The 69,403-nt window shown below is 44.2% G+C and overlaps 4 protein-coding genes across 5 annotated transcripts; 1 reads left to right on the top strand and 3 right to left on the bottom strand.

Annotated features, from left to right (window-relative positions):
- Window positions 1–3,939: 3,939 nt before the first annotated feature.
- LOC119287288 (ribosome-binding factor PSRP1, chloroplastic-like) lies at window positions 3,940–5,665 on the bottom strand. Its single transcript, XM_037566806.1, has 4 exons — window positions 5,279–5,665; window positions 4,767–5,186; window positions 4,405–4,513; window positions 3,940–4,243 (listed from the first exon to the last, which is right to left on the bottom strand). Exons 1-4 carry the CDS (start codon window positions 5,522–5,524, stop codon window positions 4,119–4,121), a joined length of 900 nt encoding a protein of 299 aa, XP_037422703.1. The 5' UTR covers window positions 5,525–5,665; the 3' UTR covers window positions 3,940–4,118.
- Window positions 5,666–27,891: 22,226 nt separating this feature from the next.
- Window positions 27,892–29,861, bottom strand: LOC119283792. The gene is made up of 4 exons (XM_037563196.1): window positions 29,003–29,861; window positions 28,717–28,928; window positions 27,952–28,625; window positions 27,892–27,904 (listed from the first exon to the last, which is right to left on the bottom strand). The coding sequence occupies exons 1-4, from the start codon at window positions 29,859–29,861 to the stop codon at window positions 27,892–27,894; spliced, it is 1,758 nt and encodes a 585-aa protein (XP_037419093.1).
- A 3,731-nt stretch (window positions 29,862–33,592) lies between these two features.
- Window positions 33,593–35,488, top strand: LOC119287287 (protein SRG1-like). The gene is made up of 4 exons (XM_037566805.1): window positions 33,593–33,917; window positions 34,175–34,440; window positions 34,641–34,968; window positions 35,112–35,488. The coding sequence occupies exons 1-4, from the start codon at window positions 33,705–33,707 to the stop codon at window positions 35,307–35,309; spliced, it is 1,005 nt and encodes a 334-aa protein (XP_037422702.1). The 5' UTR covers window positions 33,593–33,704; the 3' UTR covers window positions 35,310–35,488.
- A 1,349-nt stretch (window positions 35,489–36,837) lies between these two features.
- Window positions 36,838–43,888, bottom strand: LOC119287286 (sucrose nonfermenting 4-like protein). Of its 2 annotated transcripts, XM_037566804.1 has the most exons (14): window positions 43,354–43,888; window positions 42,542–42,629; window positions 42,036–42,215; window positions 41,501–41,635; window positions 41,364–41,423; window positions 40,516–40,605; window positions 39,842–39,973; window positions 39,180–39,324; window positions 38,914–39,087; window positions 38,634–38,697; window positions 38,396–38,465; window positions 37,628–37,745; window positions 37,447–37,536; window positions 36,838–37,413 (listed from the first exon to the last, which is right to left on the bottom strand). In XM_037566804.1, coding segments are annotated over exons 1-14 (1,494 nt in total). In that variant the 5' UTR covers window positions 43,500–43,888; the 3' UTR covers window positions 36,838–37,411. The 2 variants fall into 2 exon arrangements, with proteins under 2 accessions (XP_037422701.1, XP_037422700.1); XM_037566803.1 differs by having other exon boundaries at window positions 36,838–37,536; window positions 43,354–43,887.
- Between the last annotated feature and the right edge of the window lie 25,515 nt (window positions 43,889–69,403).

Genomic DNA, 69,403 nt, shown 5'->3' with positions numbered 1-69,403 from the left:
GTTGGTTATGGCAGATTGCACTGCATAAGAATGAGCTAAATAATTTAATTATCATTCTCATACAAGACTCAGTGCTAGCTAAATCATAATTAACTTACAGTAGCGTTGTGGCATGGATGAAGGCGAAGAGAGTACATAAATGGGAGATTATGTAGATTTTGTTGTCTGCTTCCAATATTATGTATACGTTTTCTTTTCCTTCATCTAATTTATGAATATATACTATGTACAAGCAAGGAGATGAACAGAGAAATCAGTTAGTGTACAACATCACATCACACTTTTTCAGTGAATTAACTTTAGGTTCCACAACTGTTTTCGCTTGAATATTTGTTGAATTTCCTTTTTACTTTTCAGTAAATGAGTACTATCCTGCAAATTGTATGTATGAAGAAGTATTTACAAAGTTCTGCTCTGCGTAGAATTGAAAATATCAGGGCATTGTTATCGTTTATCCTGTTATCGGTGTACGGTTTGGCCGATCCCAGTGAGACATGGCTCGAGCGTATGTTGTCGATGCGACAATGAGAAGATCCTCTCTTTGAGCCCTCTCCCTCTCGTTTTGCCTCTCATGCTTCCTGTTTCTCTATTCTCAAGGGAGGTTCACTGGTTCTTTTGCAGGTTTGTGTTACTATTTGTCTTGTTTAAATGGCCAAAGGTTCATGGGAATTTCTATGGAATGTCACTCAAGGAGGGTCAGACATAGTTCAAAGTTGAGTGATATCCTCATGGCCAACAAGGATTGATCCTGATTCAAGATGGAAAGTTTTGCTTTCGTGCGAGTGTCATATACATGTATTGTTTCTTGGGCATTGAAAGTTAAGGAAAACACTTGTTTGATTGGTTGAGCGCAGCTTCCCATTTGTTACTTCAGTTAGAAAATTTCAGTTTGGGTCTGCACCATAATTCCTAACAATTCAATGAAGGTCCGGTTTTGTTTTATCCTTTTTTATTGCTTCATATTCAATGAGTTCCAAGATATATTAGATAACTATTAATAGTTGTAGATGTTGCAGGTTGCAGATACTAAATTTAGGATTCATTTAGTATCCAATGCTTTCATTTTCACACCGGTACTGAATGATCCAATACTAAATTTAGGGGTCATTTTCCAGCTACACCATGTATTTGATTTTTCACTTCGTGACAATAAGTGTCAATTATACTAGCATGTCCTGAACTCTTTTGCTTGGTCATGAGGAGAGCAGTGGGTGAAAATGTTGGTTTAGAAATTCAGAACATCAAAGAAGTGGTCGGGGGTCTGGTCATGGTAAGCAAACACTTTACAGTGTGAGTCCGGCTTATCATTTGGACTTGATTTAATGATATGAACAATGATGCGTACGCATTTCCAGAATATAGTTTCTTCAATGCAGCGTGTGTGTCTTTTACTCTAGCTTTTGTATGCTAATACTTCCACAAAAATGTATGGCATCTTTGCATTGTACATTATAATGTCTGATTATTTGTTAGTCAGGTTGAGATCATAAATGCATCATTAGTCCATCGATCCAGTGTGATTGCTTAGATCCAGCAGGGCATACCTTGCTGCTAGCTTTATACTATCTAGAGCATATTTCTTTTTCTCTTTGTTTAATTAAATAGCATAATACTATTGTTATCAAGAAATATGAACAGGCGACATTATAGATCTATGTCTTCATGTTCCCACCTGATGTTCTTCCATTTACAGCAATCTACTTGTTGGGTGATAATCTTGACAATCATAAAACCTTTCAGGTCTGCCTATCTGTTGATGGTGATTCTAGCAAAGGTAATGATGCAGCAAAAATGATGGGAGCGACTCTTCTCGAGATATCTTGCAAGTTTGTGCCCGCTTTCCAGAATCTGAGAAACTAAAACTCATGAGTATTTTGTTGTGTTTATTATCACAGCGGACACCACAATTCTAAAGCTGTTACGACTCGGGAGATGAGTGCCTGATGGTACTGTTGCTGCATGTCGGCCAGCCCTATCAGTATCGATCTGCCGTTTTGGGCTACAGCTAAGCTTTGCTACTGCTCTAAATTGCAGTCTTTTGACCAACCGTGTTACCAATGATCAATAAATTTTCCCTTCCAGCATTGCCTTAATTGTCTCTACTCTGGCACTGCAAGGTTTGGTTGTCAATTTTGTGGTAGTCATTTTGCAACAGTGAGTAGTGGTTTCTTTTCAGAAAAGAGTAGTGTGTTGTTTGTGTGGGTGCACATTATTTAGAATCTTATTGTCGTTGCTTTCAAAATAAGTATCATGGTGCCTGCCCACATATTCAGCTCATAATTTGTCGTTGCTTTCCACTTTGTTTATACAGATGTTTCTTCGTGCAATGAATTAGAATTAATCATGAAATAATTTTCTTAAGATTTCGTGAAGCTGCTCATTGGCTCTTGCCTGCTCATTGTTTAATCTGGTCCGTGCTTAATGCTTTGTTTAGCATGTTGCTTAGCTGTGTTAAGTGCTTGGTCTTTGTTTAGCTTTGTGTTGTCATTAGTGCATGGTACTCATTGTTTATTGTGATCAGTGCTTAATACCTTGTTTACTGAACTTTGTTTGCTCCTACTTAATTAAAAAGCTGATGCCAGTGTTCATTGTTTACTGAACTTTGCAAGTGGTGATTGTTTATTTGTTAAAAATGGATGTGTCATGTGCTTGGTGTGCATAACCCTTCACAAACCTCTTTAATAAACATGTTAGGTTGTCGGCAGTAGCGACATCAAAGGATGGAGGGTGCGCCTGCTATAACTCCGGCGGGACGCTAGAGCTCGTGGCGACGTTTACAGCGGTGTGCCTGGGTGCCATGCAGGATGGATCTGACTCTGTGGCCGAGATGACGAGGACCAACTGAGGGGGGCTCGACAAGGCGGCGCTGCCAGCCATGCCGGTGTTCAGATTCAAGACGGGGCCGCGATGGGTTGTTAGTTGGTACTCCCTCCGTTTCAAAATAGATTGTACTAGCTTTATAATAAAGTTAGTACAATGTTGAGTCATCTATTTTAGAACGGAGGGAGTAGCTGCTGCATACGTGTTGCTTCATTGTTTTTCCTTACTAGAAGCGTGGGTGCCTACCGCTGCTTGATGGTTAGCCATCGAGTTCATAATTTTCTGTGTTAGCTTGCTTCAGTTGGAACCGATATTGTTTTGACATGATTAGTATATCGTAATACTACTTGCCTTTTGCATATGCACCCGTTAATGTCTATAATGTGATTCTCTTCTAGATAAATTTGCATTTCTGCTGCTTTGATCTGTTGAAAATGTCACTTAAAGCACATTACTTACTTAGTAAAAAGAAAGACCTTGGAAGCGGCGCGCCCCAACTACTAGTTTCCTTCATTTTCTGGGTTTGTACTTTGTACCTGCAGGAAGAGTGAGGCATGAACACGCCGCAACTTTCCCCGACATCGGCCACATCGCCGTCCAATCCATCAAGGAAGGTATGCACGCTTCTCCTCCTGCCTTGCTTTGTACACTAGTGTATTTCAGAAAACCCCAATCATGGTTCATACTATTGTGCACACATCTACTATATGCATGATGTCATGGCTAATTCTTGCTGGTGGCTGGTGCTGGCTTGCGCAGGTCGAGAGCAGAGGCCTGTGGTTCCATCTCGCCGACTCCATGGCCGTCCACGGGATCAACCAAGCATGGCACCTTCAAGCAGATGCAGCTCTGCTTCCAGATTCTGAGTAGGCAGGCTAACGGGTTGCAGCAGTATGCAGTGTGTGTGTGTGTGTGTGTAATATTGGGATACATGTGTTGTTCAGAGTCTGGTCTTTCTTTCAGTGAAGTTTAATAAACAGATTCTCAGCTCAAACATGTTTTACTAGCACTAGAGTAGCAGCTTCTTTCTTATGCAGATCAGAGCTTCACAAGGGCAGGTTTTCGATTTTTAGGCGATTACTGATTACTTAATCACTTCTGAAAAAACTTACCAACTGGTGTGTGTGTGTGGGATCATCATGAGTTAACACAGCTCAGAAAGCGTCTGTTAATTTGCACAAGGGAGAAGGGAGGGACTGTCTGGTCTGATCTGATGAAACACCACACCCACCACCATCATCAGGGAAAAAACAGACCGACTAATGCAGCTACAGCTAGTGAGTGACTTGGTGCCATGGTCAGCCGGCGACGGGGTGCTCCTTCTCCTTGGCATTGACGGTGGCCTTGTCGACGTGGCCGTCCTGCTTGGGGATGATGAGCCCAAACCCTCCCTCATTCCTCTTGTACAGGATGTTCACCTCCCCTGCATTTCGTCCCACAGTTCAGGTCAGTTAGCTTCTCTTTAGACTAGTTCAGGGTAAGTTCAGTTAACTTTAGTTCAGATAAGTTAAGTTGAGTTGTGCAAAACAACAGTTTCCATGGAGCAAATGCAAGGGCAAGCGCAATGGTGCAGCAAGGACGTGCCTGTCTGCTCGTTCCTGAAGGCGTAGAAGTCATGGTCGACGTTCTCGAGCTGCTCCAGCGCCTCGTCCACCGTCAGCGGCGCCATCTCGAACACCTTGGTGCGCACAACCTGCAAACCAACAACATAGTTGATGAGCTCACACATCAGAGCCTGGCACCAATTGATCAATCAATCTTGAATCCTGACACAGCAGCATAGTATATGAATTCTCTTCTTCATAAAGACTAATTGTAAATTCCTGAACTACTAGATCAGATGGTGAATGAATAAAAGGTGCAAAATTATCAGTCAAAACAGTTGTAAACAAGTGGCATTTTCCTGAACGCAAGCAAAATAGATGGATTGGTCTGTCGGTGGTCACCTTGGTGAGCACGCTCTCCTCGTCCTCGGCGCCGATGACCTCGACCAGCTCGTCGTCCTCCTCCTCCTCCTCTGCCTCCGATTCATCTTCGACATCGGACAGCCCGGAGGACTGCCACTCCTTGGTGCCCTTGAGGTGGCGCACGTCCGTCTCCTTCTCCTTGATCTTGCGCAGCTTGCGCTTGACGACGGCGGCGGCGGCGTCGATGGAGGCGTAGGATGACTCCTCCTCCTCCTCGGCGCGCACGACGCCGTGGCGCCTGGTGAAGAGCGTGACCTCGCAGCGGGAGAGCTTGGGGCCCTTGCTGAGGTCGCCGCCGCGGGCGGAGAGGCGCACGTCCACCTCCCGCACCAGGTGCGCGTGGTTGTGCACCGCGCGCCCCACCTTGTCCTCGATGTGCTCCTTGAGCTTCTCCGTCAGCTGCGAGCGAGCCCAAGAAGCGGGATTCAGGTGGGGAATCCATGGCGCGTTATTTGCGCGGATTGCGGGACTGGGGGGAAGAAAGATGTTACCTTGACGTTGCGGCCCTGCATGATGAGGCGCGCCGAGGAGAGCGGCCCGTCCCAGGCCGCGCGCACGGAGATGGAGACGGAGGAGGGGCGGTCGGTGGCGGCGGCCAGGGTGAGGGCGCGGCCGAGGAAGCCGGAGCGGAGGGCGCGGGGGCTGGGAGTGACGTGGTGGCGGGTGCGGGGGGCGAGGACAGAGGAGGAGGTGGAGGGCCACGCCGTGGCCGTGGCCGCCGTCGCCGCCATGCTCATCTACTGGACGGACAGAGAGAAAGACACAAACTTTGGCAGCAGCAGCTCCAGCGGAGAAGAGTGGCAAAGAGAAGATGGATTGGACTGGATTGGATTCTCTGAATCTTGTTTGTAGAGAAGAGAAGAGCAATGTATGCAGGGAGGGGAGGGGAGGAGCAGTGATGTGGATTGGTCCTATCCTATCCACTCGAGATTGATTTTCCTTTCTTTCACCGCCGGGAAATGCCAAACCACGGCGTCGGCGTCGGCGTCGGCGTCGGCCGTGGGGACAGTAGGCCGCACACACCGCCGCGTCGGCCCGGGGTCTGCACCTGCCTGCCTGCCTGCCATGTTCCAACGTTTCTTTCTGACAGCAACCAGCCGCTGCATCCAAATCCAAATCCAAATCCAATCCAACTGATACCATCGTACGTCTAGTCTCGTCTATCCAAAGAAAACGAGTGTTTGACAAAAAACTACCAGAATTGAGGCTTCCGTCCCACAGAACTACCATTTTTTAAAAAGTGGTCGATAACTACCAAAAAATTGGAAGCGCGTGACTAAAAACTACCAAGTTGACGAATTGACCGTTTTAGAGCGTTTAAACCCGTTTCTGACAGCAGTGGCTCACATGTCAGGTGGACGCCAGCGGTAACGGCTAACGGCGCTCCCTCGTAGCCGTTAGACCCGGCCGTCGCGGTCGCACCTGGTCGGACCGGGCCGCATCGGACCAGGTATAAGCTGGCCGACCGGGCTTGTCCCCACCTGCTCCCTCACTCTCCCCCGAGCTCACTCCCCACTTTGCTCTGCTCTGCTTCTTCTCGCTCTCCGGCGACGCCACGACCGACCATGCTGTCCTGGCCCAATAGTAACGAGACCTCGGACGACGATGACGAGTTCATGAGCGAGTTCAGCAGCATGCAGATGGAGTATTTCGTAAGTCAGCTAACTGTATCCTCTCCTCTCCTTCTTGTGTTCTAGGGTTAGGGTTAGGGTTTGAAGATAATCGAGATTTCTTCCATTTAAGTTCATATATGTGAGTTGTAGTTGATACATATATGTTTTTGCTGCTGCAGCAAACTCCTGACACTGTGATAGACCCAAGCTTCTGTGGGCTTGTGACTGAATCTGACAGAAGGTGCATCCTGCACAGGCAGAGGGCATGCAAGTTTGTGGCATTTGAAGGCACTGACACTGGCAGGAGATTCATCGGATGTGCTACTGAGGTAATGGACCAACTTGGTGTGGATTTGATTAGCTTGTTTTTCTGCTATGTAGTGGAAACAGAGTAGCGTTTAGTTGTTGTTTTTCTGAATTTTCCTTAAGTGTGAAAACTTATGTATATCTGAATATTGTACTTGTAGCAGGGAGCACTGGAAACATATTGATGTGTTGTATTTTGAATATAGAGCTAGCTAGTGTACCTATGTATAGCACATGTGTTTATGATTTGTTATTCTGAATTTGCTTGTTATCTGTGGTGTTCACTACAAATATAATTTGATTTTCAGGATGGTGTGAACTGTGGTGTTCAGGAGTGGGTAGATGCCCCCTGGCCTGTAATTCTGCAAAGGTGCTTAACCAAGCTCTAGGATATGTATCATGAGCAGAACCTTGGTAGAGCCCAGGATAATGAGGCTCATGGGACAGAGGTTGCAAAATTGCATAAGGAGCTTGATTCTCTGGCCAATCAGTATAGCCAGCTGGTGGATGATGTGTCCAAGTTGTTTGATTATCAGGATGGAATCAAATCTCATGACATGGATTGCACAAGCCAGGCAATCAATGAACTGAAGGAGAAGAAGAAGCAACTTGAGGAGCAGGCAAAGATTGAGCTTCAAATGGAGAAGCTTAAGCTCAAAAAAGAACAAAGGTGCATCCTTCAGAGTCAAGCTGATATAATCCAAAACACTAGGAAGGCCATGAAGGAGATAGAGGTGGACAGAGACCACCTTAAAGAAGAGAAGAAGAAGCTGGAGAATGTCATTGCTGAGCTCCTGAAGGTTGGTCATGGGTGCAAGGAAAAGCTGGACAAGATCAAGGAAGTTGTGATGGAGGAGTGAAGTGGCAGCTCTGGATGGTAAGTATATATGAGGCCTATATATATAACTGGCCTTGCTATGTTATCTGATGCAAATATGCATCTTAGCTAGCTATAATACTATATATGAACTGTCCTGGTTTCAGATCATTTTGGGGATTTGTTTTTTGGTGCCCATGGCACTGCATGTGATCTGTAATGCTTTAAGATATTAACTGTCTATGAACTCCAAGTTGTAATGCCAAGTATGGATAGTAAGTTAGCTTATGAACTATAGTCCATGATGATGTTAAATTTCTATATTTGTTTTCATAATCTGTTGCATCCAGTACTGACCTATATATAGCACATAGATAGCACATAGAATTATCTGATCTTGGATACACCAGAGATAGCACATATTCTCTGTAACATAGATAACACATAGTCTCTCTAACATAGATAGCACATACATGCAAATCAAGTTTCAGATAAACATAACTGACGATACTGAACTTGTGAACACTGACGAAACTGAATTAGCTAACACTAATTTTAGAGCAGGTTTCAGAGATAGGTTCACTTAGCCAACTTGAATAACATTGGATCTACTGCTCATCTTTAGGATTTGCTAAGCGCGCAGAGCGACGCATGATTTGCTTGATCTGCCTTGGATATGTCTGCTTCTGCACTTCCTCCTCTTCATCGTCTTCGTCGATGACGATGCTGGAGGGGGATGACGGCGAGCCTGCTCTGTAGGTGGCGCAACTATCTGCAAGTCGTCGCCGTCCTCTTCCTGCACTGCTACATTAGTTGCAGCTTGTGTCGGAGCAACATAGCGGTGGGCTTCCCATAGCGGTGGCCATCATCGGAGGACTCTGCCTCTCTCATTGCCCATAGTAGAGTGTCGATGGGAAGGATACCCTTACCTTTAGTTCCATAGCTCTACTGCATGCACTTCTTCTCTTGAGGCGTCGCCTTCTTCTGGACTAGGTCAGCAGCATCTACTAGTCCATCCGCGCTGTTGTATCTCGTAGCTATCTTCATGTAGTCTAGGAATAGATCTTGGTCACCCCGCGCCGAACCAAATAGCATGGCAACCCAGCCCTTGCCAGTGGGGAATGGGTTGAGCCATGGGTCTGGTGTGGAGGAGGAACCAGCCATGGGTGAAGAGAGGATGTGGTTGTGAGAGAAGTGGCGAGTGAGGTGAAGTTGTGGAGATCCAGTGAGGCTGATGTTAAGTAGTTGAAGAAAGAGGAGATGTAGTAAAGAGAGGTGGAGTGATGCAGTAAAGAAGTTGAATTCAGTGAGACTTGGTGGTAGTTGTGCTGTAGTTATTGCGTGGTGAAACTTGTGCTGTTTAAAGTTGACAGAAACTTGTGCAGATTTAGAGGCAGTGCACAATAATTCAGATTCAGAGGTAGTTCAGAGCAGGTTTCATTCACATAGATCAACCATGCTAACTTAAAACATAGTACTTCGCATCATCACATACAATTGATCTAAGTTGCTAAACTTAAAACAGGTAGATCATACACGCACAAACAATTACAGAGCACAAATTAAGAAAATTCAGTTAACTTCGCATACATTCAGAGAAATTGATAAGAATTCATACAAGCTGACATTTATTCAAGAGAGAAATCCATAGCAAGCATTAGTGAGAATAGATTCACCACGCCGAATCAAGAATTCTACTCCACCTCGCCCTGGTGACTTGATATCGATGGAAGTTTGCCCTCTCTCTAGCCCACCAAATGATCAGCTCATCAGTGATGTTGGTTCTAGCTGGGAACACCTCGTTGAACTGCCTCACGTCGTTGGAGTTGCGTTCTGCCATGATTCTAGCAGCCAGCCGTCGCCGTCGCTCATGTCGATGGGCCCTCCTTTCTTCTCTTGCAACCCTTCTTGCTGCCCTACCCAACTCCTCCTGGTCATCAACAACCTCTCCATGGCTGGGATCCATCTCTTTGGCTGGCGTCTGGGTTGTAGTGGTGCTGGCGGCTAGGTTTTGGGTAGGGGGGGAGAGGGTTCGCCTTCTTATAGACAACACAGAAAGCTTCGGGAGTTTGATCCAATAATAAAGCCCAATCAAAGGCCCATTTTCACAGGCTCAGACAAATTCAGAAATAGCCGAACATGTTTCAGAGCACAGAACAGGTTCAGACAAATTCAGAAATAGCCAAACATGTTTCAGAGCACAGAACAGGTTCAGACAAATTCAGAAATAGCCAAACATGTTTCAGAGCACAAAACAGGTTCAAACAAATTCAGAAATAGCCAAACATGTTTCAGAGCACAGAACAGGTTCAGACAAATTCAGAAAGTGCCAAATAGGGTTCAGACCACATAATAGGTTCAAACAAATAAAGAAAGTACCAAACAGGTTTCAGACCACAGAATAGGTTCAGACAACTTGACCACAGAACAGGTTTCATCTCAGCTTACCTGTCACTTAAGTAGTTACCACTGCAATAGAAATAACCTTTTAATTTGGAGCTTGTCATTCTCTTCCTCTTGGTCCCAACTTGATTATCTGAAGTGCTTGCAGCTCTTGGAGTAATGAATCCATGAGTCCTCCCTCTACCTGTAGGCCTACCTCTTTTAGCTCTTGGTGCAGGGCCTGGTGCAGATGCAGAAGGGCATGGGCCAGATGCAGATGGAGTTGCAGCAGGTACTGCTGTGGTTCTTGCAGCTGCAATAGGAACTGTTCTAGATGAACCAGCTATGTCTTCATAAACTGCCATGTTTTCCTGCTTGTAACACATAACATTTCTTTTAAAAATTATTTTTGGATGAAAAAGTTGTTGGGTTTCGTAGTAATTTCAAAAAAATTCCTACGCACACGCAAGATCATGGTGATGCATAGCAACGAGAGGGGGAGAGTGTGATCTACGTACCCTTGTAGATCGACAACGGAAGCGTTAACTTGGTTGATGTAGTCATACGTCTCCACGGCCCGACCAATCAAGCACCGAAACTACGGCACCTCCGAGTTCTAGCACACGTTCAGCTCGATGACGATCCCTGAACTCTGATCCAGCAAAGTGTTGGGGAAGAGTTCCGTCAGCATGACAGCGTGGTGACGATCTTGATGTACTACCGTCGCAGGGCTTCGCCTAAGCACCACTACAATATTATCGAGGACTATGGTGGAAGGGGGCACCGCACACGGCTAAGAATATGATCACGTGGATCAACTTGTGTCTAGGGGTGCTCCCTGCCCCAATATATAAAGGAGCAAGGGGAGGAGGCCGGCCGGCCCTATAGGCGCGCCAAGGAGGAGTCCTCCTCCTAGTAGGAGTAGGACTCCTACTCCTACTAGGAGGGGGAAGGAAGTGGGGAGGGAGAGGGAAAGGGGGCGCCGCCCCCCCTCTACTAGTCCAATTCGGACCAGGGGGAGGAGGCGCGCGGCCCACCTTTGGCTGCCCCTCTCTCTCTCCACTAAAGCCCATATGGCCCATTACTTCTCCCGGGGGGGGTCTGGTAACCCTCCGGCTCTCCGGTTTTCTCCGAAATCACCCGGAACACTTCCGGTGTCTGAATATAGCCGTCCAATATATCAATCTTTATGTCTCGACCATTTCAAGACTCCTCGTCATGTCCGTGATCACATCCGGGACTCCGAACTAACTTCGGTACATCAAAACTCATAAACTCATAATATAACTGTCATCGAAACCTTAAGCGTGCGGACCCTACGGGTTCGAGAACAATGTAGACATGACCGAGACATGTCTCCGGTCAATAACCAATAGCGGAACCTGGATGCTCATATTGGCTCCTACATATTCTACGAAGATCTTTATCGGTCAGACCGCATAACAACATACGTTCTCCCTTTGTCATCGGTATGTTACTTGCCCGAGATTCGACCATCGGTATCTCAATACCTAGTTCAATCTCGTTACCGGCAAGTCTCTTTACTCGTTCCGTAATACATCATCTCGCAACTAACTCATTAGTTGCAATGCTTGCAAGGCTTATGTGATGTGCATTACCGAGAGGGACCAGAGATACCTCTCCGACAATCGGATTGACAAATCCTAATCTCGAAATACGCCAACCCAACATGTACCTTTGGAGACACCTGTAGAGCACCTTTATAATCACCCATTTATGTTGTGACATTTGGTAGCACACAAAGTGTTCCTCCGGCAAACGGGAGTTGCATAATCTCATAGTCATAGGAACATGTATAAGTCATGAAGAAAGCAATAGCAACATACTAAATGATCGGGTGCTAAGCTAATGGAATGGGTCATGTCAATCACATCATTCTCCTAATGATGTGATCCCGTTAATCAAATAACAACTCTTTTGTTTATGGTTAGGAAACATAACTTGTTGGAAATATGCCCTAGAGGCAATAATAAAAGCCTTATTATTATATTTCCTTGTTCATGATAATTGTCTTTATTCATGCTATAATTGTATTATCCGGAAATCGTAATACATGTGTGAATAATAGACACCAACATGTCCCTAGTAAGCCTCTAGTTGACTAGCTCGTTGATCAACAGATAGTCATGGTTTCCTGACTATGGACATTGGATGTCATTGATAACGAGATCACATCATTAGGAGAATGATGTGATGGACAAGACCCAATCCTAAACATAGCATAAGATCGTGTAGTTCGTTTGCTAGAGTTTTTCCAATGTCAAGTATCCTTTCCTTAGACCATGAGATCGTGTAACTCTCGGATACCGTAGGAGTGCTTTGGGTGTACCAAACATCACAACATAACTGGGTGACTATAAAGGTAGACTACGGGTATCTCCGAAAGTGTCTGTTGGGTTGACACGGATCAAGACTGGGATTTGTCACTCCGTATGACGGAGAGGTATCACTGGGCCCACTCGGTAATGCATCATCATAATGAGCTCAAAGTGACCAAGTGTCTGGTCACGGGATCATGCATTACGGTACGAGTAAAGTGACTTGCCGGTAACGAGATTGAACGAGGTATTGGGATACCGACGATCGCATCTCGGGCAAGTAACATATCGATTGACAAAGGGAATTGCATACGGGGTTGCTTGAATCCTCGACATCGTGGTTCATCCGATGAGATCATCGTGGAGCATGTGGGAGCCAACATGGGTATCCAGATCCCGCTGTTGGTTATTGACCGGAGAGTCGTCTCGGTCATGTCTGCATGTCTCCCGAACCCATAGGGTCTACACACTTAAGGTTCGGTGACGCTAGGGTTGTAGGGATATGTATATGCAGTAGCCCAAATGTTGTTCGGAGTCCCAGATGAGATCCTGGATGTCACGAGGAGTTCCAGAATGGTCCGGAGGTAAAGATTTATATATGGGAAGTCCTGTTTCGGCCATTGGGACAAGTTTCGGGGTCATCGGTATTGTACCGGGACCACCGGAAGGGTCCCGGGGGTCCACCGGGTGGGGCCACCCATCCCGGGGGGCACATGGGCTGTAGGGGGTGCGCCTTGGCCTACATGGGCCAAGGGCACCAGCCCCAAGAGGCCCATGCGCCTAGGGTTTCAAGGGGGAAGAGTCCTAGGAGGGGAAGGCACCTCCTAGGTGCCTTGGGGGGGAGGGAAACCTCCCTTGGCCGCCGCCCCACCCTAGGAGATTGGATCTCCTAGGGCCGGCGCCCCCCCCCCCCTTGGCCCTCCTATATATAGTGGGGGAAGGAGGGCTTTTCTCCCACGCCTTTGGTTGCCTCCTTCTCCCTCTCCAACACCTCCTCTTCCTCCATAGCGCTTGGCGAAGCCCTGACGGAGTACTGCAGATCCATCACCACCACACCGTCGTGCTGTTGCCGGAGCCATCTTCCTCAACCTCTCCTTCCCTCTTGCTGGATCAAGAAGAAGGAGACGTTACGCCAACTGTACGTGTGTTGAACGCGGAGGTGCCGTCCATTCGGTGCTAGGATCTTCGGTGATTCGAATCACGTCGAGTACGACTTCCTCATCCCCGTTCTTTGAACGCTTCCGCTCGCGATCTACAAGGTACGTAGATGCATCTAATCACTCGTTGCTAGATGAACTCCTAGATGGATCTTGGTGAAATCGTAGGAAAAATTTTATTTTCTGCTACGTTCCCCAACAGTGGTATCAGAGCTAGGTCTATGCGTAATTCTTCTTGCGCGAGTAGAACACAATTTGTTGTGGGCGTAGATGTTGTCAACTTTCTTGCCGCTACTAGTCTTATCTTGCTTCAACGGTATTGTGGGATGAAGCGGCCCAGACCAACCTTACACGTATGCTTACGTGAGACCGGTTCCACCGAGTAACATGCACTAGTTGCATAAGGTGGCTGGCGGTTGTCTGTCTCTCCTACTTTAGTTGGAGCGGATTCGATGAAAAGGGTCCTTATGAAGGGTAAATAGAAGTTGACAAATCACGTTGTGGCTTTCACGTAGGTAAGAAAACGTTCTTGCTAGAACCCTACTTCAGCCACGTAAAACTTGCAACAACAATTAGAGGATGTCTAACTTGTTTTTGCAGCAAGTGCTTTGTGATATGATATGGCCAAAGTTGTGATGAATGATGAATGATCTATATGTGATGTCTGAGATGTTCATGCTATTGTAATAGGATTCATGACTTGCATGTCGATGAGTATGACAACCGGCAGGAGCCATAGGAGTTGTCTTTATTTTTTTGTATGACCTGCGTGTCATTGAGAAACGCCATGTAAATTACTTTACTTTATTGCTAAACGCGTTAGCCATAGTAGTAGAAGTAATAGTTGGCGAGCAACTTCATGGAGACACAATGATGGAGATCATGGTGTCATGCCGGTGACAAGATGATCATGGAGCCCCAAGATGGAGATCAAAGGAGCTATGTGATATTGGCCATATCATGTCACTATTATTATTTGATTGCATGTGATGTTTATCATGTTTTTATCTTGTTTACTTAGAACAACGGTAGTAAATAAGATGATCCCTCATAATAATTTCAAGAAAGTGTTCCCCCTAACTGTGCACCGTTGCCACAGTTCGTTGTTTCAATGCACCACGTGATGATCGGGTGTTTGATTCTAAACGTTCACATACAACGGGTGTAAGACAGATTTACACATGCAAACACTTAGGTTGACTTGACGAGCCTAGCATGTGTATAGACATGGCCTCGGAACACAGAAGACCGAAAGGTCGAGCATGAGTCGTATAGAAGATACGATCAACATGAAGATGTTCACCGACGTTGACTAGTCCGTCTCACGTGATGATCGGACACGGCCTAGTTGACTCGGATCATGTTATACTTAGATGACTAAAAGAGGGATGTCTATCTAAGTGGGAGTTCATTGAATAATTTTGATTAGATGAACTTAATTATCTTGAACTTAGTCTAAAATCTTTACAATATGTCTTGTAGATCAAATGGCCAACATAGTCCTCAACTTCAACGCGTTCCTAGAGAAAACCAAGCTGAAAGACGATGGCAGCAACTATATGGACTGGGTCCGAAACTTGAGGATCATCCTCATAGCTGCCAAGAAAGATTATGTCCTACAAGCACCGCTAGGTGATCCACCCGTCCCACAGAACCAAGACGTTATGAACGCTTGGCAGACACGTGCTGATGACTACTCCCTCGTTCAGTGCGGCATGCTTTACAGCCTAGAGCCGGGGCTCCAAAAGCGTTTTGAGAGACATGGAGCATATGAGATGTTCGAAGAGCTGAAAATGGTTTTCCAAGCTCATGCCCGGGTCGAGAGGTATGAAGTCTCTGACAAATTCTTTAGCTGTAAGATGGAGGAAAATAGTTCTGTCAGTGAGCACATACTCACTATGTCTGGGTTACATAACCGCTTGACTCAGCTGGGAGTTAATCTCCCGGATGATGCGGTCATTGACAGAATCCTCCAGTCGCTTCCACCAAGCTACAAGAGCTTTGTGATGAACTTCAATATGCAGGGGATGGAAAAGACCATTCCTGAGGTATTTGCAATGCTGAAATCAGCAGAGGTAGAAGTCAAGAAGGAACATCAAGTGTTGATGGTCAATAAAACCACTAAGTTCAAAAAGGGCAAGGGTAAAAAGAACTTCAAGAAGGACAGCAAGGGAGTTGCTGCGCCCGGCAAGCAAGCTGCTGGGAAGAAGCCAAAGAATGGACCCAAGCCCGAGACTGAGTGCTTTTATTGCAAGGGAAGTGGTCACTGGAAGCGGAACTGCCCCAAATACTTAGCGGACAAGAAGGCCGGCAAAACAAAAGGTATATATGATATACATGTAATTGATGTGTACCTTACTAGTACCCATAGTAGCTCCTGGGTATTTGATACCGGTGCAGTTGCTCACATTTGCAACTCAAAGCAGGGGCTGCGGAATAAGCGGAGACTGGCAAAGGACGAGGTGATGATGCGCGTCGGGAATGGTTCCAAGGTCAATGTGATCGCCGTCAGCACGCTACCTCTATATTTACCTTCGGGATTAGTTTTAAACCTTAATAATTGTTATTTAGTGCCAGCTTTGAGCATGAACATTGTATCGGGATCTCGTTTAATTCGAGATGGCTACTCATTTAAATCCGAGAATAATGGTTGTTCTATTTATATGAGAGATATGTTTTATGGTCATGCTCCTATGGTGAATGGTTTATTCTTAATGAATCTCGAGCGTAATGCTACACATATTCATAGTGTGAGTACCAAAAGATGTAAGGTTGATAATGATAGTCCCACATACTTGTGGCACTGCCGCCTTGGTCACATAGGTGTCAAACGCATGAAGAAGCTCCATGCAGATGGACTTTTAGAGTCTCTTGATTACGAATCATTTGACACGTGCGAGCCATGCCTCATGGGTAAGATGACCAAGACTCCGTTCTCAGGAACAATGGATCAAGCAACCAACTTATTGGAAATCATACATACTGATGTGTGCGGTCCAATGAGTGTTGAGACTCGTGGTGGCTATCGTTATGTTCTCACCCTCACTGATGATTTGAGTAGATATGGGTATGTCTACTTAATGAAACACAAGTCTGAAACCTTTCAAAGGTTCAAGGAATTTCAGAGTGAGGTTGAGAATCAACGTGATAGGAAAATCAAGTTTCTACGATCAGATCGTGGAGGAGAATACTTGAGTCACGAATTTGGCACACACTTAAGAAAATGTGGAATAGTTTCACAACTCACGCCGCCTGGAACACCTCAGCGTAATGGTGTGTCCGAACGTCATAATCGCACTCTATTAGATATGGTACGATCTATGATGTCTCTTACCGATTTACCGCTATCTTTTTGGGGCTATGCTTTAGAGACTGCCGCATTCACTTTAAATAGGGCTCCGTCGAAATCCGTTGAGACGGCACCGTTTGAATTATGGTTTGGGAAGAAACCTAAGCTGTCGTTTCTGAAAGTTTGGGGATGCGATGCTTATGTCAAGAAACTTCAACCTGAAAAGCTCGAACCCAAGTCGGAAAAATGTGTCTTCATAGGATACCCTAAAGAAACTGTTGGGTATACCTTCTACCTCAGATCCGAAGGCAAGATCTTTGTTGCCAAGAATGGATTCTTTCTAGAGAAAGAGTTTCTCTCGAAAGAAGTAAGTGGGAGGAAAGTAGAACTTGATGAAGTATTACCTCTTGAACCGGAAAATGGCGCAACTCAAGAAAATGTTCCTGAGGTGCCTGCACCAACTAGAGAGGAAGTCATTGATGATGATCAAGATACTTCTGATCAAGCACCTACTGAAATTCGAAGGTCCACAAGGACACGTTCCGCACCAGAGTGGTACGGCAACCCTGTCTTGGAAATCATGTTGTTAGACAACGGTGAACCTTCGAACTATGAAGAAGCGATGGCGGGCCCGGATTCCGACAAATGGCTAGAAGCCATGAAATCCGAGATAGGATCCATGTATGAAAACGAAGTATGGACTTTGACTGACTTTCCCGTTGAACGGCGAGCCATAGAAAATAAATGGATCTTTAAGAAGAAGACAGACGCGGATGGTAATGTGACCATCTATAAAGCTAGGCTTGTCGCTAAGGATTATCGACAAGTTCAAGGGGTTGACTACGATGAGACTTTCTCACCGGTAGCGAAGCTGAAGTCCGTCCGAATCATGTTAGCTATTGCCGCATTTTATGATTATGAAATATGGCAGATGGACGTCAAAACGGCATTCCTTAATGGTTTCCTTAAGGAAGAATTGTATATGATACAGCCGGAAGGTTTTGTCGATCCTAAGAATGCTGACAAGGTGTGCAAGCTCCAACGCTCGATTTATGGGCTGGTGCAAGCATCTCGGAGTTGGAACATTCGCTTTGATGAGATGATCAAAGCGTTTGGGTTTATGCAGACTTATGGAGAAGCCTGCGTTTACAAGAAAATGAGTGGGAGCTCTGTAGCATTTCTCATACTATATGCAGATGACATACTTTTGATGGGAAATGATATAGAACTCTTGGACAGCATCACGGCCTACTTGAATAAGAGTTTTTCAATGAAGGACCTTGGTGAAGCTGCTTATATATTAGGCATCAAGATCTATAGAGATAGATCAAGACGCCTCATAGGTCTTTCACAAAGCACATACCTTGATAAGATATTGAAGAAGTTCAATATGGATCAATCTAAGAAGGGGTTCTTGCCTGTGTTACAAGGTATGAAATTGAGCTCAGCTCAGTGTCCGACCACGGCAGAAGATATAGAAGAGATGAGTGTCATCCCCTATGCCTCAGCCATAGGTTCTATTATGTATGCCATGCTGTGTACCAGACCTGATGTAAACCTTGCCGTAAGTTTGGTAGGAAGGTACCAAAGTAATCCCGGCAAGGAACACTGGACAGCGGTCAAGAATATCCTGAAGTACCTGAAAAGGACTAAGGAAATGTTTCTCGTTTATGGAGGTGACGAAGAGCTCGTCGTAAAGGGTTACGTTGACGCTAGCTTCGACACAGATCTGGATGACTCTAAGTCACAGACCGAATACGTGTATATTTTGAATGGTGGGGCAGTAAGCTGGTGCAGTTGTAAGCAGAGCGTCGTGGCAGGATCTACATGTGAAGCGGAGTACATGGCAGCCTGGGAGGCAGCACATGAAGCAATATGGGTGAAGGAGTTCATCACCGACCTAGGAGTCATGCCCAATGCGTCGGGGCCAATCAAACTCTTTTGTGACAACACTGGAGCTATTGCACTTGCCAAGGAGCCCAGGTTTCACAAGAAGACAAGGCACATCAAGCGTCGCTTCAACTCCATCCGTGAAAATGTTCAAGGTGGAGACATAGAGATTTGTAAAGTACATATGGACCTGAATGTAGCAGATCCGTTGACTAAACCTCTCCCTAGGGCAAAACATGATCAACACCAGAATTCCATGGGTGTTCGATTCATCACAATGTAACTAGATTATTGACTCTAGTGCAAGTGGGAGACTGTTGGAAATATGCCCTAGAGGCAATAATAAAAGCATTATTATTATATTTCCTTGTTCATGATAATTGTCTTTATTCATGCTATAATTGTATTATCCGGAAATCGTAATACATGTGTGAATAATAGACACCAACATGTCCCTAGTAAGCCTCTAGTTGACTAGCTCGTTGATCAATAGATAGTCATGGTTTCCTGACTATGGACATTGGATGTCATTGATAACGATATCACATCATTAGGAGAATGATGTGATGGACAAGACCCAATCCTAAACATAGCATAAGATCGTGTAGTTCGTTTGCTAGAGTTTTTCCAATGTCAAGTATCCTTTCCTTAGACCATGAGATCGTGTAACTCCCGGATACCGTAGGAGTGCTTTGGGTGTACCAAACGTCACAACGTAACTGGGTGACTATAAAGGTAGACTACGGGTATCTCCGAAAGTGTCTGTTGGGTTGACACGGATCAAGACTGGGATTTGTCACTCCGTATGACGGAGAGGTATCACTGGGCCCACTCGGTAATGCATCATCATAATGAGCTCAAAGTGACCAAGTGTCTGGTCATGGGATCATGCATTATGGTACGAGTAAAGTGACTTGCCGGTAATGAGATTGAACGAGGTATTGGGATACCGACGATCGAATCTCGGGCAAGTAACATATCGATTGACAAAGGGAATTGCATACGGGGTTGCTTGAATCCTCGACATCGTCGTTCATCCGATGAGATCATCGTGGAGCATGTGGGAGCCAACATGGGTATCCAGATCCCGTTGTTGGTTATTGACCGGAGAGTCCTCTCGGTCATGTCTGCATGTCTCCCGAACCCGTGGGGTCTACACACTTAAGGTTCGGTGACGCTAGGGTTGTAGGGATATGTATATGCAGTAGCCCGAATGTTGTTCGGAGTCCCGTATGAGATCCCGGACGTCACGAGGAGTTCCAGAATGGTCCGGAGGTAAAGATTTATATATGGGAAGTCCTGTTTCTGCCATCGGGACAAGTTTCGGGGTCATCGGTATTGTACCGGGACCACCGGAAGGGTCCCGAGGGTCCATCGGGTGGGGCCACCCATCCCGGGGGGGCACATGGGCTGTAGGGGGTGCGCCTTGGCCTACATGGGCCAAGGGCACCAGCCCCAAGAGGCCCATGCGCCTAGGGTTTCAAGGGGGAAGAGTCCTAGGAGGGGAAGGCACCTCCTAGGTGCCTTGGGGGGAGGGAAACCTCCCTTGGCCCCCGCCCCACCCTAGGAGATTGGATCTCCTAGGTCCGGCGCCCCCCCCCCTTGGCCCTCCTATATATAGTGGGGGAAGGAGGGCTTTTCTCCCACGCCTTTGGTTGCCTCCTTCTCCCTCTCCAACACCTCCTCTTCCTCCATAGCGCTTGGCGAAGCCCTGACGGAGTACTGCAGCTCCATCACCACCACACCATCGTGCTGTTGCCGGAGCCATCTTCCTCAACCTCTCCTTCCCTCTTGCTGGATCAAGAAGAAGGAGACGTTACGCCAACCGTACGTGTGTTGAACGCGGAGGTGTCGTCTGTTCGGTGCTAGGATCTTCGGTGATTCGAATCACGTCGAGTACGACTTCCTCATCCCCGTTCTTTGAACGCTTCCGCTCACGATCTACAAGGTACATAGATGCATCTAATCACTCGTTGCTAGATGAACTCCTAGATGGATCTTGGTGAAACCGTAGGAAAAATTTTATTTTCTGCTACGTTCCCCAACATAACCATCTTCGATTAACGAGCTAGTCAAGTAGAGGCATACTAGTGACACTCTGTTTGTCTATGTATTCACACATGTATTATGTTTCCGGTTAATACAATTCTAGCATGAATAATAAACATTTATCATGAAATAAGGAAATAAATAATAACTTTATTATTACCTCTAGGGCATATTTCCTTCAGTCTCCCACTTGCACTAGAGTCAATAATCTAGTTCACATCGCCATGTGATCTAACATCAATAGTTCACATCTTTATGTGGTTAACACCCATAGTTCACATCGATATGTGACTAGCACCCAAAGGGTTTACTAGAGTCAGTAATCTAGTTCACATTGCTATGTGATTAACACCCAAAGAGTACTAAGGTGTGATCATGTTTTGCCTGTGAGAGAAGTTTAGTCAACGGGTCTGCCATATTCAGATCCGTAAGTATTTTGCAATTTTCTATGTCTACAATACTCTGCACGGAGCTACTTTAGCTAATTGCTCCCACTTTCATTATGTATCCAGATGAAGACTAAGAGTCATCCGGATCAGCGCCAAAACTTGTATCGACGTAACCCTTTTACGACGAACCTTTTGTCACCTCCATAATCGAGAAACATATCCTTATTCCACTAAGGATAATTTTGACCGCTGTCCAGTGATCTACTCCTAGATCACTATTGTACTCCCTTGCCAAAATTAGTGTAGGGTATACAATAGGTCTGGTACACAGCATGGCATACTTTATAGAACCTATGGCCAAGGCATAGGGAATGACTTTCATTCTCATTCTATTTTCTGCCGTGGTCAGGCTTTGAGTCTTACTCAACTTCACACCTTGTAACACAGGCAAGAATTCTTTCTTTGACTGTTCCATTTTGAACTACTTCAAAATCTTGTCAAGGTATGTACTCATTGAAAAAACTTATCAAGCGTCTTGATCTATCTCTATAGATCTTGATGCTCAATATGTAAGCAGCTTCACCGAGGTTTTCTTTGAAAAAAAATCCTTTCAAACACTCCTTTATGCTTTGTAGAATAATTCTACATTATTTCCGATCAACAATATGTCATACACATATACTTATCAGAAATGTTGTAGTGCTCCCACTCACTTTCTTGTAATTACAGGCTTCACCACAAGTCTGTATAAAACTATATGCTTTGATCAACTTATCAAAGCGTATATTCCAACTCCGAGATGCTTGCACCAGTCCATAGATGGATCGCTGGAGCTTGCATATTTTGTTAGCACCTTTAGGATTGACAAAACCTTCTGGTTGTATCATATACAACTCTTCTTTAAATTCATTAAGGAATGTAGTTTTGTTTATCCATTTGCCAGATTTCATAAAATTGCGGCAATTGCTAACATGATTTGGACAGACTTAAGCATCGCTACGAGTGAGAAAAATTTCATCATAGTCAACACCTTGAACTTTGTCAAAAACATTTTTCGATAAGTCTAGCTTTGTAGATAGTAACACTACTATCAGCATCCGTCTTCCTCTTGAAGATCCATTTTTTCTATGGCTTGCTGATCATCGGGCAAATCCATCAAAGTCCATACTTTGTTCTCATACATGGATCATATCTCAGATTTCATGGCCTCAAACCATTTCGTGGAATCTGGGCTCATCATTGCTTCCTCATAGTTCGCAAGTTCGTCATGGTCTAGTAACATGACTTCCAGAACAGGATTACCGTACCACTCTGGTGCGGATCTCACTCTGGTTAACCTACGAGATTCGGTAGTAACTTGATCTGAAGTTATATGATCATTATCATTAGCTTCCTCACTAATTGGTGTAGTAGTCACAGGAACAGATTTCTGTGATGAAGTACTTTCCAATAAGGGAGAAGGTACAATTACCTTATCAAGTTCTACTTTCCTCCCACTCACTTCTTTCGAGAGAAACTCCTTCTCTAGAAAGGTTCCATTCTCAGCAACGAACATCTTGCCTTCGATCTGTGATAGAAGGTGTACCCAACATTTTTCTTTTGGGTATCCTATGAAGACGCACTTCTCCGATTTGGGTTTGAGCTTATCAGGTTGAAACTTTTCCACATAAGCATTGCAACCTCAAACTTTAAGAAACGACAGCTTAGGTTTCTTGTCAAACCATAGTTCATACGGTGTCGTCTCAACGGATTTAGATGGTGCCCTATTTAACGTGAATGCAGCTGTCTCTAATGCATAATCCCAAAACAATAGTGGTAGATTGGTAAGAGACATCATAGTTCGCACCATATCTAATAAAGTACGGTTATGATGTTCGGACACACCATTATGCTGTGGTGTTCCAGGTGGCGTGAGTAGTGAAACTATTTCACATTGGTTTTAACTAAAGGCCAAACTCGTAACTCAAATATTTTACTTCTGCGATCATATCGTAGAAACTTTTTATTTTTGTTACGATGATTCTCCACTTCACTCTGAAATTCTTTGAACTTTTCAAATGTTTCAGACTTGTGTTTCATCAAGTAGATATACCCATATCTGCTCAAATCATCTGTGAAGGTCAAAAAATAACGATACCCGCCGCGAGCCTCAACACTCATTGGATCACATACATCAGTATGTATTATTTCCAATAAGTCAGTTGCTCACTCCATTGTTCCGAAGAACGGAGTCTTAGTCATCTTGCCCATGAGGCATGTTTTGCAAGCATCAACTGATTCATAATCAAGTGATTCCAAAATCCCATCAGCATGGAGTTTCTTCATGCGCTTTACACCAATATGACCTAAACGGCAGTGCCACAAATAAGTTGCACTATCATTATTAATTTTGCATCTTTTGGTTTCAATATTATGATTATGTGTATCACTATGATCGAGATCCAATGAACTATTTTCATTGGGTGTGTAACCATATAAGGTTTTATTCTTGTAAACAGAACAATAATTTATTCTTTTACTTAAATGAATAACTGTATTAAAATAAACATGATCAAATCATATTCATGCTCAACGCAAACACCAAATAACACTTATTTAGGTTCAACACTAATCCCGAAATTATAGGGAGTGTGCGATGATGATCATATCAATCTTGGAACCACTTCCAACACACATCGTCACTTCACCCTTAACTAGTCTCTGTTTATTCTGCAACTCCCATTTCGAGTTACTAATCTTAGCAACTGAACTAGTATCAAATACTGAGGGGTTGCTATAAACACTAGTAAAGTACACATCACTAACATGTATATCAAATATACTTATGTTCACTTTGCCATCCTTCTTATCTGCCAATCACTTGGGGTAGTTCCGCTTCCAGTGACCAGTCCCTTTGCAGTAGAAACACTTAGTCTCAGGCTTAGGACCAGACTTGGGCTTCTTCACTTGAGCAGCAACTTGCTTGCTGTTCTTCTTGAAGTTCCCCTTCTTCCCTCTGCCCTTTTCTTGAAACTAGTGGTCTTGTCTACCATCAACACTTGATGTTTTTCTTGATTTCTACCTTTGTCAATTTCCGCATTATGAAGAGCTTGGGAATCGTTTCCGTTATCCCTTGCATATCATAGTTCATCACGAAGTTCTACTAACTTGGTGATGGTGACTAGAGAATTCTGTCAATCACTATCTTATCTGGAAGATTAACTCCCACTTGATTCAAGCGATTGAAGTACTCAGACAATTTGAGCACATGCTCACTAGTTGAGCGATTCTCCTCCATCTTTTAGCTATAGAACTTGTTGGAGACTTCATATCTCTCAACTCGGGTATTTGCTTGAAATATTAACTTCAACTCCTGGAACATCTCATATGGTCCATGACGTTCAAAACGTCTTTGAAGTCCCGATTCTAAGCGGTTAAGCATGGTGCACTTAAACTATCAAGTAGTCATCATATTGAGCTAGCCAAACGTTCATAACGTCTGTATCTGCTCCTGCAATAGGTCTGTCACCTAGCGGTGCATCAAGGACATAATTCTTCTGTGCAGCAATGAGGATAAACCTCAGATCATGGATCCAATCCGCATCATTGCTACTAACATCTTTCAACACAATTTTCTCTAGGAACATATCAAAATAAACACAGGGAAGCAACAACGCGAGCTATTGATCTACAACATAATTTGCAAAATACTACCAGGACTAAGTTCATGATAAATTTAAGTTCAATTTATCATATTACTTAAGAAGTCCCACTTAGATAGACATCCCTCTAATCCTCTAAGTGATTACGTGATCCAAATCAACTAAACCATGTCCGATCATCACGTGAGATGGAGTAGTTTCATTGGTGAACATCGCTATGTTGATCATATCTACTATATGATTCACGCTTGACCTTTCGGTCTCCGTGTTCCGAGGCCATATCTGTATATGCTTGGCTCGTCAAGTATAACCTGAGTATTCCGCGTGTGCAACTGTTTTGCACCCGTTGTATTTGAACGTAGAGCCTATCACACCCGATCATCACGTGGTGTCTCAGCACGAAGAACTTTCACAATGGTGCATACTCAGGGAGAACACTTCTTGATAATTAGTGAGAGATCATCTTATAATGCTACCGTCAATCAAAGCAAGATAAGATGCATAAAAGATAAACATCACATGCAATCAATATAAGTGATATGATATGGCCATCATCATCTTGTGCTTGTGATCTCCATCTTCGAAGCACCGTCGTGATCACCATCGTCACCGGCGCGACACCTTGATCTCCATCGTAGCATCGTTGTCGTCTCGCCAATCTTATGCTTCCACGACTATCGCTACCGCTTAGTGATAAAGTAAAGCATTACAGCGCGATTGGATTGCATACAATAAAGCGACAACCATATGGCTCCTGCCAGTTGCCGATAACTTGGTTACAAAACATGATCATCTCATACAATAAAATTTAGCATCATGTCTTGACCATATCACATCACAACATGCCCTGCAAAAACAAGTTAGACGTCCTCTACTTTGTTGTTGCAAGTTTTACGTGGCTGCTACGGGCTTAAGCAAGAACCAATCTTACCTACGCATCAAAACCACAACGATAGTTTGTCAAGTTGGTGTTGTTTTAACCTTCGCAAGGACCGGGCGTAGCCACACTCGGTTCAACTAAAGTTGGAGAAACTGTCACCCGCTAGCCACCTTTGTGCAAAGAACGTCAGGAGAACCGGTCTCGCGTAAGCATACGCGTAATGTCGGTCCGGGCCGCTTCGTCCAACAATACCGCCGAACCAAAGTATGACATGCTGGTAAGCAGTATGACTTATATGCCCACAACTCACTTGTGTTCTACTCGTGCAAATAACATCAACACATAAAACCTAGGCTCAGATGCCACTGTTGGGTTTCGTAGTAATTTCAAAAAAATTCCTACTCACACGCAAGATCATGGTGATGCATAGCAACGAGAGGGGGAGAGTGTGATCTACGTACCCTTGTAGATCGACAACGGAAGCGTTAACTTGGTTGATGTAGTCGTACGTCTCCACGGCCCAACCAATCAAGCACCGAAACTACGGCACCTCTGAGTTCTAGCACACGTTCAGCTCGATGACGATCCCCGAACTCCGATCCAGCAAAGTGTCGGGGAAGAGTTCCGTCAGCACGACGGCGTGGTGACGATCTTGATGTACTACCGTCGCAGGGCTTCGCCTAAGCACCGCTACAATATTATCGAGGACTATGGTGGAAGGGGGCACCGCACACGGCTAAGAATATGATCATGTGGATCAACTTGTGTCTAGGGGTGCTCCCTGCCCCCGTATATAAAGGAGCAAGGGGAGGAGGCCGGCCGGCCCTATAGGCGCGCCAAGGAGGAGTCCTCCTCCTAGTAGGAGTAGGACTCCTACTAGGAGGGGGAAGGAAGTGGGGAGAGAGAGGGAAAGGGGGGCGCCGCCCCCCCCCCCCCCTCTCCTAGTCCAATTCGGACCAGGGGGGAGGAGGCGCACGGCCCACCTTTGGCTGCCCCTCTCTCTCTCCACTAAAGCCCATATGGCCCATTACTTCTCCCGGGGGGTTCCGGTAACCCTCCGGCTCTCCGGTTTTCTCCGAAATCACCCGGAACACTTCCGGTGTCCGAATATAGCCGTCCAATATATCAATCTTTATGTCTCGACCATTTCGAGACTCCTCGTCATGTCCGTGATCACATCCGGGACTCCGAACTAACTTCGGTACATCAAAACTCATAAACTCATAATATAACTATCATCAAAACCTTAAGCGTGCGGACCCTACGGGTTCGAGAACAATGTAGACATGACCGAGACATGTCTCCGGTCAATAACCAATAGCGGAACCTGGATGCTCATATTGGCTCCTATATATTCTATGAAGATCTTTATCGGTCAGACCGCATAACAACATACGTTGTTCCCTTTGTCATCGGTATGTTACTTGCCCGAGATTCGATCGTCGGTATCTCAATACCTAGTTCAATCTCGTTACCGGCAAGTCTCTTTACTCGTTCCGTAATACATCATCTCGCAACTAACTCATTAGTTGCAATGCTTGCAAGGCTTATGTGATGTGCATTACCGAGAGGGCCTAGAGATACCTCTCCGACAATCGGAGTGACAAATCCTAATCTCGAAATACGCCAACCCAACATGTACCTTTGGAGACACCTGTAGAGCGCCTTTATAATCACCCATTTACGTTGTGACGTTTGGTAGCACACAAAGTGTTCCTCCAGCAAACGGGAGTTGCATAATCTCATAGTCATAGGAACATGTATAAGTCATGAAGAAAGCAATAGCAACATACTAAACGATCGGGTGCTAAGCTAATGGAATGGGTCATGTCAATCACATCATTCTCCTAATGATGTGATCCCGTTAATCAAATAACAACTCTTTTGTTTATGTTAGGAAACATAACCATCTTCGATTAACGAGCTAGTCAAGTAGAGGCATAGTAGTGACACTCTGTTTGTCTATGTATTCACACATGTATTATGTTCCCGGTTAATACAATTCTAGCATGAATAATAAACATTTATCATGAAATAAGGAAATAAATAATAACTTTATTATTGCCTCTAGGGCATATTTCCTTCAAAAGTATGTCTAGAGGAACTGAAATATTTATAAGAGGTTCAGAAAAATTACCTGATGTCCTGTCTTCCTCATCTGAAGCCTAGGCCTTAGAGTCTTGTTGCAATTTGTATACCTATGTCCCTCCAAACCACAATTTCCATAGGTGATAGTACCCATCCTACTAGTGTCTCTAGGAGCTGGAACCTCAAACTCACCCTTCCTCCTTGCTGTCTGCTTTTTCTGCCTTTTCTTTGAACACAGGAGGCTGGATATCTGGAGTGTTTGTATCAGGCCAGCAATCTGGACCAGGAATAGGGAAAATTATTGCTTTATATGCCTCCAGGTACATTGGCTTCTTGAAGAATTCATTAACATAGTCTTCAGGATGGAGCTTTTGCTTTGTCAATGCAGATATGGCATGACTGCAAGGACAACCTGTCATGTCCCATCTCTTGCAGTCACATGTACATGTTTCCATGTCCACACAATATTGGTTTTCTTTGCTTGTTACTTGCCAAATTGTCTCACCAGCTCTGTCAGCCTGGCAGTGCTTGGCATACTTTTTGTTCTCTTCTAAAATCTCTGAGTAATTTGGTGTGATTGTCCACCTACATGTCTGCAACTTCTCCCTAGTCTGCTGCCTCTTTATCATCTGCTTGGTTCTAATCCCTTCAAACATTGTCCTTATTGGTTTGGCTCTAACATCAAGTATCATCTTGTTGAAGACTTCACTAAGGTTGTTCATAACTAGATCTGTTTTGCAAGTATGATCCATAGCATACCTAGCCCAAGCAGAGACCTCTATATTTTTAAGCCATTTCCAAGCATCCTCAGACTGTGCTTTTAGAGCTGCCATCCCTAATTCATGCCCATGCCTAGTGTAAGAGTAGCTAGCCTGGTCAACACACTGCTTTAGTTCTTTGCTTCTATACCCAGCTGCTTGAAAGTTTGCATATATGTGCCTAAGACAGAATCTTTGAGGTGAATCAGGGAACACCTCATTTATTGCCTTAAGTAACCCCTATACATTCAGAAAACAGGGTCACACATGAACACACTGAAATAATTCCATAAAGTACTAATACTATAGCATCAATGATTTACTTGCTAACCTTTTGCCTGTCAGATATTATTGTGTATGTTCCAAATTTGTTACCACTACCAATGCAGCATCTCAGCTGAGTTAAAAACCAAGTCCAACTTTCTCCATCTTCCTTGTCAACCACACCAAAAGCTATGGGGTAGATGTTGTTGTTGCAATCCCTTCCTGTGGCAGCAAGAATTTGTTGTCCAGTGGTTAACTTGATGAAACACCCATCAAGCCCTGGATGCAGTAAAACATTAGCTACAGGCCAAATATGACCCAAAATTCAGAACAGTAAATTCAACAACAATTACCTATAAATGGTCTGCAACCATTCAGAAACCCTTCCTTTGATGCTGCCAGACAATAGAACATGTACTTGAATCTAGGAGTGGGTGCAGGATTTTCTGGGTCAACAAATGTTGTTACAATACATCTGCTCCCAGGGTTTGTGTCAAGAACAGCTTGAAGATAATCCCTCAGTCTCAAGTATTGTTGCTTGTGGTCACCTTGCACCACATCAACAGCCTTCCTCCTTGCCCTATATGCCACACTTCTTGAAACATCAACTGAAAACTTAGTCTTAGTCTTTTTTATTAATGCATCCACAGGAGCTCTAATGTCATCTCTCAATGCTGGTTGTACTGATTTGGACAACCACTTTGTAGTAACCTTTGTGTTCTCTGCACATGCTCCACAAGTGTGCAGCATATCACACTTCTTGATGCAGAAAGTTTGCTCATGAGCTATCTTAGAGGCACAGATATAAAAATCACATCCATGTGCTCTCTCTGAGCACCAAACAATAATCCTATCAGGGGCATTTCTGTGATACTGGAAATTCCTCAAAGTCCTGATGTGAAAATCCCTAAGTGCATCTCTGAACACATAAACATTGGTGAAGCACAATCCCTTACAAAACTGTTCTTGTGGATCTGGAAGCTTTTCATTGAACCATACCCTTTCCTTCATCTTCTTAAACCTTCTCTTCCTACCACTTGGTAGTTTGAAAGCTCCTTCAATCTCATCTTCTTCATCACTAATTCCAGGATCACCAGGAAAACAAAATTCATCTGCTTCAGGAAACCAGTCTAGTTTTTCCTTCTTCTCAACCTCATGGTGTGATCTACTTGTTGGACCAGGATTTCTCACTGCCTTCAGCTTCTGGACCATTGATCTATTTTGTTTTGCAGCTTCTTCTTCAGAGGAGGAGCCTATATGTAATTCCACATTGTTGCCATCTTCATCAAAAAGAAATTCAAACACATCAGTGTCACCCTCAAAATGGTTAAGGTCAGCTTCTCTCTAAAGATTGTTCTTCTTAAGCTCATCCTTTCTGTCTTTGGTTGCATCCACCAGCTTCGTGCAACTTTGTTGTGTGTTAATACAATGTTCAGCAAAATAACTATCTCTATTTTCATCTGCATTAGAAGGCTCATCTGCTCTGACAACTCGTATGTTCACAGTCTTTTCCTTATCTCATTGGATCAACATCTGCTGCACATAATCTTCACAACCAACATGCTCTAGACCTTCTATTCCTTTCTCCTCATCAACAACATAGTACATATAATCATCAGCTCCACAGCCCTCAGACGTAATAAGAGAAACCAGATTAATATATGATATGTCTGACTGGTAAATTCTTCTAACCATAGATTCTCTGGCTAGAAAATGAAACCAAATTTCCCACTTTGGGTCATCAATACTGCAACATAGATTAAGATAGTTATAATTAAACGGCCTGGACAATAATAAGATTTCTCACAGTTAACTGTTTTTCAGTTCTCTGACAGCTTAGATTCACTGAAAACACAACGCAATGTTAAGGTTGCTAACAGATTTCAATTTATGCACAAACAGGGTTGTAATCTGAATCTAAGTGTGCAACTAGCCTATATATCATGCTTCTAAAATTATCCTAAAATTACATAAACATTATGAGAAATCAGATGCCATACCTCGCTCCGCCAGCAGGACGAGGAACCTTGCGCCGGCCTCGACCTACGCTTCTTCTCGTCGACGGTACTACAACCGGAGGCGGCCTCACCGACATCTAGGACGGCTGAGATTGCGGTTGGGAAGGCTGTGGAACCACGAAGCTTGTGCTGCCTAGCCAGTTATCAACCTCCGAGAAGCCGGCAACATCGCCTCCCACCACGTTGGGGGGGATGCCTCCAAGCGATTCGGCGCCGGAGTTTGCATCCACTGCCGCCATGAACGCCGTCGGCTAGGGTTAGGAGAAGAACTCGGGGGAGAGTGAGGGAGAGTGAGGGAGCGTGGGGACGAGCGGCCCGGTCGGCCAGCTTAGTCCTGGTCCGACCAGGTGCGACCGCGACGGCCGGGTCTAACGGCTGCGAGGGAGCGCCGTTAGCCGTTACCGCTGGGTCCACCTGGCATGTGGGCCACTGCTGTCAGAAACGGGTTTAAACGCTCTAAAACGGTCAATTTGTCAACTTGGTAGTTTTTAGTCACGCGCTTCCAATTTTTTGGTAGTTATCAGCCACTTTTTAAAAAGTGGTAGTTCTGTGGGATGGAAGACTCAATTATGGTAATTTTTTGTCAAAGTGCTTGCGGCAACCTTTACTCGCCAAGCTTGTTCACATAACAGCGCTGCTATGCACACGATGCCATCGGACCATTCATGCACAACATCACATATATATTCGTTCGTGCATATCATCGAGCACATATCAACGGCTGTATGGCCCATCGTGCCGCTGTCGTGCATGCATTCGTCGTCCGCAGAGCAGTTTCGTTCACATAAGGCCAACTTCAACAAGGTTCACGAAAATCGCTTCTAATTGCGCGATTGGTACGCTACATTAGACTTAACCAAACCCGCTACAAACGTCTGAATCACTTGTTTTCTCTTAGCCAGACTCACGTCGTGCGTGCAGAGGAGGAGAACGCGGCGCCAAACTCATGCGAGCGGAGAGATGGCTCCAACTCGCGCGTGTTCCCATAACAGCGGCGGGAGGAATTGGGTCATCTCCCGCTGAATCGGCCGCCTTGTTTAGCCCCCCTTCAGCTCACCGCCGAAACCAGACCCGCAAATTCTTTACCGACGAGCAAATAAGCAATAGTGATGCATGGTTCTTCTTCCTCCTTTTCTCCGGCATGTTTCACGTCTCCACGCTGCTCCGATGGTTGTAAGTTGAATCACTTCCTCTATTTGTTCGAGTTTAGACCTGTAAGCATGCGACAGGAGTAGATAAGTGAGCATGTGGTAGATCGAATGGTAGTGGTCCGTGGTGATGTTTCGGTAGCATGCTAGTTTTGCTTGTCAGCATTGATGATGTTCATGTTGTATTTCATGTCGGTTTTCGATGATGATCAGAGCTTGTGTCATTCTACAGTAGTATACGAGTATGGTGGATAGGTAGATGTGGTAGTGTGTTGAACTTCATGGTTTGCTTTGAGCTTCAAGCTCGGTCCATGTGTGGCGTGTTTAACTTCATTGGTTGGGCTCCATGTGTAGTATTATTTGTATTTGTTCCTGTGCATGTGTAGTGTGTTGAACTAGTTCTGATGCTAACGATTGTTGGACATGAGCACCGAAGACTTTAGTCAAACCATTGTCTTAGTGCGAGAACCAGTCATGACATCCTATGTTAAGGATTCCTATCTAATGTCCGAGCAGATGCCTCCTGATTCAGATGAGTTCGAGGGGGGCATTTAGGCGGCCATCTTTTGTGGTGGCGATGCTTAATGTTGCTATTGTTCTTGCACATAAGGCAGCCATGATGGCTGGAAAGACAAAGATGTCTAGGAAGGGGAACACAATGAAATGGCGGCCTTACATGTCCACTTTCGTGCTTAAGAAGATGTGTGAGATCATATCCAGTGGGCCGAGGACTGACAAGGGCTTCAAGGAGGTGCGCCTCAACGGTCAACGTTGTTGCCAAGTAGGTCTTTGAGTTTTGTGGCCATGAGGTGACCTCAACTCATGTCTACATCCACCTTAAGAAGTGGAAAGCCAGATGGATCCAAGTGTTCAGCCTCGTAGACCTTAGAGATGCACAAAGGGATCAGGACACCTTGATGATCCTCTTGAAGTGAGAACACTATCATGGCCATACCACGGTTAGCAAGCATATCATTTGTTAGACTTGTTTAGCTTCTCTAACATGCAAATCACAACTAACAACGATGTGTTTTGTTCTTATGATTACCCCAAGAACGATGAGTTTCTCAATACTCCCATCCAGGACTACTCTCAAATGCAGACCATCTTCGACCCCTCCTCTTCCGACAACCCTACTGGTGTGGGAAGGCTCCTATCGACCTATGGAGATGTAGTCCCGCATTTTTTGGATGGAGTTAGGTAGGCATTATATGCTCATTTGCTTTTGCCCTTCTATTGACGGTGGTATCTACCCAACAAATAATTTTTCCTCGAGCCTTCTCATCTCGATGGTGTTTTTTGTGGCATCGGTGGCTCGCAGGCGTAGATTCTTATTGTCCGCCGTGAATAATGAGGCTAGGGTTTGAAGGGCTCATCGACGCGACTGCGATGACGGCTAACTTTCGTACTTGGATCATCCGGCCTCATCTCCGTCACATCGGCGCGTCCTTCGGTGCCGGCGTGAGGTCCGTGAGATTTTATGGAGGGCGGACTTTTGGATTTGCGGCTCTTTCGATAGCGACAACTTCTACTCTGAAATGATAACCTGACAGAACCGTTGCCTTAATGACTTTTCATTTGCAGTCAATAATGTAAGTCTGGCTCCGATATTGGAGCGGCTTGCAGCGATACATCATCGGCCTGCTCAAGAAGAAAGTGAAAACCATTAGCTTGGAGAACAGATTTTTTTAAAAAAATATATATGAAAAAGGATAGCCCGCTTCTTCCACCAAAATATAAAGAAAAAAGTGGTCGATATGAAGGCAGCTTCCTCCTCTTGACCGTTGACTGTTGACTCGTAGCTTGCTTCTTCCTCTGCTCTTTCCAACTGTCAAACAGAGCGTCTTCGGTGTACTACGCAAGAAACAGAGCTCCCTCCACCACCGTCGATGGTGCGGACGACGGTGCAGGAGCTGGCGGCGGCCGTGGAGGAGCCGCCGCGACAGTACGTGGTGGCGCACGAGCAAGATCAAGGCCTGCTGGCCGCTGATGAGATGCCGGAGCCCATCCCTCTCATCGATCTTAGCCGGCTGACTACGGCCGCCGCCGCCGACGAGGCCGACAAGCTCCGGGCGGCTCTACAGACCTGGGGCCTCTTCATGGTGAATCTCGATTAAATTATTTTAACACCACGCAGACGCTGCCGGCTAGGCGCGCAGCCGCCGCCGCCTTGATCTCCCAGATGCCCTCGTCACCTCCACTTCCGGCGAGACCAGATCCGAACCCTACCCCCCGCAGTGGGCCGCCTCCGCCCAGCTGGATGTCGTCACCATGGCGATGAAGAAGCAACCAGATTAGTAGTAGTAATTTCTAAAGTTATTGAGCTGTTGCTGAAATTGTTCAACACTTTGATATCCAGGTGACCAACCATGGAATCGAGGAGTCTCTCATGGATGCCATGATGAGCGCGTCGAGGGAATTCTTCCGGCAACCGTCCGAAGAGAAGCAGAAATGCAGCAACTTGATAGACGGCGGCGGCAAGCACTCTGAGGTGGAAGGCTATGGAAATGACGAGGTGGTAAACCAGGCCGAGGGCCTCAGCTGGAACGACCGGCTGCATCTGAGGGTGGAGCCAGAAGATGAGAGGAATTTCACCAAGTGGCCCGCTCACCCGAAATCTTTCAGGTTATAATCGCCATTCAAGTGATGTTTCACATTTCTAATACTACTACTGTATTAGCTTAGTTGCCAATGAAGGAAAACACGGTGAAAAATTCAGAAATGCACTACAAGAAAAGGATACTCAGACACAATTTATAACTGAATAAAGGAATCAAAAGCTTTGATTGACTGAACTATTCATTCTAGAGTCTTTCTACATGCAGGGATGTGCTTCTTGAGTACGCATCAAGAACCAAGAGAATAAGAGACCTCGTCTTTCGATCGATCGCCAAGCTCCTGGACCTTGATGAGGATTACTTCCTCAACCAAATATCAAGCAAGGATCCCGGGTTTGCTAGGTTCAACTACTACCCTCCGTGTCCGAGACCTGACCTAGTACTGGGCATGAGGCCTCACTCTGATGCTGGTCTCCTTACCATCCTTTTTGTCGACCACGACGTCGGTGGCTTGCAAGTTGAGAGAGATGGGAGATGGTACAATGTTCCGGCCAAGCCTTACTCGTTGGTGATCAACTTGGCTGACTGCATGGAGGTATGAAGCTAATTAAGCACTTGCTCTCTCTCTCTATCTCTCTTGAATAATCTACAACAAATCATGAGTGTACAACATATATCCTAGTGTTTCCTGAATGCTGATGCTTCGTTGACACGTATGCAAATATATATTCGACGCAGATAATGTGCAACGGGATCTTCAGGAGCCCGGTCCACAGGGTGGTGACGAACGCCGAGAGAGAGAGGCTTTCACTGGCCGTGTTTTATGCTGTGGATGGAGAGACGGTGCTGGAGCCAGCGCCTGGTTTGCTGGATGACGAGCGACCGGCAAGATATGGGAAATTCAAGGCCAAGGATTTCGGTCTTTCTTTCGACTGAACATAACATTTCAGCCAAGGGAAGAGATTCATGGAGACCCTGAAAATACAAGCTCGGCGGTCTCAATTAGTTTATCTACGGATTTGTAGCAGTGATTTATTACCTGTGGAGAATAAATAAAGAGATGGTTTCTCTTGTGTGAGTGGGGATTTTATCTATAATATAATCGCCTTTTCTTTCTTATAAGCAACTCGCTTCTTCAACGCTTAACTAATAGCCGGTTCGACCCCGCAAGAAAAAAAACTAATAGCCAGTTCGGTGCTGTTGTGTTTTTCATTTTTTTTATATACTCCAACTAGCATATATAGTAACCTCCAAAAAGTGCGCGGGGAATATATTTGTGATCTTCGAAGTTGTGTTGCAGAACAACATGGTCCATCTCAGTTGTGTTGCAGAGCGAGACTAATTTTTTTTCAACGAGTAGAAAAGAATGTTTCGGTGAAGTATTTGATGTCATACTTTCGCGCCGGCAATACATTTTCAAAATCCCATCTTGTGTTTACAGAGAAGAACAGACTTGACCGGGAACTCCAACATACTTGTCAGCTCTTTGGTGAGCTAAAGGAGATCCATCTCAGTAACTGAATTGAAATTTATTCTTTCACGCAGTCACAGTGATTACTTGAACATGTATGGAGTAATATAAATTGACTCATTTCACTACATGAAGCGACAACCATCCATAATTTGATATAAGAAATCTCAGAAAAAGAAAAGGAGTTCGCTCCCTGGTGCCTGGTCGCCGCCACCCTAGTCAAACCTAGCCGTCCGGCCGGGGATCACAGTTTTCTGGTCGTCTCCGGCGACATGACATTGTTGTTCCCCGTTAGCTATTGGTGGACACCGGCAGCCGAGGACAAGGAGGCGGCCGCGAGAACAAGGGAAAGAAGAGAAGACGGCCAGGCGGACGAACAGGAGGCCGCCGGTCATGTAACCCTAGGTCTCGCCTTCCTTCATAAGGGGATCACCCTAGTCCCCATAGTATTATTTTCATATACGAGACGTTTCCCTCCATCAATCAAATACAAAGCAGGAGTAGAGTATTACCTCTATGATGAGGACCCGAACCTAGGTTAACTACCTAGGAACTCCCCGTGTGTGATCCCCTACCACCACTTTGTTTCAATATATGGGTAAAAAGGAAGAAGGCCAAAAATAATATAACCAGTTTTACTGTTATGGCAGAAAATTTTCCAATGCCCATAAACTCTCTCCAACAAATAGCAGACAGTCGATTTTCACAACAGAAAAAGGAAAAAAAAAGACTCGGTAAACTGAGTTTTGGTATAGTTTCTTCCCGTCGGGCCAGCCAGGGAAGGCAGATAACTCAAGAGGATGGATGGATGGATACGATTTCGCAATGGAGAAGACAGCATCTTATTCAGCAAACTGACTGCTGGTATGCTCTCCATCAGGCCAGCCAGGGAAGGCAGATAACTCAAGAGGATGGATGGATGGATAGCAGCTGCGCCACTAGGAGAGAATATACAATGGGTGAAGTTTCTACAGCCAGAGAGAGAAAGCAAAATGAGTCCAGAATGGCAGTTCAACATAAAATGAGGTTTGCAATTGTACACCCCACTGACTCCACCCGGGCCACACATGACTCTTGACTCATGCTCGATTGATTGATTTTTCCTCTAAATCCTTCCTTCTTCCATGGTTGCATGGCTGCCAATGTTGAGCAAAAACAACACATGGTCACACTTGAACCGGACCACCATCATCTTCCCCCTCTCCTCTTTCATGCCGAAACAAGGAACGGGTCCCTCTCTCTAGTAAACTAGGCACAGAACGGACCAACGACACCGACCAACGCAGACAGACAGACGACCATTCTCTGGCTCCTTGGAGACTAATCTCGCCAAGCAGCGGAATCAATCCAATAAAATTTAAAGAGAAAAAAGTCACCAGGTAGTTTCGGTTACGACAGACAGACAGACGGACGGTGAGGGTTGGGTTGGGTTGGGTTGGGTTGGCACAACCAAAGGAAAAAAACTTTACAATCTGTTTTGCTACTCTCTTGTCCAAGAGCAAGCCAGAGAGAGAACTCCATGTTGGCTCCACAATCTCTTTCTTGCATGCTAGCTCTTCTGGCACCACTTGCCCGGGAACCAACGGAAACAGGGCTCTCGCTAGCTCAGCAGCAACTTGAATATGTCGCTCAGCGATATTACGCCTTCCACTCGCTTGCTGCCAGCCTCCACGATGAACACGCGACGCACCCCTGGTCATGACAGGCACACGAGAATCCGGTGAATCGACGGAGCAAACAATTATTAATACTCGTGCAGGTACACCAATAGAAAAATACTTACCAGGATTAGCCAATCTCTCCATAACCTTCAGCAAAGGGTCAGACCGAAGACACATCTGGCATCTTTGACCGTTGAAAAGTCCAAAAGGTGAATTCGCGTCTTGCCCAAGTTGCAAGGCCTGGCCACACAAGAAAGTGTTCATACTGCAGCCATGAAATCTGGACGGGTAACAGATTTACAGATGCATAACTCATGAGAAACGATGTTTGAAATTATATAGCACTATGGAACAACCAGCTCTCCCCTTCACGTATGTTTTTTCACTGTTCGCTGCAGCATCAGCTGCAGTTTTAAATTTCACAAGCACTGATAGGATATGTGGCATCAACTGACCAAGTGAAACGACAAAAGGAAAATATGTACTTGGACAAAGGAGCATCTATACGTGGCTCCAAACAAAGGGGCACTTATCACTGCCTGCCTCTGGGGCTACAAACTAATGAGGCCTTGCTTCACTAATGAATTCCAGAATCAGTTATCATATCCACAAGGTAGTATTTTTAAATTTTATATGGTATGCACAGTTTGGTAGTTTGGATATCAATCCAGATTTCAATTCAGATAGAGAAAACAGTAAGGTAACTGTAATTCCAAAAGGAAGAACTTCACTATGCCTACATTTTTGTTCATTCCCAAAATATCAACTCTTAATATAAACAAGTTTCACATAGCAGAAGCTAAAGTCGTTGGACAAATAAACTCAAGTATAAGTTTCAGTCTAAAACTTGGTTGAGAATGAGATAGGCATTAATATCTACTATAGCATACCTGATGAATGGTCATCTCATCTAGGCGAATATGGGTGTAGACCTTGTCTTTTGCTAGAGCTGTGATGTCACTGCATAATGGAGGAAACACAATACATAAGTCACCAGCAAAACTGCAACATACTACCTCTGTAAATAAATATTGAACTGCAAAAACGTCTTATATTTAGTTACAGAGGTAGTGGCAAACAATGCAACCCAAAGAATGAAGTATGTCTGCATGTGTCAGCATGGTATACCTTCTGGAGTATGTGTCGATCAGCGAGTCATTATCATCCACAATGGGTATTGAACTAACTCCAGCTGCATGTACAGAATGTAAGGGATCAGTGATGCATAATTGATACAGACAGTAGTTTCACGTCATATGGAATATCAGCTGGATTGTGTTAAACCTCAATAACACAAGAGCTGCCTTAGAATTTGGAGATACAAGCAAGAGCACCTTTGTTTTGTATTGCATTTCCCAAGCATAGGTATGTATGGGTATGGTTGCAGCAAAGAGAACAGAGAACATACCTTGAACCAACAAGTTAAGGGCAGAGCTAAGAGATGTATTAGGCCGCAACATAGCCAATGGATGACCATTTGGTTCACCAATTTTTGGAACCCATGTACCCAGCGGAATTGAGCATACTGGTTGGTTTAGAATCGGCAAACTACCAGTGGAGTTCTTAAAGTATCTACAGATACCTGAAAAGAATATATGCTGCTAAGCAATCTCACAATAAAGCTCCTTATAGCATATTAAAGTCCCACTCATCATAAAGATGCCAAATACTTACATTTCAAAATTCCTGAAAGGGATGCAAGATGCAACAGCTGCGGAAACGATCCATCTGATGACGATGAATAGATGATTGGTACTGTAGAAATACCAGTTTCGAGTATTTTCATGGCAATACCCCTCAAGGATTCATAAGGGGTGGCCTAGACAACAGGAACTCCAGTGTTAGTGCATTGCCACATAAATCATAATGTAACTAAATACTTCCTCCGTCCAAAAAAACTTGTCGCAAGCTTATCTTCAAATGAATGTATCTAGAACTAATTTGGTGCTACATACATCCATTTGAGGGACAAGCTCTGCCTTAAAACACTTACTCGAGCAAATGGGTCACAAAGCTCACAAGGACAGTTTTAAACGAAGGTTAAAATTTAAATGTGTGTGCTAAATGGTGGGTGGCAAAAGGGGTTCTCGCTTCTCAGTGACTACTTCCAACTACGACTCGCCAAATGAAATTAAATCAAAAGGTATGATTTCATTTTTATACAATAGGCATGCAAAGGTTATCAATTCCATGAAGCCAAGCATAATTGGTCAAACCAGTTCCAATAAGTCTGTCAAACCAAACTCAGAGATGAAACGTCAGTACCAATAAGACTGAACCCAAACTGCACAGAAAACTGCAATCCAATTCTCAGCCAGATGTTGGTACCAACTTACATGCACTAGATGCTGATTTGATCTAAGTTGTCCATCATTTCTTCCATAAGTTTGCCGCTTAGCCTCTTTCCACGCAGATATAGTGTGTGTTTCAAGCTGTTCCTCTGTCAGGTTTGAGCCATGCGTTTCCAGCTGCAACAAAAACAAGATGTTACAAAATAATTTTGCAAAATACGTAATACAGGTTATTTCTGGAAAAAAAATACATGATAAGAAACTATAATTTATCAAGTAAATAAAACAAGAGGAATGGATGTTCATTGGCACACAGGGTGTTGCAATAAAAACATAGTGTGCAAAACTATCACCCACAAACACGGATTCCCTGGCCAGCAGGCCTAGGGAACAGCATCAGTGGACTAGCAACTAAAAAGGCACATGAAAATTGACCATTCACAACTACCTCCGCAAAGACGGTAATAACACCTGAAGAATTCTGTTCGAAGCAAGTGCCTTGATTCGCAAAGTTATTAAACTGTCATAGTGGAAGATTGTTCGAATAAACAGTATGGCACCACCCACAACAATGTACTACTAGTGAAGTACACATCCAGGACATTTTGCCTCTACTACAGAGTACATGAATGACACATCACACAAGTAAAGCAACTATCAACCGGGTCAAATAATACAACAAAAGCTAAGAAAAAAGAGTAAATGCTGAAACAGATTACCTCTCTCAATATAAGTATAAAATCCAGTGGGCTCAGAAGGCCAACAAACTGACCCCTGAATGAATCCCACAGAGGAGCCACAGGAATCCCCTGCAAAGTGCACTATTCAGTGTATGTTCTCACAACATGCCAGTAACTTCAATACATGATACAAGCAACAATGGATTATCAAGGGGCCAGAAATGCTGGATCATAGAAAAGATAAATAATTTATGTTTCTAACCATGCAGAACCAGGACACAACTATTAGCTAAGAAACTAACCCCAGAGACTAGAATGATCCACACAGCAATAAGCAATAACTGGGGTTGCTAGTGAAATAAGATAAATTTTACTAACAAAGGGCAGCCAACGCTTACAATCAGCTATGAACAGTATTGAGCTGTACACTTGTATTAGCACAATATAGTAGTATAATTTTTAAAAATAAACAAGCAATGTTCAGTTTCCACTCAATTCCTTAGAAGTAAATCCATGTGCCAGCATTTACTAAAATGTACGTAACTGTCTCGATTCTCCCAATTCTATGTCCCAATGCAATTATGAACAGTTAAGCATCATATGGTACGAGTATTAGATCATGAGATGCAGGCAGAGATAGATAAAAGGGCAGCCCAGTGCATGTAGCTCCCACTTGCACAGGGTCCGGGGAAGGGTCCAAAGATAGATAATTGTGAAAAAACATAATGTTTACTAGTAAGGAGACTACGAGTGAAGTAATTTCTTTTTCTTATGTACAGCATCTAATTCATGTAAATTTAGGTAGGAGATATAAAGCAAAGTGAAGAGCAATTTAGCATGCCTCCCACAGACCAAACAATACAGCTCTAGAAGGTAAGATTTCATACCTGTTCATGGAGAATATGGAAAGATTGCTTCACAGGTAAATTAATGTCCAGAGCAATGACCTGGATTGAAAAGGTATAATAATGTTATAAAATAAACCTCTCCATTAATAGCGCTCAAGCAGCTGGGTTGCCCATACCTTTCCAGAATCTGGTAGTAGGTCATAGCCTGTATGCGCATTCAGATACTCAGCAACACGACACCTAGAGATCTGTATAGCAGCCTCTGAAATTCTTGGAGAACCTTCCTGAAGGGCACCATCCGACAACGAACCCTAAGGTAACGACAAGGTCATTGTTACGTAAATTTCATCCCTACTCCATAACTAAATATTCTATTTACCTTCAACAAAGAAATTAGTAGAATCCCAAAGCAGAGAACTACCATATAACCACCATTCCATGGGTACATGAACTTTAGAATGCAGATAACAAGATATATTGGAGCAAGTATTGCTTTCTATAAATTATCCAAGGAAATAAAGTAACACTTGTCTCCTGTGCAGATAATATTTTCCAAGAGGCTGTAATACTGAAATGGTAATACATTTAGGTATGCTTACAAATATGTCACCATAACATTTCAATTAAACTTAGAGGACGGTTATAAAAAGAACAGGTAGACTACATAGTGTGGCTGTTCACGCACAACTAGGCGAGATAAGTGATACTTACCATTCGTTGAAAACTATCATTGTCCACATCCATCCTGCTCCCAGGTGTAGTGGGGCTCAGTACAGTATTTATGTGGTCAAATTCCCTTGTCAAGTACAAAGTGTTTACCACCCCATACTCTCCCGTTATAGTAGGTTGCCCCTCGTCATGCCTCCACTGCCCGTCCACATTGAACTTGTACTGTGTAAAAATAACCAAGCAAGAAGGTTCTCACATTAGAAATTCCATTGCATATATGCCGTGCATGATTCATTATAGATGTCAAAAAGTGACATTACACATGAGATAAAAAATAAGCTAGTTACATGTACAAATGCAGTCAATATTATATTATTATATCATGTGCAAATCAAGAAAAAAAAACATCGTGCTGGACAATCGCTCAAACAGCAACCTTATAAAGCAGAATGGAGATTTCAACACAGGAAATAAATCTCAGCATATACCAACTAATTGGCAAGGTAAGCACACAACAATTTTAGTTAGCACGGGATAAAGAAGGGAACCTGATAAATCCCTGGAGGTAAGCTGCAGATAGCTTGAAATACAGTGGGGCAACCTTCGACTGGAGACATCGGCAAATGCTCTGACCACCTACGACAAAATTGGGAGTTACGGTGCATAAAAAACATCATGGGATTTAAAAAGCAGTAATCGACAGAAAACAAATTCCCTTTGTGTGTTTTCCTGAACGGGGAACATGTGCAATTTTGTTCCTCTTTGGAAATTCCATTTGTTTCCGCGTGCTAGCAAGACTGGACAGTATGCGAACTTCTGTTGTCGTGGCGCCACCCCGCCACAGACAAGCGCTAAGGCGGGAAGATGCACCTTCAGATTCACCCATGTGTGAACTAACAACTAAGACAGCGTGCGGGGTAAGGAAGCTGCACCACCAGAGTAAGCCCAACGGTCGAATCCATGCAGTGCACCCAGATATAAACCATAGTACGTACATATCTACAGCCCCCCTTGCAAGAGAGCAGGGAGATAATCTATCCATCATTAATTATCCAATCAAAACACAAGATAAGATAGGGCGGTGCCGCGCTCCTAGAGATATCGATCAAGTGAGCAGCATTAAAATAATACTAATCCCTTTGGAAACCAAACTGCAGCGTCCCTGGTTCCCTGCGGTAACTGATGATGCAGCTGAAACGGCTGTGGGCAGTGAGCGAGCAAAGTAATTGCAGAATAAATACATAGATAAGAAAAGGTGTACTCAGTAATCACTGGAGATATGATGACAGGATGGAGATATAGAGATAGAGATTGAGATGGATATGGAGATGGAGTGGAGAGATAGGGATAAAGCGCAGACCTGGTGAAGGAACCGCTGAGGAAGACCCTCTTGCCGCCATGGGGCCAGACGAAGCGGGTGTGGACGAGCGGGCCGCCGGCGCTGACGCCGACGCCGCCGCCGGCGGCGGAGGCGTCGTGGGCGGGATCCGCGCCGTGCGAAAACATCCGTCTCCTGCTAGCCGTCGCGCCACGCGACGACGAGATCGGCCGAGCGAGCAAACCCTAGAGCGGCGGAGCTGCTGCCGCTGCCGCCGCCGCCGCTGCTTCTTCTACCCTAGGACGGGCCGGGCGGGCGCGGGACGGACGGGACCCCTCCACGCGGGCTTGCCCACGCGACGGCTCCCCTCCCCTCCCCACGCGCGTGCTGTCGACGGAGGGAGAGAGATCACCCGCGCAGGCCCGCTCCCACCGGCATCTCCCTCGGTCTGTCCGTCCGTCCGTACGAATCGGGGGCGGCGGGGGGGGATCTCGGGTCGGCGGCGACGACGGTGGGGCGGCGTGGCGGGGGATCCGGAGATGCGGTGAGGGGGAGGAGGCGGAGATGGGGACGGAGGAGGAGAGGAAAGGTTGAAAAGGAGACCTAGCGGGCGGGCGGGCGGGCGAGCACGAGGATCTTCTGCGCCTCCTGCCCTCACTCCACGCAAGGTCCAGCTCACACCCTAACCTTCTTCCCCGTCCCTTCTTCCCCGCCTGCCTAATATGCCGATTTCTCGCAGGTCCCTCCCCGAACTCTTCTTGCCTTCGCGGAGCTTTCCTCACCCGGTCGATGAGCCGATGGTGGTCACCGGGAGGCCCGAGAAAGATTAGGTGAGGAAACTCTAGATCTGAGGCGACAGTGGTTTTTAGTTTTCCGGAGCGTCGAGGGCGCGCGCGAGGTTTTTATAGGTGACGCGGCCAGAGAGCCTCGGGGAAACAGGGGGCGCTTACATTGCCGGGCAATGGGGTTTAATGCGATAGTATCGGTTTTGGATATCGCGTTATAAAGAACGAAGGCGTGAATTAAGCACGAACGGACAAAAACGGCATCCGTGAGAAAAATATTGGCGATGGGAGGTGGATGGAAGGGGGGAGGAGTGACGTGGAGGAATATATGATTGGGTGACACAATAGTTACGTTACTATAGAGCGGCGCCGAATGGTCCAAGAAATAGATGAGGTGTCTGAAATGAAACTTGATGTTCCATGAATCATACTATACATGAATTGTTCCATGTTAACTCCGCGAGCTAACATGGGTATAACCAATGAAACCCTGCGAGTTAACATGGAACAATCATATATGTGATCTATGGGACACGAAGTATCGTTCCGACATCCTCACCTATTTCATGGACCCTTCCTCGCATCCGGCCTGCTCCATAGTAACATCACTATTGGCGTTTTTCGACCATATCTTTCCCCACATCACCCCTTCCTCTCACCGTCCACCTTTCATCGCCAATATTTTTTCTTCGTAATGTTGTTTTTGTCCATTCGCCCTTAATTCGTGCCTCACTTATTTGTAACGTGATATCCGAAACCGATACTACCGCATTAAACCCCATCGTCCGGTAACGTAAGCACCCCCTTTTTTCCAGAAGCCCTCTAGTCGCGCCATCTATAAAAAAACCGTGTGCGCTCTCAGTGCCCTAGAGAACCAAAAACCGTCATCACCTTGGATCCACAGTCTCCTCACCTGATCTTTTCCCAGCATCCTCAGTGACGATCATCGGCATGACAAATCAGTCTCCTCACTTCTTTATAACACGCCACATGATGGTGTCCCGACTATGGGTTTTCTCACTACGTCATCTCCCGCCCTAGTGGGTCGGGCCAAGGACCCCATTTCGGTTCAAGAGCGGACCATGTTGGGCAGCCCTTTATTTATAAACGGAAGGCTCCCAACGACTTGTCATGTACTCCAAGATGCTAGATTTGTCGAAGACTTGATCTCCTTGTATGTAGCCGACTAGGATGTTGTAACCCTAGGCCCCTCCGCATCTATATAAACTGAGGGTAGGGCTCATAGAGGACACACAACAGTTTCAGGGTAGATCATTTGCACTTTGTACTCCAATCCAAAGCAATAAATACAAGCAGGACGTAGGGTGTTATCTCTTCGGAGAGCCCGAACCTGGGCAAACCTCGTGTCCTTATTACCACACGAAATGGATATTCCTCTAGTCGCGCCCGAAATCTGCCGGATTTAGCTCCTTCACCACACGAAATGGATATTACTCCGCTAAACATGCCCCATAACATACGCTCTATCTATTTTCCTTGAGTGAAAAGCACATAACCATCACATTCATGGTGCCATTAAAAAAAGTCACCACTTTACATTTTATTAGCAAATTTCACCTAAGGTGACGGTTCCGTGATAAAAGGCACTGATCGCTGTTGACCCGCGCTTTGACATGGCAAGAATTATGACAGCGCGGAGCTGCCAACCATTAACAGGTTGTCACAACCCACCTTGTAAATTTACAAACAAGCCCTCAAGAGAAAGGAAAATGTGATTTGGCCCCTGGATTCGGCCAGTAGCCAGACAACGCAGGCCAGCTTGCGCGTGTGCACTAGCATGAGCCCGGGCAGGGGAGGAAGTTGGGTGGTGTCGGTATTCGACCAAGCGGCGGTTGGAAGGGGTTGCGCAAAAGTGGAGATGATGGCTGATGTCTACTACGCAACTTTATCCTGGTAGACGTTGTTGGGCCTCCAAGTGCAAAGTTTTGTAGGACAATAGCAAATTTCCCTCAAGTGGATGACCTAAGGTTTATCAATCCATAGGAGGCGTAGGATGAAGATGGTCTCTCTCAAACAACCCTGCAACCAAATAACAAAGAGTCTCTTGTGTCCCCAACACACCCAATACAATGGTAAATTGTATAGGTGCACTAGTTTGGCGAAGAGATGGTGATACAAGTGCAATATGGATGATAGATATAGGTTTTTGTAATCTAAAAATATAAAAACAGCAAGGTAACTAATAGTAAAAGTAAGCAAAAATGGTGTTGCAATGCTTGGAAACAAGGCCTAGGGTTCATACTTTCACTAGTGCAAGTTCTCTCAACAATGATAACATAATTAGATCATGTAAAAATCCCTCAACGAAGAGATTATTGTAGGGTACGAAATCACCTCAAAGTTATTCTTACTGATCGATCTATTGGGCTATTCCTATAAGTGTCACAAACAACCCTAGAGTTCGTGCTAAAATAACACCTTAAGACACACATCAACCAAAACCCTAATGTCACCTAGATACTCCAATGTCGCCGCAAGTATCCGCGGGTTTGATTATACGATATGCATCACACAATCTCAGCTTCATCTATTCAAACCAACACAAAGAACTTCAAAGAGTGTCCCCGAGTTTCTACCGGAGAGTCAAGACGAAAACATGTGCCAACCCCTATGCATAAGTTCACAAGGTCACAGAACCCGCAAGTTGATCACCAAAACATACATCAAGTAGATCACATGAATATTCCATTGTCACCACATATAAGCACATGCAAGACATATATCAAGTGTTCTCAAATCCTTAAAGACCCAATCCGATAAGATAACTTCAAAGAGAAAACTCAGTCCATTACAAGAAGGTAGAGGGGGAGAAACATCATAAGATCTAACTATAATAGCAAAGCTCGCGGTACATCAAGATCGTGCCAAATCAAGAACATGAGAGAGAGAGAGATCAAATACATAGCTAATGGTACATATCCTCAGCCCCGAGGGTGAACTACTCCCTCTTCGTCATGAAGAGCGCCGGCATGATGAAGATGGCCACCGGTGATGATTCCCCCCTCCAGCATGGTGCCGGAACGGGCTCCCGATTGGTTTTTTGTGGCTACAGAGGCTTGCGGTGGCAGAACTCCTGATCTAGGCTTATTTCTGGGGGTTCCTATATTTATAGGAATTTTTGGTATCGAGAACAAGTCAGGAGGGTCCACGAGAAGCCCACAAGACCGGAGGGCGCGCCCTCCACCCTTGTGGAGGTCTCGTGGCTCTTATGGCCCAACTCTTTTGCTTCAGGGGCTTCTTCTGGTCCATAAAAAATCACCGTAAATTTTCAGCTCAATTGGACTCCGTTTGATATTCCTTTTCCGCGGAACTCAAAAACAAGGAAAAAACAGAAACTCACACTCTAGGTTAATAGGTTAGTCCTAAAAATCATATAAAATAGCACATAAATGCATATAAAACATCCAAGATGGGTAATATAATAGCATGGAACAATCAAAATATCCCCAAGCTTAATTCCTGCTCGTCCTCCAGTAGGTAAATGATAAAAACAAAATTTTTGATGTGGAATGCTACCCAACATATTTATCAATGTAATCTTCTCTATTGTGGCAAGAATATTCAGATCCATAAGATTCAAAACAAAAGTTTGATATTGACATAAAAACAATAATACTTCAAGCATACTAACAAGGCAATTATGTCTTCTCAAAATAACATGGCCAAAGAAAGCTTATCCCTACAAAATCATATAGTCTGGCTATGCTCCATCTTCATCACACAAAATATTCAAATCATGCACAACCCCGATGACAAGCCAAGCAATTGTTTCATACTTTTGATGTTCTCAAACTTTTTCAACTTTCACGCAATACATGAGCGTGAGCCATGGACATAGCACTATAGGTGGAATAGAAGGTGGTTGTGGAGAAGACAAAAAAGGGAGATAGTCTCACATCAACTAGGCGTATCAACGGGCTACGGTGATGCCCATCAATAGATATCAATGTGAGTGAGTAGGGATTGCCATGCAATGGATGCACTAGAGCTATAAGTTTATGGAAGCTCAAAAAGAAACTAAGTGGGTGTGCATCCAACTTGCTTGCTCATGAAGACCTAGGGCAATTTGAGGAAGCCCATCATTGGAATATAGAAGCCAAGTTCTATAATAAAAAATTCCCACTAGTATATGAAAGTGAAAACATAGGAGACTCCCTATCATGAAGATCATGGTGCTACTTTGAAGCACAAGTGTGATAAAAGGATAGTAACATTGTCCCTTCTCTCTTTTCTCTCTTTTTTTTGGGCCTTTCCTCTTTTTTTCCTCACATGGGACAATGCTCTAATAATGAAGATCGTCACACTTTATTTACTTACAACTCAAGAATTACAACTCGATACTTAGAACGAAATATGACTCTATATGAATGCCTCCAGCGGTGTACCGGAATGTGCAATGAATCAAGAGTGACATGTATGAAAGAATTATGAATGGTGGCTTTGCCACAAATACGATGTCAACTGCATGATCATGCTAAGCAATATGACAATGATGGAGTGTGTCATAATAAACGAAACGGTGGAAAGTTGCATGCCAATATATCTCGGAATGGCTATGGAAATGCCATAATATATCTCCGACGTATCTATAATTTATGAAGTATTCATGCCGTTATATCATCATTCTTGGATGTTTTACAAACATTTTATAGCAACTTTACACCATTTTTTGGGACTAACCTATTAACCCAGTGCCCAGTGCCAGTTGTTGTTTTTGCTTGTTTTTTACATCGTAGGAAATCAATATCAAACGGAGTCCAAACACCGTGAAACTTTTTGGAGATTTTTTATGGACCAGAACACCCAGGATGGGCCAGAGAAGCACCTTGGGGGTGCCCCGAGGGGGGCATAACCCACCAGGGCACGCCTGGGAGCCCAGGCGCGCCCAGGTGGGTTGTGCCCACCTCGGTGGCCTCCCGCGCCCCCTCCTTACCCTATAAATTCCCAAATATTTTGAAAACCCTCGGGGTTAACCTAGATCAGAAGTTCCACCACCGCAAAGGCTCTATAGCCACCGAAAACCAATCTAGACCCTTTCCGGCACCCTGTCGGAGGGGGGAATCATCTCCGGTGGCCATCTTCATCATCCTGGCGGCCACCATGATGAGGAGGGAGTAGTCCACCCTCGGGGCTGAGGGTTTGTACCAGTAGCTATGTCTTTAATCTCTCTCTCTCTCTCTCTCTCTCTCTCTCTCTCTCTCTCGTGTTCTTGAGATATGTGATACGTCTCCAACGTATCTATAATTTATGAATTATTCATGCCAATATATTATCATTCTTGGATGTTTTACAATCGTTTTATAGCAACTTCATATCATTTTTTGGGACTAACCTATTGACCCAGTGCCAAGTGCCAAGTGTAGTTGATGTTTTTTGCTTGTTTTTTACATCGCAGAAAATCAATATCAAACGGAGTCCAAACACCGCGAAACTTTTTGTGGATTTTTTATGGACCAAAAGACTGCCGATGGGCCAGAGCAGCACCTGGGGGGTGCCCCGAGGGGGGCACAACCCACCAGGGCGCGCCCAGGTGGGTTGTGCCCACCTCGGTGGCCTCCCGTACCCCTTCTTTGCAGTATAAATTCCCAAATATTCCAAAACCCCTCGGGGTTAACCTAGATCAGAAATTCCGCCGCCGCAAGTCTCTGTAGTCACCTAAAACCAATCTAGACCCTTTCCGGCACCCTGCCGGAGGGGGGAATCATCACCGGTGACCATCTTCATCATCCCGGTGGCCACCACGATGAGGAGGGAGTAGTCCACCCTCGGGGTTGAGGGTTTGTAGTAGTAGCTATGTGTTTAATCTCACTCTCGTGTTCTTGAGATGTCACGATCTTGATGTATCGCGGGCTTTGTTAATATAGTCGGATCATATAGTGTTTTCCCCTCTCTATGTTGTTGTGATGAATTGAGTTTTTCCCTTTGGGATTTCGTTGTTATCGGATTGAATACTTTCATGGATTTGATAACACTTGCTATATGTCTTGCAATCGTGGTGACAATGGGGTATCGTATTGATTCACTTGATATATGTTTTGGCACTCAACTCGCGGATTCCCGAGGTGACATTGGGGTGATCTATGCATAGGGGTTGATGCACGTTCTTGTCTTTGTTTCTCCGGTAGAAATCTTGGGGCACTATTTGAAGTTCTTTGTGTTGGATTGAGTATTATGAATCTGAATTTGCTTTGGTGTTATTTTAGTACGAACTCTTGGTTAGATCGATCGGAAAGAATACACTACAAGAAACCTGTTAATCCATGACAGATTTTCGATGACAATGTGGAAAACTGTCATTGACGACCTGGTACAGCCCCGCAAGCCCGCTGAAAGCCCGTTGAAGCCCGCCTAACCGTTCCCATATAAAATGAGAACCCTAAATGCTCCTTCTCGGCCCCTCCTCCCTCCCTCTTGGCATCCCCCTCCCTCATCTCCCACAGAACGCCGCCACCCACCACCTCTTCGCGTCCCTCCTCCCATAGCTCGCCGCTGGCACTTGCCCTCCCTCCCCCTCACCTCGCAGCTCCGGCAACTACCACATCCGCAGAATCCCCCACCCATCCATCCCTCTCGCAACAAAATCTCTCTCTCCCTGGTTCAACCACTCATGCCGAGACCAACGCCGGGCAATTTCGATGACGTCCGCCACCACGAGCTGTTCTCCGACCCCTTCGTCCTCCAGTCCGGCTGGATTCATCGCTCCCGGTCTCCGGCGCTCACCCGCGACCCCTAGCCATGGCTAGGGTTTTGGCTGCGGCATCATATCCAACGCTGCGCATCTCCGGCGGCTCCTCTCCATCCACACAGCGCCTCTCCGGCAGCTCGTCTCTGTCCACACCGACCCCTTGGAAATCACCTTGTGGGCTGCGCGGTGTTGTCGCTGTCCAACATCCAGCGGCGGGCGACCAACCCCTGGGCCGCCGTCGGAAACGCCTTCTTCTCTACCAAGGTTAGCCCCTCGTCTCAGCCAGACCACACTAACCCATCGCTGATGCCCCCCGACCCACCTCTCTTGATTTTGTCTGATCCCCCTGTGCGTGCGTGTAGGAAGTGTTTGAGAGTCCCCCTGTTTGTGATCTGTTTATGAGTACTTGGCATTCAAGGAGCAGCCTGTCGATGAGCAGTAAGTTTCAGCATGAAATCATAGCAGCCGTAGGTAAATTGTTCATTCTACTTGTAGTGAATAACCTTATGAATTCATTCTCTCTGTCTTTACAAAAGTTCCAGCAGGAAATTTGTGCTTGAGCTTGATTGACCCACTACTTCGCATTCTGTCTTTGGGTTCAGAGTGTGTTGCTGACTCGCCCGATTGATGGCCTTTTTTTAATGGCGGATGTATTTGAGGGAGGCAGTGAGTAATATACCAAGTTACAATCTTATTGATGAGTTTTTTCCCAATCGCTATATACCAAGTTACAATCTTATTGATCCGTTAATCCCCTTTGTTCCTATATAGATAGTACTTGATGATGCACGTGTATATCGACAATCGCTTCACCTTTGTTCCTATATAGATTGATAACAAAGGTCCAAATTGTTAGTGTCGATTGCCTAGTGTGGCTACTGCTCTCTCTAACTATAGGGGTGTGTTGAGTGTGCGTGCTGGCAAGGTGGTGCCAGCTGTTATCGGTGCGGCAGCCGGTGTGTTGTGTGTGTGTGCTTCCTCTCTGAATCTTTAACACTAAGATTTCTCTGAATTTCTTATGTATCTTGTACACTGCAGGGTACCAAGTAGAGACAAAACGCTGCACTGTGGTATGTGGCCTTCTATCAAGATCTAATTCAGTTTAGATTTTCCCCCTAGGTCTTGGAGACATGATTTCTGCTACTGTATTAATATGTCAACATGTTCTATTTAGAATTTTCTCTCTAGGCATTTATTTTTCTATCCTTGTTGCCTTTTGCAGCCCGGTGAATATCTACTCCAGAAATAAGTTTAATCCGAATCTAAGAAGAAAATTATATTGTTACATTGTGGCAGTCCTACAGTAAGAATACAAATGTTTAAACCTGTTTATTTGTGTACTGCACACATATATTAGTGAGTCAATTTAAAGTAGTAGTACTACCATTGGTCGTGCACACATATATTAGTGAGTCAATTTCGCTTAATGCAGCTGGTTTCAGAAATTCGATATGCACAGGTGAGATCCGTAGGATGACCTGGCTGTAGGTTCAGAACTTCAAGACGACCATTGTAATACATCAGATGAGGCACACAATCCATCGGGATTTTTTGTTGAAAAACATAGTAATAACTTCGTAGTTAGCAATGATGTACTAGTTTTAGAAGTATGCAAAAGATGCACGGATGTCGTAATAGTAAAATATCTTACCAGGGTATCTCCATAGAAGTTATTGTGGTTCAACACGTGCACTAGTGGCACGTATTCACCATAATTTGGAGGAGTACGATAATAGGTATTGTAATTCTCAAAAAAAGTACAATAAGCAATCAGATGATTTTTCTCCTTATAAGTTAATTCGGAGCCATCAGCGTAGTGGGTTTTGTCTACCATCTTCTGCACATTCTTTGAAGATTCAAAATAAGCTATCAATGGAAATGAGCTGTCAACTATTTTAAAATAAACAATATAAATTAGTTAATAACTATGTTTGAGAAACTCACATTGCAGTAGAATCGGAAGCGTATCAACAAGGACCCAAATGTCCATATTGTCTTGCTCGATGTCAGGATGACCAAGATCCATGGTGACAATCATACCCTCATAAAAACCATACATTTTGCAAAGTGCTTCCCAATTTTGACAACCAAAATGGGTTACGCTCTGAGAATTATACAGATTTACTTCAAAATCAATATCATGATGGGTCCTTAGGTGTATTTTCTTTGTTTGAAAATTTTTATGGTCTTCAAAACCCATCCTCTCCAAGACATAGCGTCTTGCATGGCATGGGATAAGCTAGTCGAATTGTAAAAGATGAAAATTAGACGTTGAAATAGTTGAAGTCATGCTTAATTACGAAAAAAAACACTTGTCGTTGTTGCGTACCGTTTCAACATCGAAGGTCTCCTCGAGCTTAATGCTGAAGCGCCGATCTTCGTCCAGCTCAACGAACGTGTCGCACATACCTCGATCGTCGTGGCACCAGCTGCACTCCCCCGGGAGACTATTGTCATCCGAGTACGACATTTCCTACGTTCATAATTCAAAGATTAAACTTGTACAATTAAATATATGTACTAAAAAACTTAAATTAGATCATTATTTTTCAAAGAAAATCCAGGCCACTCGATACTTCCCACATATTCTAGCACAAGTCATGCCAGAATTCACGGAAAAATCCGGCATGACCTTTGCTAAAAAAGGACATATCGAGCGGCTGAAATTTGCCGGAACGGAAATTAATCAACACTCCGACAAAACATAGGCCACTCGGGGGTGTAACCAAAACATGAAATAATTGCTTAAACTAAAAAATAACACCTAATATGGCATGTTCAACTAGTTCTATTAATTCAATTAGTTCTTACTAAATATAAACTTAGTATAAAAAGAAAAAACTAGTTCTTTCTAAAAATGAAGTAGTTCAACTAGTTATTAATTTACTTACTATACTAGTTCAACTAAAACTTAACTAGTTCAACTAAAACTAAACTAGTTCTATTAATTCAACTAGTTCTTACTAAATATAAACTTACTATAAATAGAAAGAAACTAGCACATCTACTACTACTAATTAACATCTAACTACTACATCTACTACTAATTAACATGTACTACTGCTAATTATACAACTAGTTTACCATCACTACTAGTAATTAATATCCACTACTTCTAAAAATCATTATCTATGAACCCTAAATTAACATCTACTACTACTAAAATCATCTACTAACTAAGCAAAGAGAGAGGGGGTTGGGGAGGGGTGGGGGGCTTACAGAGGGAGAGACGGTGGCAGGGAGGTGCTCGGCGACGGAGGGGCGGCGAGGGTGGGCTCGGGATCGGGAGGGCAACGGTCCTGGGCGGCGGGCTCGGTCGAGGGCGGCGGCGGTGAGGTCGAGGGCGGCGACAGTGTGGTCGAGAGCGGCGGCGGTGAGGTTGAGGGCGGGCGGCGGCGGCGGTGAGAGCGCAGGCGCGCTCGGGCTCGGGCGGCGGCGACAGGGAGTAGGGGAACAGGCCGATGGGGGGAAAGGAGGACTTAGCGAAATTTTGATGCGGGGGGTGGTTAACTCGAACTAGCAGTAGCGCACGTACAGAAAACACGCTATAGCTAACTTATCTACAACACGTTTTGGGAAAAAACGCTACTGCTAATGGAAGCAGTTATTTCTTTTGTTTAGTAAAAACATCAAAAATATACATTGGTCATCATTGATCTTTTTGTGTATAATCTAAATAGTCAACATGAATCCTCACTGTACCTGTATAGGTACAGGCGAGGATTCATATTGCAACCACAAATCATACACATATAGTTCAATGAAGACCAAGTGCTCGAGATAGGTTGAGAAGCAACATATTTAAGGTGATAAACACCTTGTTCGCTTAGCAGTATGGGACTAAACTTAATTAGTTGCGGTCATACTTACCAGCAGCGAGTTTTGAGCAAAACCGCTGCTACTAACTTCTTTAGCAGAATCGCGTCCACGGGAAGGGCGCTACTACTATATCTAGCCTGGAGGCAACACCGTGGCAATTATAGTAGTAGCGCTCTTTTCACCTAGAGCGCTACTGCTACTCAGTCATTAGCAGCGCTCTTTTCTAAAGCTCGTTGCTGCTAATTAGCAGTAGCGTCTGTTTTTAGACCGCGCTGCTACTAAGATTCTGTGTATAAGGTTTTCCCTAGTAGTGTCAAGAGCCCACCATACCTACCTAATGATTGAGCAAGATCCTTCAAGTAAGTTGTAATGGGTGCAATAAGGCAATAAAAATTGCTTCTAAAAGTGTGAGATCATTTAGTCTAAGAGAAAATCGAGCGTTGTATGAACTTGTGATGGCAAAGAATAAAATTGACATACTGCATAATAAAGGTTGCTATCATAAGGGGCAATATAATGTGACGTTCTTTTACACTAAGGGGTTGAGCATACAAACAAATAAGCGCATGGCAACCTCTGCTTCCTTCTACGAAGGGCATATCTATTACTTTTCAGTATTTACTTTGATGCAAAGAGTCAAAGTTTTTCTCTCTATTCCTTTTTATTTTTCTCTTTTGGCAAGCATCATGTGGCGAGGAAAGATCTAGGCACATATATCCAATTGGGTATGGGTAGCATGAGTTGTTATTGTTGACATCACCCTTGAGGTGAATACGTTGGGAGGCGAAATTATAAGCCCCTATCTTTCTATGTGTCCGGTTGAAATGTTTTGCTCATGTGTACAAGGTGAGTGTTAGCAATCATAGAAGACTATATGATGGTTGAGTATGTGGAGCTTTTACTTAAACTCTGTTTAATAAGTTGAATTGCAATTGCTTGGTGACTGAGAACATAGGTTGTTGGGTTTCAAGATAATTCATTGTTTGAACCTTAACATGTGAATGGGTTGCCACTATAACATGAAAAGTTTTATAAGAAAGAATTATTGTTATGATGCTAGGAAAAGTGATTGAAATTATCATTGATCAAACTTGTGCACTTTGCTAGCATTCACACTTCATAAATTATTTCTTTTATCATTTACCTACTCGAGGACGAGTAGGAATTAAGCTTGGGGATGCTGATACGTCTCCCATGTATCTATAATTTATGAAGTATTCATGCCAATATATTATCATTCTTGGATGTTTTACAATCATTTTATAGCAACTTTATATCATTTTTTTGGACTAACCTATTGACCCAGTGCCCAGTGCTAGTTGTTGTTTTTTGTTTGTTTTTTACATCGCAAAAAAATCAATATCAAACGGAGTCCAAAAACCGCGAAAGTTTTTGTGGATTTTTTATGGACCAGAGGACTCCCGATGGGCCAGAGCAGCACCTGGGGGGTGCCCCGAGGGGGGCAAAACCCACCAGGGCGCGCCAGGGCCCCCTGGCGCGCCCAGGTGTGTTGTGCCCACCTCGGTGGCCTCCCGTACCCCTTCTTTGCAGTATAAATTCCCAAATATTCCGAAACCCCTCCGGGTTAACCTAGATCAGAAGTTCCGCCACCGCAAGGCTCTATAGCCACCAAAAACCAATCTAGACCCTTTCCGGCACCCTGTCGGAGGGGGGAATCATCACCGGTGGCCATCTTCATCATCCTGGCGACCACCACAATGAGGAGGGAGTAGTCCACCCCCGAGGCTGAGGGTTTGTACCAGTAGCTATGTGTTTAATCTCTCTCTCTCTCTCTCGTGTTCTTGAGATGTCACGATCTTGATGTATCACGGGCTTTGTTAATATAGTTAGAACATATGGTGTTTTCCCCTCTCTATCTTGTTGTGATGAATTGAGTTTTTCTCTTTGGGATTTCGTTGTTATCGGATTGAATACTTTTATGGATTTGAGAACACTTGATATATGTCTTGCAATTGAATACTCGTGGGGACAATTGGGTATCGTATTGATTCACTTGATATATGTTTTGGCACTCAACTCACAGATTCCCGAGGTGACAATGGGGTGATCTATGCATAGGGGTTGATGCACGTTCTTGTCTTTGTTTCTCCGGTAGAAATCTTGGGGCACTCTTTGAAGTTCTTTGTGTTGGATTGAGTATTATGAATATTAATTTGCTTTGGTGTTACTTTAGTATGAACTCTAGGATAGATCGAACGGAAGGAATAGCTTTGTGTTATTTTAGTACGAACTCTTGATAGATCGAACGGAAATAATAGCTTTGAGGTGGTTTCGTACAATACAAACAATTTATTCTTATGTTCTCCGCTAGATAGGAACTTTGGAGTGATTCTTCATTGCACTTTGAGTGGTGGTTATATGATCCAATTATATTAGCACTGTTGAGAGGTTGCACTAGTGAAAGTACGGACCCTAGGCCTCATTTTAAAGCATTGCAATACCATTTTTGGGCCCATTTACTATTTTCTACCTTGCTGTTTTTATTTATTCAGACTATAAAAATATATTTCTACCATCCATATTACACTTTTATCACCATCTCTTCGCCAAACTAGTGCACCTATACAATTTTCCATTGTATTGGGTGTGTTGGGGACACAAGAGATTTCTTGTATTTGGTTGCAGGGTCGTTTGAGAGAGAACATCTTCATCCTACACCTCTCATGGATTGATAAACCTTAGGTCATCCACTTGATGGAAAATTGCTACTGTCCTACAAAACGCTGCGCTTGGAGGCTGATACGTCTCCAACGTATCTATAATTTTTGATTGTTCCATGCTATTATATTATCTGTTTTGGATGTTAATGAGATTATTTATACACTTTTATATTATTTTTGGGACTAACCTACTAACCCAAGGCCCAGTGCAAATTGTTGTTTTTTTGCCTATTTCAGTGTTTCGCAGAAAAGGAATATCAAACAAAATCCAAACAGAATGAAACCTTCGGGAGAGTTACTTTTGGAACAAATGTGATCCACGGGACTTGGAGTAGACGTCAAGAAAGAAACGAGGTGGCCACAAGGCAGGAGGGTGTGCCCCCACCCTTGTGGGCCCCTCGTAGCTCCACCGACCTACTTCTTCCTCCTATATATCCATATACCCCGAAAACATCCAGGAGCACCACGAAACCCTATTTCAACCGCCGCAACCTTATGTACCCAAGAGATCCCATCTTGGGGCCTTTTCTGGAGCTCTGCCGGAGTGGGAATCGATCATGGAGGGCTTCTACATCAACACCATAGCCACTCCGATGATGTGTGAGTAGTTTACCATAGACCTTCGGGTCCATAGTTATTAGCTAGATGGCTTCTTCTCTCTCTTTGGATCTCAATACAATGTTCTCCTCGATCTTCTTGGAGATCTATTCGATGTAACTCTTTTTGTGGTGTGTTTGTCGAGATCCGATGAATTGTGGGTTTATGATCAAGTTTATTTATGAACAATATTTGATTCTTCTCTGAAATCTTTTATGTATGATTGGTTATCTTTGCAAGTCTCTTCGAATTATCAGTTTGGTTTGGCCTACTAGATTGATATTTCTTGCAATGGGAGAAGTGCTTAGCTTTGGGTTCAATCTTGTGGTGTCCTTTCCCAGTGACAGCAGGGGCAGCAAGGCACGTATTGTATTGTTGCCATCGAGGATAAAAAGATGGGGTTTATATCATATTGCTTGAGTTTATCCCTCTAGATCATGTCATCTTGCCTAATGTGTTACTCTGTTCTTATGAACTTAATACTCTAGATGCATGCTGGATAGCGGTCAATGTGTGGAGTAATAGTAGTAGATGCAGAATCGTTTTGGTCTACTTATTGCGGACGTGATGCCTATATACATGATCATGCCTAGATATTCTCATAATTATGCACTTTTCTATCAATTGCTTGACAGTAATTTGTTCACCCACCGTAATACTTATGCTATCTTGAGAGAAGCCACTAGTGAAACCTATGGCCCCCGGGTCTATCTTTTATCATATAAGTTTCCAATCTATTTTATTTTGCAATCTTTACTTTCAATCTATATCATAAAAATACCAAAAATATTTATCTTATTATTATTATCTCTATCAGATCTCACACTCGTAAGTGACAATGAAGGGATTGACAACCCCTTTATCGCGTTGGTTGCGAGGTTCTTATTTGTTTGTGTAGGTACGAGGGACTTGCGTGTAGTCTCCTACTGGATTGATACCTTGGTTCTCAAAAACTGAGGGAAATACTTGCACTACTTTGCTGCATCACCCTTTCCTCTTCAAGGGAAAACCAATGCAGTGCTCAAGAGGTAGCAAGAAGGATTTCTGGTGCCGTTGCCGGGGAGATCTAAGCACAAGTCAAGACGTACCAAGTACCCATCACAAACTCTTATCCGTTGCATTACATTATTTGCCATTTGCCTCTCGTTTTCCTCTCCCCCACTTCACCCTTGCCGTTTTATTCGCCCTCTTTTTCCGCTCGCCTCTTTTTCATTCGCCTCTTTTTTGTTAGCCTCTTGCTTGCTTGTGTGTTGGATTGTTTGTCACGATGGCTCAAAATAATACTAAATTGCGTGATTTTTCCAATACCAACAATAATGATTTTATTAGCACTTCGATTGCTCCTCTTACCGATGCTGAATCTTGTGAAATTAATACTGCTTTGCTGAATCTTGTCATGAAAGATCCTTTTTCTGGCCTTCCTAGTGAAGATGTCGCTACCCATCTAAACAACTTTGTTGATTTGTGTGATATGCAAAAGAAGAAAGATGCGGACAATGATAGTTAAATTAAAGCTATTTCCGTTTTCGCTTAGAGATCGTGCTAAAACTTGGTTTTTGTCTTTGCCTAAAAATAGTATTGGTTCTTGAACAAGTGCAAAGATGCTTTTATCTCTAAGTATTTTCCTCCCGTGAAGATCATCTCTCTTAGAAACGATATTATGAACTTTAAGCAACTAGAGCATGAGCATGTTGCACAATCTTGGGGGAGGGGGGATGAAATTAATGATTCGTAATTGCCCTACACATGGTTTGAATTTATGGATGATCATACAAATTTTTTATGCTGGGTTGAATTTTGCTTCTAGAAATCTTTTAGAAAGATGTGGATAATGATATAGTTAAATTAAAGCTATTTCTGTTTTCACTTAGAGATCGTGCTAAAAATTGGTTTCTGTCTTTGCCTAAAAATAGTATTGGTTCTTGGAACAAGTGCAAAGATGCTTTTATCTCTAAGTATTTTCCTCCCGTGAAGATCATCTCTCTTAGAAACGATATTATGAACTTTAAGCAACTAGAGCATGAGCATGTTGCACAATCTTGGGAGAGGATGAAATTAATGATTCGTAATTGCCCTACACATGGTTTGAATTTATGGATGATCGTACAAATTTTTTATGCTGGGTTGAATTTTGCTTCTAGAAATCTTTTAGATTCGGCCGCGGGAGGCACTTTTATGGAAATCACTTTAGGCGAAGCTACCAAACACGTAGATAATATTATGGTTAATTATTCTCAATGGCACACCGAAAGATCTACTAGTAAAAAGGTACATGCTATAGAAGAAATTAATGTTTTGAGTGGAAAGATGGATGAACTTATGAAATTGTTTGCTAATAAGAGTGTTTCTTCTGATCCTAATGATATTCCTTTGTCTACTTTGATTGAGAATAATAATGAATCTATGGATGTGAATTTTGTTGGTAGGAACAATTTTGGTAACAACGCGTATAGAGGAAACTTTAATCCTAGGTCGTATCCTAGTAATTCCTCTAATAATTATGGTAATTCCTACAAGAATTCTTATGGAAATTATAATAAGATTCCCTCTGATTTTGAATCTAGTATTAAAGAATTTATTAGTTTGCAAAAGAGTTTCAATGTTTTGATTGAAGAAAAGTTGTCTAAGATTGATGAGTTGGCTAGGAACGTGGATATAATTTCTCTTGATGTTGATTCTTTGAAACTTAGATCTATTCCACCTAAACATGATATCAATGAGTTTCTCAAAGCCATGAGAATTTCCATTGATGAGTGCAAAGAAAGAACCACTAGGATGTGTGCTAAAAAAGATTGCTTCATAAAAGCGTGTTCTTCTAGTTTTGATGATAATAAGGATGAAGATCTAAAAGTGATTAATGTGTCTCCTATTAAATCTTTGTTTTGCAATATGAATCTTGATAATGATGGGACTGGAGATGAGTCAAATTTAGTTAAAAGGCATCCCAATGATTCGGAGTTTTTAGATCTTCATGCAAAAATTGGTAAAAGTGGGATTGGAGAGGTCAAAACTTTACAAAGCAATGAACCCACTATTTTGGATTTCAAGGAATTTAATTATGATAATTGCTCTTTGATAGATTGTATTTCCTTGTTGCAATCTGTCGTGGAATTGTCATGGCAGATGTTGTTGGAAATATGCCCTAGAGGCAATAATAAATTGGTTATTATTATATTTCCTTGTTCATGATAATCGTTTATTGTCCATGCTAGAATTGTATTGATAGGAAACTCAGATACATGTGTGGATACATAGACAACACCATGTCCCTAGTAAGCCTCTAGTTGACGAGCTCGTTGATCAATAGATGGTTACGGTTTCTTGACCATTGAATGTCATTAATAACGGGATCACATCATTAGAAGAATGATGTGATGGACAAGACCCAATCCTAAGCCTAGCACAAAGATCATGTAGTTCGTATGCTAAAGCTTTTCTAATGTCAAGTATCATTTCCTTAGACCATGAGATTGTGCAACTCCCGGATACCGTAGGAGTGCTTTGGGTGTACCAAACATCACAACGTAACTGGGTGGCTATAAAGGTGCACTACAGGTATATCCGAAAGTGTCTGTTGGGTTGGCACGAATCGAGACTGGGATTTGTCACTCCGTATGACGGAGAGGTATCTCTGGGCCCACTCGGTAATGCATCATCATGATGAGCTCAATGTGACTAAGGAGTTAGTCACGGGATCATGCATTACGGAACGAGTAAAGAGACTTGCCGGTAACGAGATTGAACAAGGTATTGGGATACCGACGATCGAATCTCGGGCAAGTAACATACCGATAGACAAAGGGAATTGTATGCGGGATTGATTGAATCCTCGACATCGTGGTTCATCCGATGAGATCATCGAGGAGCATGTGGGAGCCAACATGGGTATCCAGATCCCGCTGTTGGTTATTGGCCGGAGAGTCGTCTCGGTCATGTCTACGTGTCTCCCGAACCCGTAGGGTCTACACACTTAAGGATCGGTGATGCTAGGTTTATAGAGATATTAGTGTGCGGTAACCCGAAAGTTGTTCGGAGTCCCGGATGAGATCCTGGACGTCACGAGGAGTTCCGGAATGGTCCGGAGGTAAAGATTTATATATGGGAAGTCTTGTTTTGGTTGCCGGAAAAGTTCCGCGCATTATCGGTATTGTACCGGGAGTGCCGAAAGGGGCCGGGGGTCCACCAAGGGGGTCCACCTGCCCCGGGGGCCACATGGGCTGTAGGGGTGTGCGCCTTGGCCTATATGGGCCAAGGGCACCAGCCCCAAGAGGCCCATGCGCCAAGAGATAAAGGAAAGGAAGAGTCCTAAAGGGGGAAGGCACCTCCTAGGTGCCTTGGGGAGGATGAACTCCTCCCTGGCCGCACCCTTCCTTGGAGGAAGGGCCAAGGCTGCGCCCCCTCTCCCTTGGCCCTATATATAGTGGGGGGGGGGGAAGGGAGGGCAGCCACACCTAAGCCCTGGCGCCTCCCTCTCCCTCCCATGACACATCTCCCTCCTCCCGCAGCGCTTGGCGAAGCCCTGTTGGAATCCCGCTACTTCCACCACCACGCCGTCGTGCTGCTGGATCTCCATCAATCTCTCCTCCCCCCTTTCTGGATCAAGAAGGAGGAGACGTCGCTGCTCCGTACGTGTGTTGAACACGGAGGTGCCGTCCGTTCGGCGCTAGGATCATCGGTGATTTGGATCACGACGAGTACGACTCCATCAACCCCGTTCTCTTGAACGCTTCCGCGTGCAATCTACAAGGGTATGTAGATGCACTCTCCTTCCCCTCGTTGCTGGTTTCTCCATAGATAGATCTTGGTGACACGTAGGAAAATTTTGAATTTCTGCTACGTTCCCCAACAGTGGTATCAGAGCCAGGTTTATGCGTAGTTACTATGCACGAGTAGAACACAAAGTAGTTGTGGGCGTTGATTTTGTTCAATATGCTTACTGTTACTAGTCCAATCTTGATTCGGCGGCATTGTGGGATGAAGCGGCCGGGACCGACCTTACACGTACTCTTACGTGAGACTGGTTCCACCGACTGACATGCACTAGTTGCATAAGGTGGCTAGCGGGTGTCTGTCTCTCCCACTTTAGTCGGATCGGATTCGATGAAAAGGGTCCTTATGAAGGGTAAATAGCAATTGGCATATCACGTTGTGGTTTTTGCGTAGGTAAGAAATGTTCTTGCTAGAAACCCATAGCAGCCACGTAAAACATGCAAACAACAATTAGAGGACGTCTAACTTGTTTTTGCAGGGTATGCTATGTGATGTGATATGGCCAAGAAGAATGTGATGAATGATATGTGATGTATGAGATTGATCATGTTCTTGTAATAGGAATCACGACTTGCATGTCGATGAGTATGACAACCGGCAGGAGCCATAGGAGTTGTCTTAATTTATTTATGACCTGCGTGTCAACATAAACGTCATGTAATACTTTACTTTATTGCTAACCGTTAGCTGTAGTAGTAGAAGTAATAGTTGGCGAGACAACTTCATGAAGACACGATGATGGAGATCATGATGATGGAGATCATGGTGTCATGCCAGTGACGATGATGATCATGGAGCCCCGAAGATGGAGATCAAAAGGAGCAGTATGATATTGGCCATATCATGTCACTATTTGATTGCATGTGATGTTTATCATGTTTTACATCTTATTTGCTTAGAATGACGGTAGTAAATAAGATGATCCCTCATAATGATTTCAAGAAAGTGTTCCCCCTAACTGTGCACCGTTCCAACAGTTCGTTGTTTCGAAGCACCACGTGATGATCGGGTGTGATAGATTCTTACGTTCGAACACAGCGGGTGTTGACGAGCCTAGCATGTACAGACATGGCCTCGGAACACATGCGAAACACTTAGGTTAACTTGATGAGCCTAGCATGTACAGACATGGCCTCGGAACACAAGAGACCGAAAGGTCGAGCATGAGTCGTATGGTAGATACGATCAACATGAAGATGTTCACCGATGTTGACTAGTCTGTCTCACGTGATGATCGGACATGGCCTAGTTGACTCGGATCATGTAATCACTTAGATGACTAGAGGGATGTTAATCTGAGTGGGAGTTCATAAGATGAACTTAATTATCCTAAACATAGTCAAAAGGTCTTCGCAAATTATGTCGTGGCTCGCGCTTTAGTTCTACTGTTTAGATATGTTCCTCGAGAAAATTTAGTTGAAAGTTGATAGTAGCAATTATGCGGACTAGGTCCGTAAACTGAGGATTGTCCTCATTGCTTCATAGAAGGCTTATGTCCTTAATGCACCGCTCAGTGTGCTGAACCTCGAACGTCGTCTGTGGATGTTGCGAACATCTGACATACACATTTTGATAACTACGTGATAGTTCAGTTAAACGGTTTAGAGTTGAGGCACCGAAGATGTTTTTGAAACGTCGCGAAACATATGAGATGTTTCGAGGGCTAAGATTGGGATTTCAGGCTCGTGCCCACGTCAAGAGGTATAAGACCTTCGACGATTTTCTTAGCCTGCAAACTAAGGGAGAAAAGCTCAATTGTTGAGCTTGTGCTCAGATTGTCTGAGTACAACAATCATTTGAATCGAGTGGGAGTTGATCTTCCAGATGAGATAGTGATGTTTCTCCGAAGTCATTACCACCAAGCTGCTAGAGCTTCGTGATGAACTATAATATATCAGGGACATATATGATGATCCTTGAGATATTCGCGATGTTTAACACCACGAAAGTAGAAATCAAGAAGGAGCATCAATTGTTGATGGTTGGTGAAACCACTAGTTTCAAGAAGGGCAAGGGAAAAAAGGGATACTTCATGAAACGGCAATTCAGCTACTGCTCTAGTGAAGAAACCCAAGGTTGAACCCAAACCCGAGGCTAAGTGCTTCTGTAATAAGGGGAACAACCACTGGAGCAGAATTACCCTAGATACTTGGTAGATGAGAAGGCTGGCAAGGTCGATAGAAGTATATTGGAGGTACATTGTGTTAATGTGTACTTTACTAGTACTCCTAGTAGCACCATGGTATTAGATACCGGTCCGGTTGCTAAATGTTAGTAAACCCGAAATAAAAGGCTACAGAGTAAACGGAGACTAGCTAAAGGTGAGCTGGCGATATGTGTTGGAAGTTTTTCCCAAGCTGGATGTGATCAAGCATCGCACGCTCCCTCTACCATCGAGATTGGTGCTTGCGTTGAGCATAGACATGATTGGATTATGTCTGTCACAATACAGTTATTCATTCAAGGAGAATAATGGTTACTCTGTTTATTTGAATAATGCCTTCAATGGTCTTGCACCTAAAATGAATGGTTCATTGAATCTCGATCATAGTGATACACATGTTCATGCCAAAAGATATAAGATAGTAATGATAGTACCACCTACTTGTGGCACTGCCACTTAAGTCATATCGGTATAAAACGCATGAAGAAGCTCCATGTTGATGGATCTTTGGACTCACTAATTTTTGAAAGGATTGAGACATGCGAACCATGTTTGTTGGTAGATATACATGAAGAAACTCTATACAGATGGATCGTTTGGACTCACTTGATTTTGAATCACTTGAGACATGCAAATCATACCACATGGGCAAGATGACTGAAAGCCTTGTTTTCAGTAAAATGGAACTAGAAAGTAACTTGTTGGAAGTAATACATTTTGATGTGCGCAGTCCAATGAGTGCTGAGGCGTGTAGTGGATATCGTTATGTTCTTACTTCACAGATGATTTGAGTAGATGTTGAGTATATTTACTTGATGAATCACGAGTCTGAATTATTGAAAGGTTCAAGTAATTTCAGGGTGAAGTTGAAAGATTGTCGTGACAAGAGGATAAAAGATCTATGATATGATCATAGAGATGAATATCTGAATTACGAGTTTGGCACAGAATTAAGACATTGTGGAAATTGTTTCACAACTAATACAGCCTGGAACACCATAGTGTGATGGTGTGTCCGAACATCATAATCGCACCCTATTGGATATGATGCATACCATGATGTCTCTTATCGAATTACCACAATAGTTTATGGGTTAGGCATTAGAGACAACCACATTCACTTTAAAAGGGGCACCACGTAATTCCGATGAGATGACACCGTATGAACTATGGTTTAGGGAAACCGAAGCTGTCATTTCTTAAAAGATTGGGGCTGCGACGCTTATGTGGAAAAGTTTCAGGCTGATAAGCTCGAACCCAAAGCGGATAAATGCATCTTCATAGGACACCCAAAACAGTTGGGTATACCTCCTGTCTCAGATCCGAAAGCAATAAGGGATTGTTTCTGGAATCGGGTCCTTTCTCGAGGAAAAGTTTCTCTCGAAAGAATTGAATGGGAGGATGTTGGAGACTTGATGAGGTTATTGAACCGTCTCTTCAACTAGTGTGTGGCAGGGCACAGGAAGTTGTTCCTATGGCACCTACACCAATTGAAGAGGAAGCTTATGATAGTGATCATGAAACTTCAGATCAAGTCACTACCAAACCTCGTGGGATGACAAGGATGCGTACTACTTCAGAGTGGTACGTAATCCTATCTTGGGAGTCATGTTGCTAGACAACAATGAACCTACGAGCTATGGAGAAGCGATGGTGGGCCCGGATTCCGATAAATGGCTCGAGGCCATAAAATCCGAGAGAGGATCCATGTATGAAAACAAAGTGTAGACTTTGGCAGAATAGCTCGATGGTCGTAAGGCTGTTGTGTGCAGATGGATTTTAAAAGGAAGACGGACAATGATGGTAAATGTCACCATTAAGAAAGCTCGACTTGTCGTTAAGATGTTTTCCGACAAGTTCAAGGAGTTGACTACGATGAGACTTTCTCACTCGTAGCAATGCTAAGAGTTTGTTGGAATTATATTAGCAATTACTGCATTATTTGTGAAATCTTGCAGATAGGATGCCAAAAACCATTGTTTCCTCAATGATTTTTGAGGAAAGGTTGTATGTGATACAACCGGAAGGTTTTATCAATCCTGAAAGATGCTAACAAGTATGCCAAGCTCCAGCAATCCTTCTAAGGACTGGAGTAAGCATCTCGGAGTTGGAATGTGTGCTTTGATAAGATGATCAAAGTTTTGGGTGTATACAAAGTTTATGAGAAACTTGTATTTCCAAAGAAGTGAGTGGGAGCACTATAGAATTTCTGATGAGTATATGTTGTTAACATATTGTTGATCAGAAATGATGTAGAATTTCTAGAAAGCATGCAGAGTTATTTGAAAAGTGTTTTTCAATGGAAAGCCTAGATTAAGCTACTTGAACATTGAGCATCAAGATCTATAAGGATAGATCAAAACACTTAATGGTACTTTCAAATGAGCAGATACCTTGACATGATCTTGAAGGTGTTCAAGATGGATCAGTCAAAGAAGGAGTTCTTGCCTGAGTTGTAAGGTATGAAGTTAAGACTTAAAGCTCGACCACGGCAGAAGAAAGAGGAAGGACGAAGGTCGTCCCCTATGCTTTTGTCATAGGCTCTCTACAGTATGCTATGCTGTGTGCCGCACCTGAAGTGTGCCTTGCCATGAGTCAGTCAAGGGGTACAGGAGTGATCCAAGAATGGATCACAGGACAATGGTCAAAGTTATCCTTGGTAACTAGTGGACTAAGGAATTTTCTCGATTATGGAGGTGGTAAAAGAGTTCGTCGTAAAGGGTTACGCTGATGCAAACTTTGACACTGATCCAGATTATTCTGAGTAGTAAACTAGATTCATATAGTAGAATAGTTATTTGGAATAGCTCTAAACAGAATGTGGTAGCTGCATCTAGGAGATGACATAGAGATTTGTAAAGCACACACGGATCTGAAAGATTCAGACCCGTTGACTATAACATCTCTCACAAGCATAACATGATCAAACCCAGAACTCATCGAGTGTTAATCACATGGTAATGTGAACTAGATTATTGACTCTAGTAAACTCTTTGGGTATTAGTCACATGGGGATGTGACCTTGAGTGTTAATCACATATCGATGTGAACTGGATTATTGACTCTAGTGCAAGTGGGAGACTGTTGGAAATATGCCCTAGAGGCAATAATAAATTGGTTATTATTATATTTCCTTGTTCATGATAATCGTTTATTGTCCATGCTAGAATTGTATTGATAGGAAACTCAGATACATGTGTGGATACATAGACAACACCATGTCCCTAGTAAGCCTCTAGTTGACTAGCTCGTTGATCAATAGATGGTTACGATTTCTTGACCATTGAATGTCATTGATAACAAGATCACATCATTAGAAGAATGATGTGATGGACAAGACCCAATCCTAAGCCTAGCACAAAGATCATGTAGTTCGTATGCTAAAGCTTTTCTAATGTCAAGTATCATTTCCTTAGACCATGAGATTGTGCAACTCCCGGATACTGTAGGAGTGCTTTGGGTGTACCAAACGTCACAACGTAACTGGGTGGCTATAAAGGTGCACTACAGGTATATCCGAAAGTGTCTGTTGGGTTGGCACGAATCGAGACTGGGATTTGTCACTCCGTATGACGGAGAGGTATCTCTGGGCCCACTCGGTAATGCATCATCATGATGAGCTCAATGTGACTAAGGAGTTAGTCACGGGATCATGCATTACGGAATGAGTAAAGAGACTTGCCGGTAACGAGATTGAACAAGGTATTGGGATACCGACGATCGAATCTCGGGCAAGTAACATACCGATAGACAAAGGGAATTGTATGCGGGATTGATTGAATCATCGACATCGTGGTTCATCCGATGAGATCATCGAGGAGCATGTGGGAGCCAACATGGGTATCCAGATCCCGCTGTTGGTTATTGGCCGGAGAGTCGTCTCGGTCATGTCTACGTGTCTCCCGAACCCGTAGGGTCTACACACTTAAGGATCAGTGATGCTAGGGTTATAGAGATATTAGTGTGCGGTAACCCGAAAGTTGTTCGGAGTCCCGGATGAGATCCCGGACGTCACGAGGAGTTCCGGAATGGTCCGGAGGTAAAGATTTATATATGGGAAGTCTTGGTTTGGTCGCCGGAAAAGTTCCGCGCATTATCGGTATTGTACCGGGAGTGCCGAAAGGGGTCCGGAGGTCCACCAAGGGGGTCCACCTGCCCCGGGGGCCACATGGGCTGTAGGGGTGTGCGCCTTGGCCTATATGGTCCAAGGGCACCAGCCCCAAGAGGCCCATGCGCCAAGAGATAAGGGAAAGGAAGAGTCCTAAAGGGGGAAGGCACCTCCTAGGTGCCTTGGGGAGGATGAACTCCTCCCTGGCCGCACCCTTCCTTGGAGGAAGGGCCAAGGCTGCGCCCCCCTCTCCCTTGGCCCTATATATAGGGGGGGGGGGGGAAGGGAGGGCAGCCACACCTAAGCCCTGGCGCCTCCCTCTCCCTCCCATGACACATCTCCCTCCTCCTGCAGCGCTTGGCGAAGCCCTGTTGGAATCCCGCTACTTCCACCACCACGCCGTCGTGCTGCTGGATCTCCATCAACCTCTCCTCCCCCCTTGCTGGATCAAGAAGGAGGAGA

The sequence above is a fragment of the Triticum dicoccoides genome, chromosome 4A (genome assembly GCF_002162155.2).
Source record: "Triticum dicoccoides isolate Atlit2015 ecotype Zavitan chromosome 4A, WEW_v2.0, whole genome shotgun sequence".
Taxonomy (NCBI): domain Eukaryota; kingdom Viridiplantae; phylum Streptophyta; class Magnoliopsida; order Poales; family Poaceae; genus Triticum; species Triticum dicoccoides.
The sequence above is the reverse complement of the archived record's forward strand: the minus strand, read 5'-3'. Positions and strand labels throughout refer to the sequence as shown.

What these genes read in the sequence shown, in the direction of transcription:
- LOC119287288 (XM_037566806.1), bottom strand. Translation starts at nt 5,524, where the DNA reads ATGAGCATGGCGGCGACGGCGGCCACGGCCACGGCGTGGCCCTCCACC. An exon ending in AGGAGAGCGTGCTCACCAAG is followed by an intron (nt 4,514 to 4,766) that starts GTGACCACCGAC and finishes GTTGGTTTGCAG; the next exon opens with GTTGTGCGCACCAAGGTGTT. An exon ending in CTTCAGGAACGAGCAGACAG is followed by an intron (nt 4,244 to 4,404) that starts GCACGTCCTTGC and finishes GACGAAATGCAG; the next exon opens with GGGAGGTGAACATCCTGTAC.
- LOC119283792 (XM_037563196.1), bottom strand. Translation starts at nt 29,861, where the DNA reads ATGGTCCAGAAGCTGAAGGCAGTGAGAAATCCTGGTCCAACAAGTAGA. An exon ending in TGGTTGCAGACCATTTATAG is followed by an intron (nt 28,929 to 29,002) that starts GTAATTGTTGTT and finishes TACTGCATCCAG; the next exon opens with GGCTTGATGGGTGTTTCATC. An exon ending in TAATATCTGACAGGCAAAAG is followed by an intron (nt 28,626 to 28,716) that starts GTTAGCAAGTAA and finishes CTGAATGTATAG; the next exon opens with GGGTTACTTAAGGCAATAAA.
- LOC119287287 (XM_037566805.1), top strand. Translation starts at nt 33,705, where the DNA reads ATGGTGCGGACGACGGTGCAGGAGCTGGCGGCGGCCGTGGAGGAGCCG. An exon ending in AGACCTGGGGCCTCTTCATG is followed by an intron (nt 33,918 to 34,174) that starts GTGAATCTCGAT and finishes TTTGATATCCAG; the next exon opens with GTGACCAACCATGGAATCGA. An exon ending in ACTTGGCTGACTGCATGGAG is followed by an intron (nt 34,969 to 35,111) that starts GTATGAAGCTAA and finishes TATTCGACGCAG; the next exon opens with ATAATGTGCAACGGGATCTT.
- LOC119287286 (XM_037566804.1), bottom strand. Translation starts at nt 43,499, where the DNA reads ATGTTTTCGCACGGCGCGGATCCCGCCCACGACGCCTCCGCCGCCGGC. An exon ending in CAAATCAGCATCTAGTGCAT is followed by an intron (nt 39,325 to 39,841) that starts GTAAGTTGGTAC and finishes CCTGTTGTCTAG; the next exon opens with GCCACCCCTTATGAATCCTT. An exon ending in ATCGACACATACTCCAGAAG is followed by an intron (nt 38,466 to 38,633) that starts GTATACCATGCT and finishes TCCATTATGCAG; the next exon opens with TGACATCACAGCTCTAGCAA.